This window comes from Pithys albifrons, chromosome 5 (genome assembly GCF_047495875.1).
Source record: "Pithys albifrons albifrons isolate INPA30051 chromosome 5, PitAlb_v1, whole genome shotgun sequence".
In the NCBI taxonomy this organism is placed as follows: Eukaryota; Metazoa; Chordata; class Aves; order Passeriformes; family Thamnophilidae; genus Pithys; species Pithys albifrons.
Genome location: NC_092462.1, coordinates 47,856,461 through 47,928,549, shown reverse-complemented (window position 1 = coordinate 47,928,549; position 72,089 = coordinate 47,856,461). Strand labels below are relative to the sequence as shown.

Genomic DNA, 72,089 nt, shown 5'->3' with positions numbered 1-72,089 from the left:
CAGTAGAATCCTGAGCAAGATGCTACTGCTTGTGCATGTGAGGTTACACTGTTCAGCTGGGGACTGCTTGGTGGCCCATATGCAGTCGTGCTCCTCTGGGGCATCCAGGAGGAAGAAAGAGATGGAGTGAGAGAGTAGCATTTAATCAAGAGGAATGGGTGGTAAGGGGCAAGAAGATAGCTTTCCTCAGATGGAGGGAGACCAAAGGATGAAGAATTAGAAATAAGGCACCACGGTAAAAACAATTGTTTTAAGATGGTGGCAGAATGAAGCTGTTGCTTTCACTTAGTCAAGAGCCAATGGCTACATTCACCATGGTCCAAGGTTTGCACAGTACCAAGGCTTTGGCAATTTTAAGTGAACAATTCACATAGTAGCATTTTTGTAATGCTATTTGGACATATTGGCATATGGGGGCATCCAAAATGCACTGCTCAAGAAGGGGAGACTCTCCCTAAGAATAGCTTTGGGCAAAATAGAAGAGGAAAATTCCAGAGGCCCGGCAAAACCAAAATGTGTAACAGAGAGGTGAGCTCAAACCAAACAACTAAGGATCATGAGCACTGATGCAAAGGATATGTACCTCATCACAGCTATTCCCAAAGAGAGACTTTCCAGTTCCTATTTGGGGTCAGTATGTGTACAAAAACAAACTGACATATGTAACCGATTACAACAAACACAAGGGAAGGGTGTGGGCAGCTACCAAAAGCCAAGTGTAGGATGTCACAAGCAAATGCACAGCTTGGTGGACCCACAGCACTTTTCCAAGCAGAAGTAACACCTTTCCTGTGCAGAGACAATGATAATCTTGGACCATTTCTTAATATTTGTCCAAGGATTTGACATCCTGTAAAATGTAAATGAAGTTCCTGCTCTCACAGGTTAAACTATTAAATCTTGTGACATATTTAGGAGGTTGATACAATACAGCACAGAGAACCATGCCAATCATGGAGAAAAGCTAAATGCAGATCTGAATCCAATAAAATATTTGACTTACTGCAAATTTGGCCCAATTGACTTTGTTTTCCAGATTTTAGTCATAGAAGTGCCAAATGCTGTCATTCACATGCAAATGATTAAGACCACTGTCCTGGGGATGGGGGGAAGTAGGAGGTGAGGGATCACAGCCACTTCAGGCTGAGGACATATCTGAACTCCGCACCTGTGGGCAAACTCGCTAATCATTATATCTGTACGTAACAACTGTCACCTCCTCCTCAGGTTTGTTCTCAAAGACAAATGACTAGGGGAACAGGATTTGTACACTGAACACAGAAAAGGAACTTTGCATTCCTATCTCTTCATCAAGTTCCTCCTTTCATCATTTTTTGCCACTTCTTATTCTCCATCTGCTTAATTTTAACCTAAGATTTTATTATTCTCTACAAGGACAAGCCCTAAGGAATGCCTAAAAGGCTGAGGCCTAAAAGTACATAGGTTCGTAGTGAGCACTTGTCCTTCTTATGTACTGTCAGTTGGTGCAAAGGAAGGCAGGTCAAAAGGCAAAGCTTCTTTCACCTCCTTATTGGACTGCTGCACTGCAGAAGGGATCATTTCCACATCCAGGAAAGGACTGAGGGAGGGACGGATATAAAGAGGAAGAGACTCAGTCCTACTTGTTTCTGACTGCACAGCTTCACTCAGTGCAGGACATAGCACAGGTTGTTCTTCAAGATATTTGGGGTCTGTAGGTGCTTTATTTTGAATTATTTTCATCAGTGTTGAAACTGAAAGTCTGGTGTCCTGACTTGTGTTTTGTGACTGCTTTAAGCTTATTTAATTTCTATATTCTTTGAAAGTTCTATCTGCTGCAAAGATTTTCTGATACCTAGCAATGTAGTGCTGCAGTCAGGACACTCAGAGAAAATAGTTCTTTCCTTTTTTCCACTAACATACTTTGGTGAAACATCAAGACCACTGTTGTTTTTGAGACCCTCAAGTCTGTCAGATGTGGTTGGAGATGGCTGAAGAGTCAAAAACACAGAGAGGCAGACACTCAGGCAGAGGCTACTCTGCATCTGCCTGAAGAGACTAAAAGATTGCATGGCATGTGTCTGTAAAAAGCCCCATTTAATAAAGACTGCTTCTCCCATATCTGTTTCTCTCTGTCTTCAAAATCAGTTTCAACAAAGGCACTCTCTATAACCCATGAGGTTTCTCATAATCAGGTTTCTGTCTCTGGAAGGCATCACTTTTCCACAGAGCACTGGATGAAATCCAAAGCACAAATTATGAGATCCATATGAGGGAAGCAGATGTTTCTAGGCAATGCTTATGGGGAACAGCAAATCTTTGGGGAGACATTAAATTACATTTTCTTTAAAGCAAATATTAAACTGAACAATAAATATCCAAAGTATAAAGCACAACAATGGGGAGTAGAGACAAAAGTGTAGGTATCTCTGTTAAAAAAGATTTAAAAGTGCTTGCATAGATAATGTACATTTCAGTGACTCAACACATTTTGCATATGGAGCTCAGAAAGGCCCTGTGATCAGCAAGGCTGCAGTGGGAACCACAGTGCCTTCAGCCATCCTGGAGCTATCCAAGGCTGCCCCCAGTCCTCACAGTTGGTCATGCAGACCTCCCCACTCCAACCCTGCAACCACTGGTCATGATTCCAAGACCAAAAGGACAGAAACCTCTTATGACTGGAGTACCTTATTCCCATTTCAGCCAGAGATTGCTTTCTTTGTGACACTGATTTAGTGCAATCACAAGCTACCTCTCAGACAGCCTTTGAAAAACCATCAGGTTGGGTACATCCTGAACTCTATCAGGATGACTTTTTTTTTTTGCAGTTGCAAGGTCTGAGGATATGAACTGAGCCAAGTGAAGGAAACAGAGTTGCTTGAACTATTTGTTTTGTATTTCCCATTATTCTTCTCATTGTTTAAAATCAAAGTGTACATCAGCATTTTTTGCCAGGGAAGAAATTACCTGCATGGGAGGAACATCCAGCTCCTGAAACACAGTCAACATTTGCCAGCTGAGTAGCAGATGGCTGGCACCCATTTGCACAGTAGCCCTGCAGTCTCGTTTGAGAGGTCATTTTGGCTTAAGAAGCCCTTTCTGCCTTGGAGAGCTTATTCTTGTATGTAGATACTGGGCCCACACTTCAAATTATTTATTCATCATTCTCCACTCAGAAAGATCATGTGAAGCACTGGCACAGCTTAATGGAAGCAAAGCCTTTGATGTGCTGCACTTGAGTCTTTGTTTTGTATGCTATTAACAGAACGCTACTGTACTGGCGTCAGTCTCCTCATAAGACATCTCAAAATAAATAGATGTCATCACAGACTTGGTTAAGTTTACAACTGAGGGAGAAGTAATCACTCAGAAATAATCAATTTTCTGCTACACATACTGGAAAATATCTGTGTCATATGGGTATTGGAGAGGGGCTCAAACTGCCAGCTGACTGCACAGGGCACTCTGTAGCCCATCCAGCCTTACAAGCCCAAATACAGGGTAGCTCATGCTGGACATGGGTTGATTCCTTGCACAACTACTTCAGTGTCTCAGCATCATTTTCAGCTGTGCAATGAAGATATGATAGTGCCCGAGGCTGGCTTTGAGGCAACTGTGTACAAACCATGCACAGCATTGTGAACCTGCAACCTGGATAAAATGCTGGCAGATATGTCAGTGCTGAGGGTTTCTTAAACAAAGTGAGTGAATGACGGATCTTCAAAGTGGTTTGTTTTTTTCAGAGCCAAACATGTTTGTTTCATTGGTATGCTCCAAAACTGTTCACAGTTGTTGCAGTAATATAGTGCAGTGATGTTTATGGCATCTCAGCTCTAAGGCTAGTTAATAGGTCAGTATGTCAGATAATGCATTACATGTCAAGACAGCCAAAATCAGGTATATTCTTAATCCAAAAGGAATCTGAGTCCAAACTCAGCCTAGGTACTCCCAGAGATGGTGGGAGAAATCCTTCACTGAATTAATCTTCTATAAACCCAGGTCATAAGCCTTATTGCCATATACCTGGAATGAAGCAGAATCCTTCTAGACTAGTGTTTCTAGCATTTCTTGCTAGTGTTTAAAACTGCTCTAATAAATGGTCTTTACACTCAAGTTAAGAACTGCACCAATGCTTATTGAGGTCTTACCAGTGAACTATTCTGATGACTGTCCAGTTTCACCACATCCCTCATAAGCAGTTTTACACTACTGTTGCTTGAGACTCAGCTGACACAGGTAGATAGTAATTGTTAGGTTGTAGAAGGCTGCAATGAAAGGGAAACAACACATGAGGGAAGATGAAATTTTGTAATATTTCACTATACAAAGCAGTTATGTTTACAGTATTGAAGTCTGGAAGTGTTTTCAAAAGACTGTACAAATTCTGCTGATTTATTTGCCAAACAGTTTCTGAAAGAGGAAGATGTAACACAGTTACAGGAAACACACTGCCTTTTCACTCTTGCCTTCTTCACCCGTCACTGCTCCATCTGTCTTTATGTACAGCATTAGGAAACAATCAGTCTTTTCCTTAACATCACACACTAGTCATCTGTTAACTCAGATTCCGATATCTTTTCCCTCCTTACTGGTATGCCTTCCTTTACCCTCTGATTCAGTCCTGCTTGGATAGCAGTACCCCCAAACCTGCTTCACATCACAGTTCTCCAGAGTGCCACCAATCTGCTTTTAAAATTATTCAGAGGGATTTATCTTCAAATCTCCAGGCCTAGACTTTTACTCTGGGCACCATCTCAAGGGAGTGATGTGAAATTTAATTTAGTCATCACACCTGCAAATCTGCAGCACATAGACACCAAGTCCACTAAAACTTTTGGAATAGGATTACATTTCATGCACACACACTTTTTGTATTCTCACAGAAGTCAGGCACCATGGAAGCTGCTGTAAACCCATGCTGTTCCTGATAAGCGCAGTTCCTCCAACTGCTGAAGAATGATTATACACTTAAAGGTTTATATGATATTTTAGTAAATTTTTTGAGAGTATAATTTTTTTTGGTTAATGCATGCTAGGGATTTTCTTTAACCTCAAAAAATCTCTTTGTTTTTCATAGGGAACTTTTAGTCCTTTTGGATGCATAGACTGACTTGAAATTATAAATCAGCACAACATTCTAAGTCTGCAAAGATGCAATTAATAATATCAACAAGAGATGGTATCCTTTTCAATGAGGACTAGAAAAGGGTCTAATACTTTTGAACTAGTTTTTAGAAGAGCTTACTTTAAGTGGTAGATCTGAAAACAGTACAAAAATATGAAATGCTTTTTTCCTCCTTGGCTGCCCATTACTTTTTGAGAGGGCTTTCAGTGAGGTCCAACTGCAAGGAAAAGTGGGCAAAGGGAATAGATTCAGCGACAAAAGTCCACTGAACAAATGACTTGCAGAGTCAAAGTGAGAAATTAATACAAGGTGTGGGAAGAATTGTGTTGTTATTTCTGGAGTGAAACTGGAAGCCATGGTGGGAGATGGAGTTAACCAGCTGCCACTCATAAGTGGGCATTACTCTCTTCGCCAGCCCTCTGGCGCTCAGTAGCAGAAGAATGTTTCCAGCAGCAGCAAATCCTATCTTTCAACAAGGATTGGATTTCATGCACTGGAAGGAGTCAGAACACATGTGAATTCAGCATGTACGGGTAGGTATCTTGTAGTTCATGCCCAAGATCCACTCTCCAGCACCTCAGAGCACCAGAGCAAACTACATTAAAAACTAATTGCATTTGGATTAGCAGCAGGGAAAGGCAGTAGTAGCCCATTGCTGACAGCCACCCTGTGGGCCTACTCTGCTCCATCTCCCCAAGCACTGACTGTAAAGGTTTTGTTTTCTGTTGTAGGAAAAAATTATTCCTGCTAGACTGCTGCAAACCTATCCTGCTCAGGGACATCTTGTTTGTGTTAATCCTGTAGATTAAGCACACAGCTTTTCAGTTGCGGCTTTGTGGCTATTGTTCCCAGTAAACCCCTTACACGGTTTGTGGGCCAATGCACATTAACTTCAAGGCTGTCACTGAGATAGCTTGAACAAAGAAGAGCTCCCAAGAACCATGAGAACATACTCTCACACCAAATACCCTATATTAAAAACAAATAGTTTGGAAGAGAATTGTCTCCTGTGATCTTCTGTGTTGAAGGATCTCAGCTGTTACTGGCAACAGGAGACACCAACGCTGAAGTTTGCAGGCCTGTGCCAATACAATGATGCAGTGTATGCTGCCAGGGAAGCTCAACAAGAGCTTGAACCTCCAGGGACTCTGAGGCAAGCCTGTTGCTTGGGCTCAAGCCCACAAAGCAGCCCAAATGGGGTGGTCACACCATTTGAGATAGAAGTAGTCAGGATTTCCAATAGCATGCAGAGGCTCACTCTTGCACAACCTCCCCTCCTGCATTTGGCTTAGTCACACCAAGATCTTGGCTAAGCTTGCAAGTGTACATTATGTCATAACTCAAACACCAGCATTTGTTGGCTTGCTGCTAATTGTCAATGGCACTACCTGTAAAATATTCACAGAAAGTTCCATGTGGATAGAAAAGCATAAATAACTATGTATTAAGGGATAATTTTATTTTTACAAATACAGAGGAAATTAAGAACAGCTGGACAGTAAAATACTTCTTTGTATACAGTGTTTTTAATATGAGTTCCATCAATTCCCTGGACTTCACTGGTTCTGAGGCTTCACTGAACAAAGAACTGACTTTTAGGTGTTGTTTTCTTGGAATCAAAGATAGCTAAAACATTCAGCAGGATTTTCACAGGCTTTGCTTGCTTTACTTTTTTTAGACAGTTAATTCACTTTACAAACTACCTGTGATATTTTCAAAAGAGCAATAACATGCAGCAGATGTATGCAAGAGCTTGATTCTGCATCTCATGTTTATCCTGTACCTTAGACTCTTGTTGAGCAAGACACAGAAGCATCTCACTTTAAATACAGTTGGTCTCAGGCTAATGACATGAAGTTTATGTTAATTCAGTCTCAGTGGGACCATGAATACCTTTAGTATGTCAGAGCACCTTGTCTGCTGCAAGCACCTTCAGTGAACACTGCACAGAAACATGAAAAATAATCAACTTTTGTATCCGGTACAAAGTGGCTTGTTTGCAGTAATAGTACTGAGGCATTTGCAGTTTCAGCAAGATCACATTCTGCACTCAGAGAGAACTTCATATGCCTGTGTGTTTCAGATTGCAAACATTTCTGGAGTTGTAAGACAGAGAAGTCCATGTTTCTCTCACAAATAAACACTAACCTAACCTAGACAGGACTTGATAGTACAGCTGCCATTCCAGGATTTTCAAATGGAGATTTGGCCACTCTCCAAAAATTTGGAAAAAAAAAAAAAGCTTGAATGCCATCAACCCAGGGACGTTTTGGAATGTGCTAATAATTCCCAGCAGAAAGTGGCCAGGTTTGGCTCCTAGTGACTAATGAAGCTGTCATACACCATCCCTTCCTGCTGTTTAATAATGCTTTCAAAAGGGCCCTTTATGGAGATGAATAGTATAGTAGTGCTGCAGCTGAGGAACTGGCATATTGTCAAAGAAAACAGGGGCCAGCTTACTATGCATGGCACTATATTTTTCATTATAATTCACAAAGACTTGCTATTAACTGAAAATGAATTCATCATTAGGGGATGGATTATTTAATACATAGTTCAGTACTGTTTTGAGACTTGATTCCAATAGTCAGATTTCATTCCAGCAGCACAATTACTCGTTACTCTAGATGTTGATACAACCTTCAGTGTTTTTAACATCCTGAATTGCAGGGCATAATATCAGCCCTACCAGCAAAATTAACTGAGATAGAATTGCAGTTCATTCTTTCCAGTTTCTCCTCAGTGACATATATATGCACACAAGCTGTAATAGCATACAGTTAATAAAGGTGGCAATTCAGTCAACTCACTGGTGAAAGCAACACAGGCATGACAGCTCCTATATTCACATCCAGATCTCAGCTTCTGCTCTGTTGGTGGAGTGATGTAATCTCAAGTCACATGTGTGATCTTTATACTTCTTGACTGATTTGTCACTATCTCAGGTAATTGTGGGGCACAACAATATAACTGCTGTGCAGAACACTCATCTCAAGCATTAGTCTCAACCTTACAAAACGTACAGGAATTTTTTTCCATCAAGGTGGAAGTTTAAAGACTGCTACATCAATGTTGTGTCCAGGCCTGTCTCTAGTGGGTTCACCTATTTATGAACTCTTGAGGGCCTTCAGCAGCAGTGATGGGAAGGTGTGAAATACCCCTACACCCTTTGACTCTTGCTGTGAAGCATATGGGAAAATCAAGTCTTCACCACATGCTTCTTTCAGATGTAAAGCCAGGAGACAAGAGATTGACATATCTTATCAGGTCTCCACACAGAGTTCTATCAACATTAGCCATAGTCTGAGATGAGCCCAAAGTGGATTTGCAGTGTGCTTGTTTGAACACAGTTGGCTTTCAGAAGCTGCAACAAGCCTTATCTGTGCAAGGAAATTCAGCCATAGTGCAGTCAGCTTGCTTTAGAGTATTTTGGGTTTGCACAAAACCTATTTTTAACCATTTTGAACATTTGAGAGTATCAGAGATTGTACTGCTTAGATCTATCTTGTCCTTTATTATGTGGTGGAGGGAAACATCTCTGGCAGCTTTATATCAGTATAACCCATATAGTTCTGCATTTGAAGAGTTAACTATGGAGCAATCCAAGGTATCATCCCATCCTGCACAAAGCTTCACTTTCAGTATTTCATATTATGCATTCCCTTATCCTTATTGAAAAGTGCAGAGTTAAAGGACTTGAGGCCAGCTAGAAGGCCTGTTATTCTCTTGCAACATCCTCTTTTTGTCACTGCCATTTTTAAACTTCTGGCCTAGAGGTGCCAGTGTCAGACAGCAGACTGTTGTATTTGGAGTCACGCAGGCAGATAAATTTGGCTTGGCATCTTCAGACTTCTTTTGATGCTGAAACCAGCTAATTGGAGAGGAATAGGAGGAGAATTGAAATCAGCCAGTTACTTCTGTAAAGCATCTCTCCAGCAACTTCACTTAGTAAAGTGTTATTCCTGGATTCCATCAACTGGCAAGTGGCAATTTAGATAGTGGCAATTTAAACAACCTGGCCAACTATCCTAAAAAGCTATAGAGTGCTTACACTAGAACTAACATATCAAAAAGCCTTCAAAGGCTACACCTCTTCTGCCAGAAAGCAGAAACCTAAATCCTGGGATAAGGGACCCCTAAACCTGTTAGAAAAGTGCAGCTCTGTGTTCTCCTCAGAACCTGCAAGGACCAGTATTTTACTTTTTTTTTCTTTAGAGAGAGCTTTAATCAAAACACGGGATAACTTTGCAGCTTTCAGCATATGCTGAAGAATTCATGCTTCACAAAAGTCCAGAAAACAGAAGAACACAAAGGCAAAATGCAATGTGCATTAGGGAAAACATTGGCAGAAGTATCATTTTTAATCAAGAAAGCTTTTGATCAGTTCTGTAACTGAGATCAGAGTGGATCATAAAAACCAATAAGAACCAAAACCACTAATAGCAAAACAACTGAATCTAGATATTATTCATCACCATCCCTGCACTACAGTCCTTTAAGCCCAGTTTATATTATATGGCTATTCCCACACATTATGCAGTGTTTATGTAGCATCTTAATAACATCCCCCACCCCCCCCCATCCCTCCACCCATTTTATGGAAATCTCCTATTCCATTTGCACAGACCATAATTTTATTTATTCATGATCCCAGTACATCTTTTTGGCAACCAGAACCATGTCTTACACAGATAAGCAATATTTGGAAGGCATCCATAAATTTTCAATTTTCTCTATTGCAATAAACAGCTGGAAACATGCAGATCAGCCAGCTGAAGAGAGACCACCAGCAAGCGCTGCTGGCCAGTTTCAGGGTTGTTGGTATAATGGTCTCAGCATCCATGAACTAAACAGGGTGCTGCAGCCTTGTGGGCACTAGAAAAGCATTCTTCCTTGTATACTAACACCAAATCAGCCAGTGCAATTGCTTATGGCACTGCTGTCAAAGGTCCTGCCTTTGGACTGAAAATTAACCCTTTGATTTCCTGAAGCTGTGACTCCCTGGGCATTAGGGCACTGTGCTGGTTCTGTTCTGGCTGAATTTCAACTTCAATAGTATGATTTGGGAGGGAAAAATTTATGTCAGCAGTATCACAACTGTTCACAACACTATTCAATATTCTGATACATGACAGAAAGCTCTATTCTGTAACAAATCTTTACAGTAGGAGCAGCCGTTTATTTTATCTCAGACTTCCCTTACAGATGTCACACCTAACTGATAAAAGATATTTGAATTTCATCTGGGGAAAATGTGCTGAGGAGTCACAGCATTACACATATGTTTCAAAGAGGTATTTTGAAGAACACAACAGCTAAAAGAAAATCTCTTTTACGAAAGATTGTCTGGGATATTTGAAAACAGATCCATGAACTTTAGAGCATTTGAGTTTTTATGGATCTAACATTTCCACTAGAGGTTATGCAAACAAGCTAAGATGTGTTCACAAATTCCTGAGAGCCACAAAACATGGTCTCAACAAATTAGCAACCATGTGCAGTCTTCTTGAATAGTTGGAGAAGATGCAAAAAGTCCAACATGGATTCTGACCGGCACCTATGCATCAATAGCCATAAGAAATCAAGAAGCAAGAAAAACCTTAGTTTATATTTCTCAGTCTCAAATCCATTCCCACCTCTGCTGAGGAGAAATGCCAAGAAACTCATCTGAGTTGCTCTCTGCTTGTATGACAAAGTATTGGAGCTGGTAACAGCAGCATCACACATTTCACTGTGAGGTTCCAAGAATCTTGAACTGAAAAATTGAGGACCAGATAGCTCCATTTCATGCAGAAGCAACACTGATGCAATGAGAGTTTTCAGCCCATGTTATTAAGGAGGTTTGATACTGAATCATGCAAGGCTAGGTGCCTAGAATCTCCTTGACATCATTTCATACAGAGATAAAATTCCTGACAGCTTCAGGTTTACTTTTTTCCCAAGTTGTTTTTCAGCTCCTCGAAGAGCTTGACAAAACAAAGTGGAAACAAACTCAAAGAAAGAAAAAAAAGAAAAAAGTGAGTTTCAATCTCACATTTGAGTTACAAGCAGAGTTCAAAGGTCGTCTGCATGATGGAAGGAGGAGATACAGCCCTTGCTTCAGGAGCAGCAAGAATTCACTAGCCCATTGCTGTGCTCTTTGGAAACCAGTGAGCTGGCACCAGCCACCTTTCCTATCCAAACATGAATTATGTTGTCTTTCAGCCTCTCATCGCAAGGATACTGTTAGCAAGGGTGGCCCACTGCAATGCTATTGGAAAAATGAAATCTGCCCCCTAGCCCATGCCACACCCACATTTATGAGGAGGCAATGGAGTGTGCCTGCAGGTGGTGTAAATTGGTAGTGCTGCATGGAAGCCTGAAGAGTCATGTTGCACCATCAAGGGACTGACTCCTTCATTATAAGGTATAATGCATAACATATGCCCTGCCAGTGTTGAGCAGAGCAGCTATACATGTTTTCTACTAAGAGGATGCTAGTTAATTTTTCCTAGATCATTGCTTTCAACTTTAGACCTTCATAATCCCCTGACAAATGTTTTAACCACAAGTTTGTTTTCATGCCGCAAGACATACAAGTGACCACCAAATTCAGTTTCATCCCCAGAGTTTACATTATGGGCTGTTTGCCCACACTGGAAAGAGTGCCTGACATTAGGATTAAATAAACTTCAAGGACTTCAGTAGCTGTCAAGTCAGCTATGTTTCCCTTCTCCAACAGTTTATCAGATCTGACTGAAATTCCATTCCTCCTCCTTATGAATTGTATCCTGCCCACAGGTAGGCTTACAAGGTGCCTATTTTTTAAACCTTTAGCACCAGTTAACTTACATTAGATGGAACAAAATAAAGGAAAGACAAGTAGTCCTAAACATTTGGATGAAGAAATCCCACACTGCTTTTCTCTTAACTCCAGGACAAAATCAAGTCCATGCTAGGTAAAGACAAGTTAGTTTTATATCAAGATAGCCCTTAATTTCCAAAGGATACAACTGCTTTCCTACCAAATAGCCACATTACTTTACAGACTTCAGGTACCACACAACTATAGCTTACAACAATACTGAACACCATCCTACTCATCACACTTGGATGAAGTACATCTCAGCACAGAGTGCTCTATGCCACTATGGGCATTAGCTTCCACTGCAGACAAAGGTGAGTTCTCTCAGGAGTTGCTGAGGGTGTTCAGCCTCTGAGAGGAGAGACCAAAGACATTGAGCCTAATGATATGCAGAAAACTCAACACTTCATTTTCAATCCTCAGAGTGACAAGATGACAAGCCGGAATCCAAAAGGAAGTGTTCACCATTGCATAGAGCCTTCTTGAAGCTTAAAATCAGTGGGGACGTTCAGCTGTTTTGAAACAAACTCTTTTTTTTCATACAAACACATCAACTCCTTACAGGTGCTTCGATTGCAAACTACTGCGCATTGCCTTTTCAGATAATTTGTAAATTTGTTCCTGAAAAATCCATCCTGGTTCTGCACAAACCACATCATCAGCTAAGAGCATTTACTTTAATCAATATAGGGAACAGTAAGAAATGGTTCTGGAGAAAGCAGTGTCTGCCATATTACTTCTTTTTTTCAGTGGAACTGAAAGGACAGCTGTCTGTTATTACAGTGCACCCCAGGAAATGCTTAGCTGCCAAAAAAGCCCAGAGCCAGCAAGGGATTAACAGACAAACAGTATTCATGCACCTGGAAGTCACACAGTTTGATATGCCATCTTTGTAAGATATGATACTTCAATCTCATTCACAAAAAACAAAAACAAACAGAAATTACTAAATGTCATCATAATTATGATAAATCCTGAAATTATTTTGCAGTTTTGTGGCTAGATTAAGTGGCAGTAGCTTTCATTTAACTGCAGTAATCTGTTGGCAGACTTATATAACTGTCATAAATGTAATGCTCTCCATTTTGTGCTTAAGCTGTTCCCAAATAATGCAGGATTAACACCATGTTAAGTGACCAGAACCCAAATGGCTCTAGAGATGTGTAATGCAGATGGTACATAGAACTTAATGATTTCATGTGACCTGTGTAATATAAAACTTCCATTTCCTTCACTAATATCTTTTTAACAGAAAAATTTCTGCTAGACAGCCCTTTCTTCCTCCCATGACTGTGTTTGCCCTTCATAGGCAGGTTCTCACAAGCTACTAGAAGAGTTTCACCACTCCTGAATCAGTGTGTGCTGGGTTCAAGTAATGCCTGGTGCTACCCCCTTGTGCCCCAGCCCATGTGGGAAGACTGGACAACAGCTGTCACATGAAGCTGAAGCCATACCCGAAGAAATTCCTGCCCCCCATTTCCATGGACCCTCATGCCCACTGCCACCAGTTTTAAGTGGAATCAGGTTTGCATCCTTACATCCACAAAAATGCCAACAGCAATATTGACAGCCTAAAGTGTCAGATGGGAACTTTTTCTTCTAATTATGTATATACTTATCATGCCAACATAAACAAGTTAATTTAGAAGAACAAGTAGAAGAGTCACTGGAATATTTAAGAATTCAAGAAATTAATTCTGGCCTTGTTTTAGAAACACTTTTTCAGCAGGCTTATTGGCAGAAGTGAGAAATGCTTTAGGAAGTTTCAGGAATCAAAACACAGAAATAAGCTCTGAAGTTACCAACGAAATGCTGTCACACCATAGGATACAGTAGCAGAGAATAGCTGGAAAACACCAGAGTTACCCCAGCTGGAGAGTGGCTTTCAAAAAGAAGCCACCACCAACCTGTCAAGGTAGCAGCTATATCATCAATACTAAGATTATATGTTACAGAAATACCTGGGAATAAGCCTGTAGGAGTAAGCATAGTGCATTTCAACCAAATAGAAGCTTTTACCAACAAAAGCCACCCACGTCTTCAGTCACTGACTTGAACTAGAAAATAGACTGATGGATCTACCACAGTGTACACAGAATTTTTTTTTGAGAACAAGTGGCTGTACAATTGCAGTAATAGTTCAAGGTTTGGAAATGGAAGTTCATTCTTTCCTCTGCTCTATTTTTCTTTAAGTTAGCTGTAGGAAAGTTTTATTATATTTGTATCATTTCAAGCTTACTGGTGCTGTTATAAATTAAGAACTGCTATCTGCTGGATCCAGCTTCTCACTGCACTACTGAAAAGCCACAGTTAGAAATAAAGGTCTGTACTTTCTTATCCTGCCATCTGCTCCCTTATCCCCTTCTTATTCCATAACCTGAAAGATGCCTCATCTTCCCTCACCTATTTTATAGGATAGTTGAAAAGACAAATCTGCAAGAGCACTGTTCTGGAGTTGCATGGATCATCTAACTTAGAGGCAACTAATTCTGCTACAGGGGTGGGAGACCTCAAGGTCACATGCACATAGGGAGTAACAGCTGTGTGGAGCTGTAGCCCATTAAAACTGCATCCACATCTGTTGACCTTCCCTAGAAACTCAAACAAGTACAATGAGTGGTAGCAATTCACAAAACTTCATCAGTCCCATGAGGATGTTACAAGCAGCTTCTTCTCTTCATGAATCCCTAGTGTTCAATTCATTTCCAGTCTTCTTGCCCAGACAAAATATTGAAAAAACAGAATACTTGAGCCTAAAAATAACTATTTCCCAGTCCTTTAATTCCACTAAGCAATCTCCCAACTGTAACCTCTTCTTCCTTATGCAGTAACATGACTAATGCAAATGCACTCCAGTGTTCACAGATAAAACAACAAAAAGCCCATATTTTTATTCCTCCATCAGACTTAGTTACAATGTAACATAGTTGCAATGAACAACTTTCCCTGTGTACCTATTTGCTCAGCCCTTAACGCTAGAGATGACCACAAATCAGTGAAAATAATACTTGCCTGAATGCTTTATAAGAGCAAAATTTCCTTCTAATAAAATAATACCAAAAAGTCAAAGCAACAAAAGCACTGTATCAATTTTTCTTGTCACCATTTTCAAGTATAGCATTAATCGTTAGGCTTTTGATGGTGATTCCCCCTCCTCCCCTCCTTGGTTTCACTTCGTAAAGTCTTTCTCAGGAAATCTTATGGAACAGAAAATTGACAGAAAGCCCAAACAGCAGAAATCAGCTCAAACGGTGATTGTAGGGTGCTAATCTGCCCATTATCTTTCTACTCATTCTTTCATTTCCAGGAACCAGCCTCCTGCATGATGCCTTCAGGAAAGAGCTCCAAACTGCATCAGTCAGTCTGTTTGCATACAGAGCAGTAATGAAGCCAAGATTTACCTCTTTTGAATCCATCTTTCCTCTGCTCTATTCTGACACAGAAATAATCTGGAGTAAAAGCTCCCTCTATGACAAAAAAAGGAAAAACCTACATAGGCTTCTTTAAACTAAGCAGCAAATCTGATGGTAAATAAAGTATCATCTTTCTGAAATTATTCACACAATAAAATACAGAAATAATCATAAAAGTAGGCATGAAACACAAGCCTTTTGTCATTTCAGGACAACTGCACAACTCCGTGCCTTGTTGTCTCATTACATTTTCCCACATTGCCTGAGGAACTCTGAATATCCTTCCATGCATTCTGAAATGTTACAGAGTGAGCATATAGGGGATGGCTCACAAACAGGCCTCTGTGACACTCCATGCAAGTGGAATACCCCAATTTCAACCATATATGTAAGGGGTTTGAAACTCAGTTTTCAGACAATTACTCTAGCTCGTAAAATTAAATTGGAAAACTGTGATAATAATAGCAATCCAGAGGAAGTAAAATGGACCTTGGGGGGGTGGGGGGGTGGGGAGGAGGAAGTAGCCTACAAAGGGGAACCATTACACAGAAGAAAACATGTAGCCACAAGAGAGGTCACAGCTGCCTTGCATTTTGGAGAAACAGGTGGCCTTTTGCATTATTTAGACATATACACCTCCCTTCTGTTCTTGCACTGTTTCCGTGGCCACAAAATGCCTTAGTCTGGATTTTCAAGGACTCTCAGTATGCCTCTGATCAGGGAGAGACAGGTAAGGCAGCCTAAAGTAAGTTCACTTAAATACTGGCAGCTGGTGAGCCACCACAACAACATAACAGCACAGGCACCTGAGCCACAGTGCTTGAAGCAGCTGAGAGCCCCAGCCCCCGTCTGGGGAGTGGGCACCCCCAAGGACTGACAGTGGCTGAGGCCAAATCCCCATGTACACAGAGTCACTTGGTGCTTGATTCCTGATCTAGCAATCCTCATCTCCCCTGTTGCATTCTGCTTTTGGAATTGCATCTACAAGGGATGCTGGCCCCCTTCTAAAGCTGCTGAAAATCAAAATCTTTATCCCTGGAGCTGCTTGGAGGGAATATCATAGCAACTACAATCTTGGATGTCCTTCTACTAACTTCAGCTGGGTTTCCAACACACTAACTCACTTCATGCTATTAGGAAGGAAACATCTGTTTCTCTTTGCTCAACAAAGTTTTCCTTATAAAATGGTCCTGAATGTGCAATTCTGGGTCAGTTTGGACATATACTAAGAGATGAGATATTTTTACTGTATTATACAAGTTGGAAGTGAATTATACTGGAATAGCTTCAGGAGGTCCACCTAGAAATGGCAGAACACACATGGAAGTAATTTATTTCAGAAACAGGAGAATTTGAGTACATTTACACAGTTTTAAGGGGAGGTTGGGGTTTTTTTTGTTTGGTTTGGGGCGGGGGTGTCTGAGGGTTTTTTTGTTTGTTTGTTTCGGGTTTTCTGTGTTTGGTTTTTTTGTGAGGGGCCTTTTTCTGCACTATTCCCCAATAGGCATTTATCTAAGAATTACTTACTAGACAAATGCACACTGTGCTTCAGAGTTCATCAACTCATGTTTTGGTATTGGAGATTAATTCCCTTTCTTCCCCAGTGGTAAATTTGCATATATCTGCAGAAAGGAAGCCTTCTATGTAAAGCAGTGTGATTCACACTGATGCATGGACAGTAGGTGACAAGTTATTAGATATGCCTATGGACAAGATAGTAGATATGCCTGTAGATTTACTTTACTCTGTGCTTATAGGTAAGACATACTTTTCACGGTATTGACACTTATTTGGTAAAGTTTCAGAGTATAAAACAGGACCATTAAAGTCCAGTTCGAAAAGTAACTTTTAAGACCATAAACTAACTAAAGCCTTTAAAAATAATTAGCTGGAAGGGAAACTTGAGCACTAAATTATGCTATGACCGAGATAAATGCATATATACAGCAATGAAATTTCTACTGGTTCACAACAACTTAAATACATGAATATGTTTAAATGATCTGGAACTGAAAGTTATTTTTTTTTCCACAGATTTACTCCATAGAATGTACCCATTTAGCTACTGAAGAACTAATTTTCCTTTATCTGTTAAAGTATCACAAAGCAGCAAGTTCACAGACAGCAACTCAAGATGCTGCCAGACTATGTTTCAAATTAATGGGGTGGTGGAAATAAATACTCTGAAGGATGTGAAAGTTAAAAAGAAGCCATCCTAAAACTGGGCAGTACATACTCCTTTTTTTCCTTGAATAATAGATGATAAGGCACCTGCCCACAATGCCAGTCAGACCATTTCTGAATCAATGTACAAAAATCAGGTAGTTGCTATCATTTCCAGAAATGCTTAAAAGCTTACACTAAAATGCAGCTCCTGGAAAGGCTCCCAGTACAAAAAGGGACCAATGGGTCTGTGCAACATATATCAGTAGTTTAATACCAATCTTGTGTTCTCTTGTAAAAATAAAACAAAAATTACACAGCTGCAAGCCATTGAGGATTAAGGGATCTGCAGAAAATAACAGTTTCTAAGGCCAAAAAATTGCATGCATAGAAAACTGGTAATAATCACTTGAAGTCAACAGAAATGTTTCTTACTATTCACTATTTCAGGCAAATTGTATGTACAAATACATTTTACCCTGCTCTTTTCCAAAGCAGACAAACCAATACACAGAGGTATTAAGAGTAAAACAGAGACCACAGGACAAGAGATTGAAGAATAGAAAACAAAAACAAAAAAACCCACGCCACAACCACAAACCAACCAAACAAAAAAAACCCACTGTCTTCCCATATCAGAATTTCTCACCAAACTTACTGCACTTTGCTATCAGGGTTTCTTTTTCAAACTGGTAGAAACAGCAGTCAGTTGATACTACTGTGATATTTAAACCCAGAGCCACCTCCATCCTATCATGCCACAAAAAAATGAGTATATCAAACACCTTTCAGTTAACACACAAAAGGAGGTGAGCAAGTCTTTAATGCATCTACCTTTCTGACTTCCTCTGAGCCTTTTTATTTGTGACTGAGAATGGCATATCAGTTTCCCACAATACAATCCAAGACAACTCCTTAGTATTCACTAACTCTTTCAAACCAATCCATTTCTCAGGGCATGCTTAGTTCTACTGTATTCACTCACATATGATTCCCTTAGGAGCAGTGAGTGAAGTCCAATGATCAAACATGCCCTGGTTTTTGTTTTTTTTTAATAACAAGGACAGAAGAAAGTCAGAAGTGAAATAGCAAAAGTGCACAGCTAATTCTTCCTGTGTCAGACCAATGAACCATAGGAGCACTGCTCTTTGTGGTTTTCACAGAATCACAGAAAAAAGTCTCCCACTTCCAGCCTCAAGGCAGGTAGATGCCAGCCTGCACCTACAACAGGGCACACTTGTAGTTTTGTTGATTCAGCTTGCATTCAGGTGTACTAGAACTCCAACTGCATGGTGTGACTCCCCCAAAAAACCTCTGATGGTGGCTCTTAAACTGTGAATTCCCTAGGATCTAGTCTTCAAGAATGAAAGACTTGGGGAAAGTCTTTCATCTGCCTGCAGATGAAGGTTAACTTATCTTTATTTTTACAAAGCTAAACAGACAAACAGCAACTGCAGATGTATACATAGCTCTGGATAAGCAAAGCTTCTTTACATAGCCAGCCCTACAGTAGCCCTTGTTGTGCCCAAGATTTATGCTGATCCAGGACACAGAGTCATACAACAGATTTGTCTGTATTCTAAATCTGCAGAGCCCAAGCCATTTCTAAGAGAGAATAATTTAGAAGTTTTAATGTTCCTGTTGTAGTCTATATGTATTGACAGTCTCAAATTTTAATCCACTGGATTCTGGCTTTCCTCTAGCGCCTGGGATGCACTTTCTAGTGGGGCAGCAGAGTCCCATGGTAAAATAGCCATCACAAGCAAGATAAGTACAAGAGCAAAGACAGTGATGCACTTAAAACTACTGCACATTTTGTCAGCATCAGATTTTGTCTCTGAAGTTCTGATGTCAAACAAGGGGTTTTGCTAAACTGCTTAGCATATTTTTTACAGTGTTCTGAGCAAGGAAGGGGTAGAAAATAAACAACATGCAATAATAAATCACCAGAGAGCACCAGAGCGAATATGCACTTAGAAGCCAAATTATGCAATTTTAAATCAATCTTTGAACTCCTTGGCTTTGTAGCTTTAATATAGTTCTTTCAACACATTTTATGCTACTTAAACCACACAGCATACATTGATAATCAGGGAACAATTTCCTCAGTGTTATTCAGGTAAAGTTTAATGGCATCTTCCGTTTCTACATGGTGGCCAAAATCTTACTGTAGCAAGTTAAATTAATAAAATCACTTGCAAGTCAACCTCCTGAACAAACATGATATGTGTGTCTGATCACAAGTTAGCATATACACCCCACAATAAAACCCGACCCTCAATCTGTACCTTTTCTGGTGCAAATGTGATTAATCCCTTCTTATGTTTTGAAAAAGAGAAGCTGTGCTTGGGACCAAGGCATTTTCACATCATCAGTGAGGCATTAATTGTTTGCCAGTAGGTATCAGTGCACAAGATCAGAAACTACTCACAAGGAAGGAAAAAACACCTACCCCTGCCACCAGCCATTTGAAAATTCAACTCATCCCTGAAGCAGCTGTGGAAATGCCACGAATTACCTCAGAAACAAGAAGCAGCTGGGTTCAATTCCCGATTCATCTTTACAAAGCAAACAAGGAGAGGGACAGTGTTCTATGATGAATTGGGTTTGGGAGTGGTAGGAGAACAAGTAATGCTGGAGAAAAACGTAGAGTTAAAAGGCTGTCAGTGTACAGACTGTTGAAAAAGTCATGTGGTTAGTTACTGTAGGCATGGGGAAGAAGAGTGTGTTATCTCAGCAGAATTACTGAATATGGATGTGTGAGCTAGGCATGGTTTCTTTGGCAAGCATCAGTAAGTGCCTGGTGAAAGGCACGATGTGGAAAGACAGTCTGGAGGAGGATCTGTGTATTTTGTTTATTTCATCTGCTTCTTTCAGGGCACCCTGCAGATGGGAGATAAGAAAAGATAAGAGGAACTTTTTCTACCTGCCCTTTATCTTCCTACCACACAGTTACAAATCTGTAGTTGCCATGTGTATGGCTAATAACTGAGCTTAGAAGAAAAGGAATGGGTTAAGAAGAAAAGAATCACTTAGCAAAGTATTATGAACATTCATCTTCTTTTTTTTTTTTTTTTGGGTTATGTGCAGGGACTGAGCTTGCCTATATAAAGATCTATTTTCAAGTTTGTCACTGGAAATACCATTTGTACAGAGAAAACATATATTTGCACTTACGTTTCTGTAGGGTGGCTGACCAGGAAACTGTAAAACCACTGCAAGTTCACAGCAATATGATTAATTCAGGACCATATGATACTGCAGTTATACATATGCAGATAACTGGGATTCCACTTTAAAAAGTGAGAAGCATTTTTATTTTTGTTTTAAATATGACTATTTTTCATGATCCTTTTTCTTTGTGACTTGCAAGTATGCATTCAGCATCTTTACTGTGGCTACACTTCCAGAAGGAGAATTATGGTATCCTAAGGTGTGTAAGGAAGAGCACTGCCAGCGGGTTAAGGGAGGTGATCCTGCCCCTCTACTTGGCCCTAGCATAGAGGTCCAGAGAAGCTGACTTTAGTCATGGGGTGTGAAGCCCCATCTGGAATGCTGTGTCCAGTGCTGCACTCCTCCATACAAGAGAGACATAGGGTTCCTGGATTGAGTCTAGTAGAGGGTGACAAAGATGATTAAGGGACTGCAGCATCTCTCCTTCAAGGAAAGGCTGAGGTAGCTGGGCCTCAAGAAGAGATGACAGAGGGAACCTCATCAATGTATATATATCTGAAGGGAGGGTGTCAAGAGGATGAAGCCAGGTTCTGGCTAGTGGTTCCAAGCAATAGAACAAGAGGCAATGAGCGGAAACTGATGCATAGGAAATTCGATCTGAATACGAAGAAGAACATCTTTACTGTGTGGGTGATGCTGCACTGGAACAGATTACCCAGAGAGGTTGTGGAGTCTGCCTCACTGGAAATATTCAAGAAGGCTCTGGAAGCAATACTGAGTGATTTGCTGTAGGACAGCCCTGCTTGAGCAGGAGGTCGGAGCAGATGACCTACCGTTGTCCCTTCTAACCTTAACCATTCTGTGAGTCCGTGATTCTTATAGAATCATTTAACAAAGCAAATTATGTGCTCTTTTAATGGAGACGACAAGTCATTTCCTATGTCACATAAAATGAATGGGAAAAAATGATATCATGGCCAAGAGGCAGAAAGAATCAAATCTCAGTTTGTATGCATGATTCCCGATTCTTTCTTTGAGTGATGAATGAAGCAGCACACTTCCTGATAAACAAGTCTTTCCTCCGTGCACTTGGTTTTGCATCATTTGTAGAGTCAAAATGATTAAAAAGTACTTCGCCCTCATCCTTCTTGTAGGAATTTAGATGCTCAGGTAACTTTATCCTTTCTGGAACACATTAGTTTCACAACAGGTAAGCAGGAAGTAATGCAATACTTCTCATTGCTGGATAGGCTACATGGTTTTGATTTGAAATGAAAATGTTCTACCTCTCTGTTCAAACTTTTTAAAAATGTTGTAAATGTACACTTGCAAGAGTTAAAGGAGTCAATTCTAAAATTAGTTTGAAACAGCTCACAGTAATTATGTAGTGCTTACAAGGAAGAGAATGCTAAAGGTCACATGAACTGTTATGAGTAATTCTCCCATCTTTTATCTCCATAGGGAATTTCTCATTTCCACTAGGCAAGGAAATAGTATTCATCTGCCAATATATCCTACAGATTCATGCCATAATTGATGTTCTTTAACTATAATTAGCTGTATCACACATTTTGCAAAGAAACAGCAAAAGTACAGGAAAATCTGACCAAGTGTCTTCACTTAAAATGGCACTGTCAACCCCATGTCTTTTGATCTTTTACGGAAGAACATGAACTTAGGAGATCTATTTTCCATTCTTTGGCTTGATACAGTTGTTAGTTCTGTTGCTAAAAGCTGGTATTCATCTTTGAAGATAAGCTGCCTACATGTCTTTCAGGGTTAGCCAGATGGTAGTAGCACACTGCTGATGCACAACTGCAGTGTTAGTGCAGGCTGAGTGGAACTAATGGGCAGAAGTGTGGGTGGGATGCTCAATGACTTAAACATTTGTTCCTTTTTTCTTCTTTAGATGATACTGGTGGTCCATGGAGGTTAGCAAACTTTAACTTCAATTAAGGTTGCAGGTGTAGGATTCACACTTTTTCTGTAATGTGTGGATACTGAGAGCTTGCCTCATTGTATATCACCATCAGATACGCCATTCTTCTAATTACCTAAAACACTTTTAAAAGCATATTTTGTACTTCACACAAAAGTAAAAGCAGGTCAAGATTACTCATATAGTTACTATTAATATATTTATAATTACCCCTTAGAGGGTAGATATTGCAAAACATCATTTAACAAGGATATACTGAATATTGATCAAAAAAAGCCCTGCATTTAAAAATTAAAAGCTATCTTATTGGTCAGCTTGACAATTCAATTAGACAAGAACCCTGCACTGCACATTAAAGATTCACTTTTGTTGTAATGCATACTTCACCACTAGTCTGTCTGAACTCTGTTATTATGTTTAATGATGCTACCACCCCCTTGGGAGACTGCAACAGTGAAGAAAAGGAGCTCTCCCTGGAGGACAAGAGACACAAAACCCCAGCAGTGAAATAAGCAAACAAGATACTAAACAACATGGTGGTTTTCTGTTGGAAGCAGGTTAAAACTGACTTCCAAAGAAAACAAACCAGGCCTTCTTGTTCCTCCAGCAGTCTGCCTCATCTATACAAACTCTGTTCATATTAAGCAAAGCTTCTTGGAGGGAAAGAAAACTTTCTTTAACCTCATATAAGGTCCATCAATTTTATGAAAAAAAAATTTCTCCTTCTGCATGTTTTTTAGACCTATATAAATCACTATCTTAAAGACTTTACAACTTAGTCATTTTTTCACCTTAGCACTTCAAAATGACATCCCACAAACTATCGGCTTAAATATAGAAATATTTGCTTAGTAGGTACTTTGCAAGCATTCATATTTCATTTATAATACTAAAAATCAAACTAGAACTAAAATCATATGCCCTTCACTTTCCTAGGTATTTTGTACTTTTCCACAATTTATCTTTTCAACTTTTCAACAGTAAGAAAACATGAAGAGAGTTAGACTAATTTCTTGGGCAAATGAACCATGTACAGTCACAGCAGATCTACCTTGGCTTATAGCCTGAACCACAAAAGTTATATTCCTCATTGCCACTCATAACTTCCAGCTTATGTTTTCCAGAGTTAAATTCCTGACCTGGACACCATATTTCCTGCAGAAAATAATGTAACACATTGTAAAGGGAGAATTAGAAGTACCTGAGCAGGACTTGCAACTGCCAACACACTGACTGGAGAGAAGCTGAAGACAGCATCCTGGGAACATCAGAGAGAGGTATGGTTGCAATTTTGCCCTGTCTGATACAGACTCTTCCTTGCAGCTTGAGTTAATCTTCTCTCTCATGAGGCTGAGTTTCACAGCCTAGACATTCTCTCCAAGACAGTGGCACCTGGGCAGCATTTCTCATTTCAGAAGAAAAAGAAGAAAAGGATTGGGTTGTGGCTCCTTTTTCCTCCCCTTAAGGGCACAGATGCAGTCTTATGGCTTAAGCCAATTTCTGAAAAGTTATTTTCTACTTTAATTCCACTCTTTCAGGATGCACACATGCCTTCTGCATATAAAACTTGACTTACCACAGTTCAGACTGTCTCCTACCTATCCTTTTGCCTTGCCGATACCCAAGCACATGGGGCACAGAGTGAACTCGTTTGCCTTGGTTACTTTTTATTTCCTAGGGCCCCAAAAAGAAACACCATAAAGCTTTGTTGTCACCTTCAACTACCATAGTAATGGCAGCATTCATTTTCTGTACTGTTCATTATTAAACTACTAGTAATGTTTGTCTTCCATCTGTTGTCAAACTCTTTTATTCCACATGAAGAATATGGAAAAAGCCTGTCTTACATTTACATGAGTAGGAATAATTTTTACTGTTTGTTTTTCCATTACAGACAAAAGGCCTTCCAAACAATTCTTATTGTTCATAGGAGGAGGAAATTCACTCTTCAAACCCAGTATTTTTCTAAAGTTTCCAGTCTGGAGTGAATAGCACAGAATTGCTTGGTATATAACAAAACAATCACAACTATAAAGACTGGCAGCCTTGAAAAACTCAAAGCTGCCCATGGGAAATCTTTTTGTCTTTGTTTGGATAATGAAAAATAACCACAAGTTATCACAGGGAAGCACTTATTTTTCAAATTCTCAGTAGGATGCCCAAATGGGAGAGCACAGAAATCAGGGTGTCACTGCAAAGCAGGAAGCATCTGCCCCTGCCTCCTACTGGTGGAAAGTGTCCTGATGACGATGAAGGTCAGCAGGCCTGTTCATGCAGGTGATGACCTCACAAGATACAGGCCTTGTGGTCAGTAAATAATCTGGGATGTAGACATTGTTTTTTACATTGTTTCAAATTCTCCAATTTTTAGAAGAGAACTTCAACAAACTCATCCTTCTGGGACCATACTGATGTCAGAGGTGTTACAGCACAAATTATTTCAGTCCTGGGCATCTAAGTAGCATTGGACACTAGTTATTCTAGGTACTAACAGAATTTATTAGTTCCCTGACATACAACTACATTTACTCATTAAATATCTGTAACTAACTATCAGGCTTATCTGTGGTCTGTTAAAACAAGCAAAATTAGATTCCCATGAAACCCCACAGACATTATATGATGATTCCAAGCCACGTTATTTATGACAAACAGCAGCTGTGAAAGTGAAGTCCCTCCACATAAATGCAGAAGGCATCTTTCTTGGCAATTATTCATCAGCTCGGACTCCAGAGTGAGCAGAGGCATGAATGTGAATGATGAACTGCACAGCAGCCCACTTGTGTGTCTTTAGCCTGGGGAAGGGTAGGAGTAGCCCTGACTTTTAAACAAGGATACATAAACAGAGCAAAAATGCTGAAAGCCATCATTATAAAGCCTGAGACAAAATGAAACAACAACAAACAGTTGGTTAACCTTTTTGAAGTGGATGTGCTCCTCTTTCGCTGTTTTCTGAATCTCCTTAAATTTTGATTGGCTTTAGATTTGAGAGCAATTGGCAGATGGTCAAAATTTAAACTTGATGAAGTACAATTGGTCTGTTCATGGGATGCTTGGAAAAGAAAATAATGTTCTTTCAGACAAAAATGTTCTGAGGAAGCTAAGCCTCCATGTCAACAGATAAGAAAAAGAACAGTGGTACTGAAATGGCTGGAACAAACAGTATTTAAAAGAAGGTTTTGTCCTGGAGGAGTTGTGGCAATTTCAGAAGGCTCTGCACTTGGTGGTATTTAGGCTTTTCTTTTATGGTTCAAGGACATGCTGGCATTGTATCAAGGTCCACGGGTCATACCTAATTTGTATTAATCACATTAGTCTAGAGGGGAGATCAGAAAATCTGAAGTTTATAGCATAAGAGAATGATATGCCCTATATTGATCCAAAAAAGTTAAAAATTTCAGCCCTACTTAGCATAGTCTTTTAGACCATCCTCTCCTTCCCCCACCCAAAAACCCCCAAACAAACCAAAACCAAAACAAACAAAAAACCCACAAAACCCCTCAAAACAAACAAAGAAAAAATCCCCACAACAGACCACCAAACCAATACTTGGGTTCCTAACCCCCTCTGAGTCCTGATGGCAACCTGTGAGATGGTAGAAGGCTGAAGGAGATCATGACATTCACAGTTCTGAGACTTGAGTCTGTATATCAAATTTGATTTACTTTTGAATCTATATGTCTAGGTGACATATCACTGTTGGTGTAAGAGCAGAGAAAAGTGCAAGAGACATTAAAACTGGAGGTTTGTAACAGTGTCACTCAAACTGTGACCTACCTGAGGATTTGGAAATTTTCTCCTGTCTTCAACAATGAAGTTATCAAGCTTTGGTGATCAGTGGGACCAGTCTAAAAGAAGGTAGATTTATACTGGATATAAGAAAGAAATTGTTTCCAGTGAAGCCAATGAGATGCTGGAGCAGGTTGCCCAGAGGATTTGTGGATGGCCCATTATTGGAACTATTCAAAATCACATTGAACAGCACTTGGCACAACTTGGTCTAATGAGAGATGTCCCTGTCCACGGCAGAAGGGGTGAAAGGTCCTTTTTGAAGGTCCTTTCTAACCCAAACCATTCTGTGACTTTTTCATGTTGGAGAATTAGCACTGTGATAGCTTATGGAGAAAAGTTTGTGGAATAGCATTAGAACTCTTCAGCAAATCTAGGCCACTTTTATTGGCATGTGTCAGACAATACATAAGTAATTCTTGGAGTAAAAATAGCAATAATGGCTTCCTTTCCTTCCCTGGCAATAAATGTTATTAAAAGTAGAGGACTTAGGTTTATAGGCCTACCCCAGGTGAGTCTATTCCTTTTGATCAGCCCAGTGACAGCTCGCAGGGGCACCGGCCAGTGTGCAGGGGGGAAGGTTGGCTTTTCTTAAGCAGGAATGGAGGAGCAGGGATAGGATTAAGTGAAGGATCTATTCTTATGGGTTTACCAGTTGTCTGCTGGACTCGCTTGAACAGGTTGGGGCAGTAGAGGGAGGGCAGCAGGCAGTGTGTGTATGGAACTGGGGAGGGGTTGGAAAATCTGCAACTAATAGACATCATCTTTCTCATTTTGTTTTCTTCCCAGTGGTGTTCAGATAGGGGACAAAACTTCCCACAAGCAGTAATCCTTTAGAAAGTGCTCAAGTATGATTATTACTTAACCTCTTGATTAGTAGCAGTCACCACCTGCTAATTCTGCTCCACATTGTCCAGCATAATGAAAGTGTTCATTTTCCCGGCTGTGAAAAGGTAATGGGAGGGGAGTCTCTCTTCCTTGTTTTGGCAAAAAGAGCAACAGTCCTTCCTTTTTCTTCTGTAGCTAATCCCAGACCATATTTATTCAAGAAAATAAAATTCTATTTCTGATGCAAATGGCTGTATAAGGCAGATTATGAGAGGGAGAGGGAGGGAAGCCCCGAAACCCCCCAATACTCTAAACCACTAAAGCTATTATTCTGATTTCTTTAAACTAAATTAAGGGTTCATACTGCAGAGCTATTTTATTGCCTGACCATGGCTTTGAGATCCTGGAAAGCACCAAGTAAAGGCAATATATTCAATATTTTTGACACCTCAAATAAGTACAGACTTTGCAAAGACTTCTATTTTCTTCAAACCTTACTAGCTGAAGCTGCCAAGAGAGCTGCACATGTTGCCTTGAAGGGCAGCTGTTAAAATAGTCTCCTTTGATCAAAATTCTTCCATGTTTACAGCTAGAGCAAGATAAAGTATTATAGGATTTTCTGAGCATGGACTGAAAGTCATAAAAAGAATGAAACTTGCAAAACCTGAAAAGTGCATTTGTCATGAGCGGGCATAACTTTTGAAATGTCAGTTAAAAGGAGACAACCCATGAATAGACTATGAGGATTTTCAGAGTTTCTATTTCCCTAAAATCCTCTTTTGTTTTACACTGGGAGTGGTGGTGTCCCTTCCTATGGAAGCACAGGCAGGCAGTAGATTAGTCCTTATTTAGATGGTAAGTTCCAGCCTATTTGAATTGTATTAAGCATTCTCCTTACTTCTGTGGGATTTGTCATAAATCTTGAGTAAATATACTTAGCGCAATCTCAAAGACTGAAGTTTTGATTTCTCAGAGGGCTCAAATCTTTAAGCCTTAAAACTTCTCTTGTTTAAGAGAGATAAAGCAAAAGAATCTACTTGTCAAAACAAACACAGGGAAAAAACCCTCAGTACAACCCTAGACTTTATCTCAATGGGAAGTGGCACTCATTCAGGGCTGTTTGGGAGCATTCTTTGCCCAGGAGTGAAATCTATTATAGGAATTAGTATTGCCCCTTAAAATGGTAGCATCACTAAGAAGTAAATGAATCCTACTCTCTCTTCCTCTGTTTTCCTATCCATTCTCCTTCTTCTAAACAGTATTCAAAGGTTTCTTCAATGGTCTTCATCCTATCTTTGTTGTCAGGGTCTCTCACGGAGTTGAAACAACATTTTCAAAACTAATGCCTGCTCTAAATGCATTGTGGTTAGGATGCTGAGTCAGTTCTCTGCTGACTAGGGTGAAAGAAAGAGAATCTTTGAAAATCAGTTTTAACATTCAACTAACCTGAATGGGAAAAAGCAACACATCTCTATGCTACTAGACAGAAACAAAACTTTTCAGGGATGAGATGCCTTCTATTTTGGGAAGAACACCAAAGAGTGCCGAATTTTTTTATGTCAGCTATGCTGCTTTTACTCTTTGTTTTTATTTATACCAGACCTGAGAAAGACAATTGCTTCTTAGAAGGAAAAAAAAAAAGCCATAGAAGAATCTTGTTGATTAACACACACCTCCCCCCAACTAAATCTTTGCTGTGTGGGTGACAGAGGATGCTTGGTATGCATTAGCAGTGACAGGCAGGGCTAGCTTTGGCAAGGCTGAAATGAGTAGGGGGGAATTATGAGGAAGCACCATTATTTCTGAGGGAACTAACAAGATACTTTGCTTGTATTCAGCTTTTCTGTTTGCCTCTTTTGTTTAACTGCTTGCGCATTCTTTGAAATAAGGTCCATCTCTAGCACACACATTTGTACGACACATAGGGAAACAAGCTTACTTTCCTAATTCAAACTTTTAAGCTTTATTATATAAATAAGAACACCCATTTGCTATGTAAATTAGAGCACTACTCTCTTTTTACATGCATTTCAAGGAAAGACAAGATCTTTGTCACAGTCTTGGCTACATCAACTTTAAATTGTTTTTAGTTGCCTGGCTGCAATTTTTATAGATCCTTTGAACATCTGTCCTTAGCCCATGGTCTGGCATGACATGCTAAATTCTGTATATTTGTTCATTATTCCTAGCGGAGGAATTTGCATGAAAATTCTGTTGGTCTAATTATATGCCTCAGCTAGAAAAACTCTATTCATCTATCTGCAGCAAATTTCACCTTTACGAAACAGATGATGACTTTGCCAGAAACTTTCTGGACACTGTAACAATTGAAGGTTTTATAGCCTACATTCATAATATGGGTCATAAACTGAACTGAAGGGGGGTGGGGGGGGAACACTTAGATCATAACAATGCTTTTGAAAACAACTCTTCATCTTCGGGGGGAGGGGATCACAGTTTAATGGGAAAAGATGTTTGCAGCAGCTTATTAAGGGTAAAATGCAGCCTTCTCTGCCACTTGTATCTCCTGGTATCAGGGAATTCAAGTTGTGAATGAGGAAAGCTCAAGGAAAAGAGCATGTTGTGGGTCTTGGTCTCTGAGAATACATGTGGGACTTAATATTGGAAGTGCTTCAAGGTGACAGGATTCAGAAAGAATAAAATGGGGCAAGAGTTCTTCCTATGACTTAAAAATCACATGAATAAGAAAGTGCATTCACTAAATGGGAATGGTAAAGATCTCCCCAATTTTTCATCCTGTAGGATGAAATGGATACAGTGAAACAGAGCTGGTGATCTTGGAGTTTGCAGTTTCCCAAGCTGCCCACATTTTAGAAGGTTTAAAGGTATTTCTAAAGAGATGAGCACAGACTGTATACTGCACATACACTTCTCCTGCTCCTTTCCCCCACCTTCTCTCAGTACCATTTTGATTTTTCCCCCTATGGTTTTAATTCATGTAACTCTCCTCTTTTCACCTCTAACACCTTTCCCTTCTGGCCTTTTGGATTTCCTCTTTTTCTTTCTGTGGTATTTGTCTTCCCTTGCTCAGAATTTGCTCATTTTCATTAAACTTTACTATTCCATGTTCTTCTAAATTCCATCCTCCCAAAACTGTCATATTCCCTTTTCTAGTCTGTTTTGGGATTTATAGTCTTTTTTAATACTATTTATGCACTGCTACTGGGGCTTCTATTGTCTTTTAAAGGTTTCCTCTATATATTTTCATTCTCTTGATGAGCCATATCGATCTATTAATCCTATTGCCTAATCTACCATGCACCCCTATTCCTAATTAATGCACCTTATCATCTGAAATCCATCTCTCTAACTAATTTCCTTTTTGGATGCCAGTGCCACACATCTGCATTGATCCTTTCACTTCCCATGACTTGGATCCTTTTAGGTTCATTTATAAAATGAATATTTTAGGTTCATTCTCTGAGCTTCTCAGTATGTACTTCATTATCCTCATTTTCTTCATAAATGAGTCACTCTTTTTGTTTTCCCATTCGACTGAAACATCCCCCCTTTTTGTACACATCGCAGTGCCATCAGAAAGCCTAATAACAAGAATGAAGCTGAGTGCACTTTCCACTTGCCAGCCTGGGCTTCCCCTGCCATGTTACTTCCTCATAGCTTGTGGACTTTCTCTGGGAATTGTAATTCTCCTAGGGATCCACCAGTGGGATTCACGCAGCCACGAGCAGAGGAGAGCAGCTCCTCTTCCAGTGCCTGTCCAATGTGCTTCAACAGCAGGCTTTCACTCCCGATGGGTTGCACCAGAAGAGTAAGAGTTCTCATCCTCATCCTCACAGCACAGCTGGCTCTGTCATCTTCTCTTTCTAAGGCAGATTCACTGACTGCCATGGCACAACTTTTGGCAGAAAGTGAGGCAGAATTTGGCCCCAAATCAAAGACCTCACCAATGTGTCATAAGAGTTAGCATGAGTGTCTGCCTCCGATAGGGAAGGGCTAAGAGCTAGAATAGCAAGGGTACTTCAGGTCAGGCCTGAGGCGAATTAGCAGACAAGTTGTGAAGCTTACACAACATGTGGCCACATTATGTGTGGCTCCAGTCAGCGCTAATAGCCTGTCATCGAGCTCCATGTTTAAACAATTTGAGTAAACAGCAAACACAGAAGATGGGAGAAGGGAAAAAGACCTGCGAGGAATAAGAAAGATCAGGCTACTTAGTACACTTGGCAAGCAAATATTGCAGCGGTGAGGACAACAGAGTACCTATTAGGCAGTCAGAGACATGACCTAGATCCTACCAAGAAAAAGTAACATAATAAAAAAAAAAGCAGCATTACTTGTCTAGTTTTAAAATTCACTTGGCCAGCAGTTTTTTAAGCTAAATTGGAAACCGGTTGTTGATTTAGGCTGTGTCTGATCATGTGCATTTTCCAGGAGAAAAAATTATATATATATATATATATATATATATATATATATACATATATATATATGGTTCAGGTTTAGCAGCAAGGAAATCAAAAAAGAGAGGAGCAGGGAGAAAAGAAAAACAAAAAACCAACAACTTTTAGTAACAACAAAGAGTAAAATTCAACCACATCCATATAAATTACATTTATACTAGTACTGGGAGTAAATATAAAAACATTTTAAAATAGAAGAACTTAGAAACCATACTGCATTGTTAAGTATGAAAATAACAGCCTTTCTAGCCTAATATAGATTAGGCTAGAGTACCTATTTAATCCAGTGCAGAATTGGCTATGAAACCATCCACTCTACCATGGGAATGCTTAGCTCAGTATCTGGTAGGTTGCCAGCCATTTAAAATGTTTTTGTGTTGGTTTAATGATTGTTCCCATGAGCACTGATGGTAAGGGTTGACATTAATTAAAATACCAAGTCATCAGAGCTTGCATTGTGGGGAGAGAAAGAAAGGGCTGAATCCAATTGTCTTCAAGGTTTCTTTGGCCTTCCACATTTTTATCGTAGCTTCACCATACATACCAAGTATTCTCTTAGCTGAGGTGTAACAATGTAAACAGACTGTCTCCACAAATATAAAGTAATCCTTTTGGGTTTTCCACATACTTCCACTTAACTGATTATAGGACAGTCATTAAAATCAGCTAATCATGTAATGTGGTTGTGCGTCGAATGCTAAACAAAAAGCCTAAATGAAAGAGGATTTTAAAACACTGTCTCTTTCTCAATTTATTTCTACTGTATACTCAATAGCACACAATACAGTACGAATTCATGGCCGTACCCTCATTAACCTCAAAACTCATTACCTCGTATAAAAACAGACTCTTTCCACAGAGTGTATTGGAAAAGGTATGAACAAAACAAATTAAAAAAGTGTTTTGGCACACATTCTTGAAACACAATGAAGTATTTCACTTAGAACTGTGAAATTAAAACAGAATGGCACCAAATCCTGAGTAAGACCCTCTGCTAAAATAATCTTCCCATCATTCATATAGAATAGCTATCCTTATGCATTTCTCTCATTTTATTAAAAAGATCATCAAAGGCAACAAACAGGAAAATGTCACAACACCTGGAGTCCTCAAAAATGAGTAAAGAGGCTGAGTTTTTCTACTCCTTCCATCCATTCAGCAAGCCTGAATTCCCATCCCCCTGGCAGGGGTTTAATACTGCAGAGAGCAAGAGTAGGAGACATAAAGTTTATTATACATATAATGTGATCAATAGTCAAGAACAAAGACCTCTGCTTTAAACAAGGCAAAGCAGCAAGCTGAGCCTACATAATGCAGTGGGACATTCTTGAAGTAAGCAATACACAACATACAGCAGGCTGCCCGTTCTGATGCAAAACGTAGAGCAACCCTTTCTATATATAAATTTCATTTGCTCCTTTGGATGAGAATTCATGTGATGCTGTGACTTTGAGTCACTTCTACCTTGGGGAAAACCAAAACCTAAATAAGGTGCGTGAAACCAGTTACCATCTCAGCTCATTCACCAACATGTGGCATAGGGCTCACACTGCTTCTATGACTCCTGGAGGGCTGCATAACAGAAGTCCTCATCCTGAATATCTGCAGCACAACCACCACTGTGCTTTGCCAGTACAGACACTGCTCCTTTACCTTGTTTGTGGACACAAACAGACACAGGCCTTCTTGGTGCCATCCTAATGCAAAGCAGAGGGCAGGGGTTTAGAACTCAACAGGCAGATCTACGTGGTGGCAAGCCCTGGAATACGGGAATGCTCTTTGGCTTTTTCCTGTGAATCTTCTCTGAATAATCTTTTCATATAAAACAAGTACCAGGCCTTTGAGTCTTTCACGAGCTCATCCTTTTAATGTGGAAGGGCCAGAGCAGAGAATGGAGGCCCTTGTCCTCGTACACAAGGGCAGGAGGCCTGATGTTCTCCTGGGGCTTGTCTTCAGTGGAGCCATCTATGAGCACAAGGTTAAAAGGCTTTGGGTGGTTTTATATTAATCTATTTTAAACTGTTGGGTTTAGTTTGGGGTTTTTCGTGTTTGTCTGGTGAGGTTGCTTTTTGGGGTGATGTTGTTTGTCTGTTTGCTTTTAAAGGGCAGACAGGCTCAGAGGGATGAAGCAGTGCCCAGACAGTCCCGACAGCCCCTCGCCGAGGGCGCCCAAAGGCCAGCGCGGCCGAGAACGGATTCAGCACAGCCTGGCCACGGCGCCTCATATAGCGGGTCCCGCTGCCTCTCCGTGCCGCACCCGAGAGGCGCGGGGAGCCGGGGCACGGTGCGGGGGACCGGCCCGGGGGGCACGGGCAGGGCGGGCGCGGAGGACAGCGCTGCGGAGCTGGGGCAGCGCTCCCGCAGCTCCGCAGAGCCCACTGTGCCGCCCCGCGCCCCGGGGAGCCGCAGGGGCTTCGCCGTGCCCCGCGGCGGGAGGAAGAGGCAGCGGCAGCCGCGGGTAATCCGCGGGGCCGCGGCGCGACGAGTGGGTGGTCCGGGCGGCCGGAGGCGCGGGCTGTCCCCCTGCCCCGGCCCGGGCCCGGCCCGCTCCCGCTCCCGCAGCTGGGCCCGAGGCGGCCCGCAGACCGCTCTCGGCACATTTCTTCATTTCTCACTTGAGTGCCCTTCTTTGGTTCCCTTTCAACTGCCCACTTTATATCGGCTTCATTACACCACCGCTCCATTTGTGATGTAAATCGGGAAACTCAGGGAAGTTTTTCTTTTGGCCTTGTCTGCGGAAGAATACCGAGAGGTATTCAAAACGTATTAACACAAATCAATGGCACCAATAAAAGCAAAATCTCCTTAGCAACATAATCTTGATTGCAAAAGGAGAACTGAGAGCATTTAGCAGAACAGTGGCCCACATGGAATACGCATTTGTCTCGAAGAATGCAGCACAAAGCCTAAAAGAGAGATGCTGAAAAAATCCAAAATTAACTCACACTGAACAGTTACTCTTTTTTTCAAAAGTACACAATTGGCTACATTAAATCTATCGTGCGCTTTTCTGCTCAGCAACATTGTATCATACCGCTTTGCAAACCCCACATTTACAACGCCCGGAATGCTTCACAGCGCAGGGAGGGAGCTCCCTCCCTCCCCACCCGCACTCCAGGGACATGTGCACGTCCAACATCCCCCCGTGTATGTTAAGAGACATTATACACATGCACATTATAAAGAGGCTGTCAAGATTTCCATACTAGAGTAACCAAAGAGCTGTAAAATATTTCATGCAAGGAAAAGTGGCTGACTGATGAGAACCAAGGCCATCCTCAGCACAGCAAAGAGCACAGTTAGTTTTTGTTTGTAAGGTTCAGGTTAACCAGCATTTCATATCAGATCGTCTTAAAAATATGTGAACTGCATAGATGGGAATGATTCCTTTCTGAATATTCTGAATATCTGCCTCAATTTGATGAATAACATATCTTGTTTGAGAACACTAGTATTTTTTTTAAAAAAGTATACAAACAGCTTCAACATCACCATTCAACCATGATGATAGCACATATAATAAATCCTACTATCATAGGGCTTGAAAAGCTCGAAGAACTCCAAATGCGGACTCAATGAAAATACAGTTTGAAACCCTTAAGGCAGGAGATGCCCATAATTTGGTAATTCCAGTCGTAGAGTCACCTAAATTGTCACCTAAATTATCCAAAATTATTTTATCTTTCTCTCTGCCCCAACTCCAACTCACCCACCCCAGCCCCCTCCCCTAGTTTAGACTAAAACTATCAACTGGAAACAAGAGGAGACCATTGTATGATATGGCAAAGTTTCTCAGGTTTTTCTCTTTTTCTTCCTCTCCCTACCACCACCTTGCCTCCAACACAGATGAAAAAAACGTCAAGGCTTAGTAGATACAATAACAATTATTTTATTAGTTTATAATACATACAACTTAAGAAATGCTTTAAAAAATTTATACTGGAGTCCATTCCAATTCTGGGTCAGGTCAGGAAAAAACAACGTTGATGCATTAAATAATATTCTATAATTCAACAATAGATTAACTTCCGTAATTTAGCAAACATGGTTAAATACTCTTAAATATGCATATATACAATTGTGCAGCCTTAAAAAAAGTCCTTTTCTTCCCATCTTCTCCTCCCAAAGCTGTGCACCCTGTGAACACAGTACTGGCTTGTAAACTTTCATTCTCTCACCCGGACTTAAAATATTTGAAGAGGAATGTTACAACAGTGGAAATCACAGCAACTCTATCTTTCTAAACTCTTTATGAGAGGAGACATGTTCAACAGGCAAAATTAACATCAAGTCTCTGTAAATAGCAGCTTCTTTAATATCCAGTTCTAGGTTAAATTATTGCTTACACATTTTCTGCCTGAAATGGATTTTTAATACAACTGGATTTTTAACTCCAAAATACTGGGTTTTAAGTTTGCCCTCTTGAAAGGCAATATCCTTTCAGTGACCATTACAGTTTTATATGTTTAAGAGGTTTTTCCTAAGCACATACAATCTGATGCAATTCTCTGCAAATTTTTTTAAAGCAACATGAATTACACAGGTCTAATTTAGCACACAACTTTTAGGCACTGTTTTGCAGCTTACTATTCTCTTACAAAATTTATGTTTGGAATTATGCTATTCTGACTGCCATACTCCAACTTTTACGAAAACAAGAATCTGAGATACAGTTTTCAAATCAGGAACTACTCTGCATTTCTTGTTATCTCATTGAACCAAATTGTTCATTGACAATATTAACCAGTAGGTACAGTGCATACCCTAACAAGATAGAAAGCCTGTTGCAAGCAGAGAAGGATCAGAGACAAACACTTGGACTAGATGAGTTAGATATTTGTATCAGTACAATGAAATCAGTTTAAACAGAGCCACTAAAAATATCTGTTATACTGAAACAGGATATCTGACTTTTTGAAAAAAATCTAAATGTTACTTAAAAACCTAAAACACTGTAACAAAAAAAAATCTTCAGCTGACTACTAAGTCTAGTTTTCACCATGAGGCAAAGTAACTTTCAGTGATGAAGTTATAAATGAGGAGAAAAAAAATAACAAAAAAGCATATTTCGATAATGTTAAAATATCCACTACGTGCCCTCCATTTGTCCATTTGTCAATGGTTCCTTTCTCCATAAAAGCTGCAACTAAACACAAGTCTCTCTCACTTACCTGAACTAAAGTTGTACTAACTGGATGCTACTTGTGGGCCTTAGATATACTGTCACTTGACAGGAGCTGTCTGGACAAGTCAAGAATTTTCTTTGGAAACAATTAGCCATGCATTACAGGCTCCATCTTAAGAAAAGACTGTTCTGCACTCACTGCACAGCTCTCATCAGCAATTCCATTTTGATCTCGTTATTCTAAATGAAGAGACACTGAGTTTAGAAGGAAGCTTACCTTCTGTGTTATTATATTGTATAATATCAGAATTGTCTATCAACTAAAGCATAACCAAAATAAATTAATAGCACACTTTTTAAAAATATAGAAAAAAAAGAAGTTAACACAGTCTACATAATTACTGAAATGGACTACTAGCTTTTACTTAACTTGCATTATTCAATACCATCCTCCATCATACTCACAGAACTTCAAACCTAATCTCCAAACTGAAGCTTTTGGGTGTTGCTTCTCCTAATTCCTATGTTTCATCTTTTGCCTCACTAATGGTCTGTTATATTCTGAGGAGCCAAGCATTTTGAATCTTTATTCAAGAAAATAAATCTCAATAAAATATTAATGAGCTAAATAAAGAAAAGGACTTTTTCAAGATGACAACTTCCATGAAAACAGTAAAATGGAGTTTATAGAGGATATATATTACTCGAATGTTACATGGTAGAGATACATACACCAGCACAAGCATCAACATAAGAAGTTTCATGCAAGGATTCAGGGCTTTTTAAATTTTCAAAAATAGTCTCCAATTAAGCCCACACTGACTGAAACATCAGTGTGCAAAAAGATCAAAGTTCAAAAATTAATGAACTGCAAAGTATTGTTACCAACAAAACAATACAAATGGGTATCTGTAACTAATGCAGAACAAATGCATGTTTTCAGCAGTGAAATTCTGTCCCTTCTAGATAACCTATCCCCTTCAAATTTTTCCTCTTCCTTAAGAAGAATGATACTGCTTTCTCATTACATCAGTATCCCCTGATTCACCCAGCCTATTCAGAGAGAACTTTACAAAGAATAAACATAGGAATTAAGAAAGTAGCACCATTAGAAATAATCAGTCCACTGAAATCAGAAAAAAACCCTTCATTTATCCTTAGCCAACATACTTTGACATTCAGGAGCCTAATAATAGAGGGTAAAAGAAGCTCTCAAACTGTATATTGATAACATTCATAATGGTCATGCATATTACAATCAGGTTTCTAGGGTGATGTTTGCGAAGTAAAGCCTTCATGCAGACAGGCATTCAGCTCATTAGCTCCATTTTCATATTTCCTATTAGTCCCTGAGAAGTTAATATTTCTACCTACAATATGGCTATTAAAGGCTTTGTAACAATCATATACTCAGATGTTTGTGATGGAAATGCAATGTGGCTTTAGGGGAAAGCACAGACATTACAACAAATTAGCAATGATGAATATAGATCTTATTTCTGAACTGCTTTCTTTTGTAAGCAAGGTTTCTGAAGAGCAACATAAATTATTTTAGTCACGGATACAAAACTAGCCAGCACCACTTACCCTTAATAAGTTGCTACTATGAATTCAAGACATTTGGGGCTCTGAGACCTTCCTAATTGAGCATTTCCTTTACACAAAATCATCTGGATTTTGACCTAATGTAGGGTCATCATGATCCTTCTTCTAATTACTCAACAGCAGTGCTGGGAGAACTTAAAAGAATCAGGGATTCTCTTTACTTAACATGTCTTTTGCCTCTTAAATTAAAGTGATCTCTTTAAATTGTTCAGAATTCAAATGAGGGTTTTTGGTGGAAAATTTGCATTACTGCCAGCCACTCAAGAACCGTAAGCTTGGGCTCCAAAACAAGAGGACCAATTTAAAATTAAGACTTTGGAGGGGTGGAGGGAAAAGTTCTTTTTCCTTGCCCTCTGGCTTCTAAACAGTTAGAAATTGCATTTTAAAGCTCTTCCCTGCAATCCTCAGTGCTAAATAATGACTTGTAGAAAAAAATTACTTTAAACTAACCTTTAAGTAATCCTCTATCTGAGAGACAGACCATTACCTTTAAATACCATGGACTTGAGAGTTCAAAAAAGTATCACTTAATAAATTGATTTAGAGATTATAATTTACATCTAAGTACTGTAAAAAGTTTTTACAATCCATTCTACTTGGATTTAAGTATCATGGGAAATTTTTGAATTGCATAAATAGTTTATTGAAATAACTCTTACTGAGCTATTACAAAAAATTCACTTGACTTCCTGTAACCTATCTCCATAAACATTTTAATTTCTGATAAAGTTTGCTAATCCCAGAATGAACTTCAAATCACAGCTATTTAACAACATAGGAGCTCTACAGAATTCCTCATGTAGGTCAGTCAGAAAACTTTTCTCCCTCGGGACTTATTTCTACTTATCAGCATAAGATTAAAAAATATTTCTATTTTACTACAGAAAGAAATCTTTAACCACCAGTGAAAGGTCTCTACATTTAAAAATAATTATTAGCTTTCACAGGGAGTCATTGATGCCTTCACCATTAGTTTTTCAGGCTAAAGGTGAAACAGGCATAATGAGTACCATTTGCTAAATGATTAATACCAACTCAGTACCCAACTCTTAACATTCAAAGAAATTTGAAATAGATAAGATTATTTGTAGGAATTGCTGACTCGCAAGAAGCTGAACAAGTTAGAACAATGTCATATTTATTTTAGCAAAGAGTAGGCTGTGTCCTGGAAGTCATGCTATAGCTTCTGGCCTGTTCAAACCATGCAACTTCATTCTTTGCCAAGTGGACAAAAAAGGTAATGTATGTCTTCTCACTAGCACACAAAACAAATAGATTTAGTATTTCAGAAGCAACATCAAAGGAAAACCCTGACAACTGCTGCAGGCATTAAACAGTTGATTAAAGTTCCTGCCATGTTCAATTTCCATCATTGTAATTAATGAAAGGGATTGTATGAAAATGCTTTATAATATTCTTCCTAGGTGAGTATACTACCTCTTCAAGAGAATAACATTTTTGAGATAAAATCCATCTCTCTACATATGCAGTTTCTCAAGTTTCCTGATTGGATTTTAAGTTAGAGATGTTATTTCAATAAAATATCAGAAATATTTTTAGAGGGAATTAGTCTGGCCTCCTTACTAAGGGATTTAACTTTTTAATTGCTCAGAGCTCTACTTCAGACCTTTCCAATAGAGTTCTTAAAGAGAAAGTCACAGTTAAAATACAGAACCAAGCCCATGACTGCCAATGGATGAAAAAGTGGACAAGATCTTAGCCAGCACTACTGCTTATGTGGGAGCTTTACTAATGAGATACTCGGCAAACCCATAAGACACACTCCATTCACTGTTCTGGTTTCAGCACACGTTGCGCCCCAAAGTAGCTTTTTACTGTCAGTGGGTTTGGGGGCTGCTGGCAAGGTAGCTGGGGTGTCACAGAAGGTGGCATGGTTAAGACTGGGTAGTAAACTAAGGCAAATAGCTCACGCTGAATGTGGTGCTACTATGAACACATCACAAGCCCTATCCAACCTATGACTCCACACTAGTGTAGAGGGATAGGTTTCTGCACCAGTGGAAAACTGCATCCGTAACACAAATTATCTGTACAGTCAACTGAAAATTATTATAAAATATAGACATCGTATGATTCCATATTCATTTAATTGAAAACAAACGCTTAAAGAAATCAATATATATTTCTGGTCATCAGTATTTATTACTAGTTATTACTTCTGTTCAATTTCAATGTCTGCTCTGGACCTCCAACCTCCTCAGTCTCAGCTGCCATCTACATTAGATTTCTGGCCTACATTGCAGGCTGAAGACTAGTTTAAGGTTAAAATTAATACTTCCAGGTGAGAGGAGGAGTGTGGCAGACCCAGGTTTGTTCTACAGAAGAGGTTGAAATTGATTTTTAGAAAATTATTAACAGTTACCTTGGAAAGAAACCGTTGTGGGACCCAGAAGACCAATGAAGCACAAAACTGGGAACTGTTAATTAAAAATCATGTTCTGTCAAGTCAAAGAAACAGACTTGTAGGCTTGTATGAAAAGCATAGCTGAACTAGTTTCAAAGTGAACAGCAGGAATCCACAGACTAAAGCTGAGCAAAGGATGAGTTTTGGGAACAGATACAGAAGGCTTAGATTTAAGAAAACTTAAAACTTCCTGGACCACTCCCACTATGAACAATTCAGGAATATAATACTCACTAGAGAATGTTTTACAGAGAATAAATATTTTGTAGACATAGAAAAATAGTTTACAGCATCAAGGTGCCTGCAATACATTACCTTGAAATAAAGCTTGTATTTAAAAGATTAAAAAGAGAAGACTATTCTTGTAGTGGTATCAACTTTTCATTCATACAAATATTAAGCAGAGTATATCTGTTTTTTAATATATTCACATTATTGCTTGCTACCACAACTGTACAAGGAACATGTTCTTAACTTACACCAGTGTTCATGTACAGTAATCTCAATTTAAAATTTGAGAGTTGCAATTAAAAAAAAAACCAAAACCTATATGTGAAGATATGTACAACTAAGGTATAAGCAGAAGAAACAAAATACAACTGGCCTGACCCAAGCATACATCATATAACCACTTAAAAAAAGTCTTACACTTGCACAGAAGATAAGCTTTGTAAACCAAAATAAGCAAAATAAAGGGATGCAATAAATAACTGTCTAACACATTTAAACTTACACTGTTGTCCAGTGTACCCTGCTTTGATTATTTGTAATAAATGGCATTGGCATTTGCATTTGCATCTGTAACTATACTGTTCAAGAATACCTGAACAACTTTTTCTGCTCACGTAGTTTTGAAATTAAGAAAATAAAAACCCCTGACTGGTCCTTTTGGACAAGAAGCTTTAGTAAAACAAGTCCTTCTGCATCCCTGCGTACAGGATCTGGTAAACAGTAGGAATAAAGCTGACACATGGCATTAGAATGAATTTAAAGAGCTACATTATAAAATGTCATCTTAATATATTTTTGTGATCTTGAGTTCTACTAACCAGATGCATGCAATTCTCTCAGTGAGTCGTCTAATCCAAGTAAAATAATTCCATTTCTCCATTTCTTTTCAACTTCTAAAGCAGAACTTATTCAGAACCAGCTGACAGGACTTCTTCATGAAAAGATCAAGGATTTCTACTAATGCAGTGACATTTGGGTTCCAAAAAGCACAGTCGCAAAAAGAACTTTATCTCCTTCTTTTGCTGGAAGAGACTAGCCAATATCCCAAAAAGAAATAAAAATATTTACAATTGACTAGTCACTGACAGAAGTTTAGGAATATCTTAGAGGGAACTTCAGGATGTAAATGAATAACTAAAAGGACTTATGCAATGTACAGTCAATCCGTTGTGTCATATTGGGATAAAAAAATACCTGTTCACTTGTATAGAATTTTCAGCTGTGTATTTATAGTAATATATATATATGTACACACGCGCGCGCACACATATAAAAGACTCTTTGAAAAACATTAATAAACAGAAGTAGCAAAAGTAAAAATAACTTAAGTAGTAATTAACATTTGTGTGAAATTAGTTTGTAGAGTTTGACTAAATGCACTTAAAACATGTTCTTATAAAAAAAAAATACAACTGAACAAATAAACAAAAAAAAAAAGAACAAAAACACCACAAGATTCTGTAGAACCAATGATATGTCACTACCAGGAGAGCACCAAGCAAGGCACCATTGGAAAGACAACATACTTGAATAAGTCTCTATTAATAAATCAAATGCTAATCTGGTCGAAAAATTGGTGTCTTTGGTAAAAATTCTATAAGGATGACCTGTATAAAAAGAAAACAAATATATATTAAAGATGGCAGCAATCCTATTATCATCACAATAATTCACATAAATTTTTTTTTTTAGTACATCAAGTTGTGATTAAAATCACAGATCACAGCACTTGCCTTAGGTAGGAGACCATTAGAAAAGTCATGTATGATAGCTCTTTTGCAGTAGAAGCCCTACAGTCCTAAAGAATCAAATTCAATTGGAAAACTTGCCCTCTTATATGTAACATACATAAAAAAAACCCTGAAGTAAGCTACTGTATAAAAATTCCTTAAAATAATTAATTTCCTCTATTAGGAAAAAATTATGAAATAGATAACTGCATCTACTTAAAAAAGTTAAAAAAGAAATCCAGAAGGCACAATGCATGAAAAGTTAATTTTCAATTACACATGCAATTCCATTTACTTCAGAATTGTTTCCACTTAATACAGGATTCTAAACCATGTTAGTAGTTTCATACTTGTATAGAAAAGTGTACTAACTTTTGCAAAGCTCCCATATCTACAACTAGTTCCAGTAGTTAACAAGAACTTGACTAATGCTTTCACATGCTCATTCTTATGGTCTCGATTCAAATTTAAACTACATGTCTCTGAGCTAAGTACACCATACACTCTGCTCCAGAACTCAATCCAAGTATTTATCCTCCTCCAAACAGGAAGCTTAATGAAAATGTTCACTTGTGCATTTTCTTTCTTCAGGGAGACAGTCAAAACATAGCAGCATAATCCGATTCAAGAACAAATAAATGCATCTGGTGACATAACTAAGAATTTTATTTACTTGCAAGGGGAACTCACCTTTCTAAGAAGTCAAAAATGATTTCTGAATGTTTTTGATTGTAAAGGAGAATACAACTTAGCTTCTTAGCAAGTAAACACTTCTATCTCTGATAGTTTATCAAACACAGAAAATAAATGAGTCTCTGTTTTTATTTCTAGGGCAAACACTTTTGAAGTAACGAGTACTGAAATCAGGTGTTCAAATTTATTTTTTGAGATATTCAGAAGGGATTTATTTTCAGAAGTGATGCAAGCTGTGCAAAATCTACTGATCACTGACACGAGTCAACCACTGGATTCTGCAGAGATACCAGTGCTTCTGATACTCAGGCAAGGTTTCAAAAAGAGAGCAAGAAGTAAAGGTGGAACACTGTGCTTATGCCAAAGGTGTAATACTATCTTGTCTTTCTTTATTTCTATGATTATTTATTTATTTTAGCATCTACGACAGTGGATTTCAAACCTCAGTTCAGCAAAGCACCAAGTTTTGGGTACAAGAATCTAACTTAAATCCTCTGTTTTGAAAAAAAATGAGGATAAGTGTTTTTTTATTTAAAATGAAACAATGAACACATTAAGGGGTTTTTAAGAGACCAGCAAATCAGTTCACTGAAAATGAGAAAATGGTACAGTAAGATTTTGTAAAAATCTTCTTACTAAATATATCCAGAGACAATACTAGATGTTTCACAAATTGAAAATAAAATCTTTGACCTTTATCCTGTAAAACTCTATGTCCATGCATATATATTATTAATGAAAACGAGTCAACTGATTTTAAATTATATTTAATAGAATATATTCATCTGTAAATGTTGATGGGCCATAGTTATCTATAAACTCGCATTGTGGATTTTTTCAATTGAATCTGAGAACATCAGGTTTGATAATGTTTCCTGTAGAAAAACAAGTTTTCAGCAAAATAAGAACCATTTCATTTATGTAAAACGTAAATCTCCCATCTGAAATTTGATTTATTCCATTTTCAGTCAAACTCATACATCTAACCCAAAAAATTTTTTGGAATAGATGCCACAAAAAGTACTTAGTCAGTGAACTGAATAGAGTAATTCTGTTAAAAAGCATTTTGAAGACCTTATATTTCAGGCTAGAAATAAGATCTAATGCAGAAACAGGAAAAAGGGGAAGACTAAAAGATAAAGATCATTTTAATATAATTTTGAACTGTTTAATCATGTTTGAAATTATCATATGCGTTATAGCTTTGTTATTTCAAAGAATAGACAAAGTACTGTGCAATGGAAGATCACAGATCAGTTACAACTAATACTGTAGCTATTTCTCAAAAGCTAATCTTTATTATTAAAAAGTTAACCTTCCTACTGCCTACTTCCTAATGCCTTAAAAGAAATTATGGAAATTCTAATGCTTCTTGTACTTTAGCAACTTAATTTCATCCTATCCTATGTCCTTTCAAGATATTTTGAAAATGAAAATAAGAAAAGTACTAAAAAAGAACAAGAAGGTTGCAAACTGAACAAACTGAAATCCTACACTGGACATCACTCATTTTAAAGCACATATTAACTTCTCACTGTTTATTTCCAGTAAGAGCTTATGGAGTCTCAGCCGAAGAGTGAAGTAAATTAAAACTCCAGAGACTGACTGAAGATACTTTCAAGATAGCTGAGGTAAGGGGCAGTTAAAATCTAAAAAGGCTAAAGGTTTCTTAAGCTCCAACAGCTTAGTTGAAAGGTTTTCTTCCATACTTTTAGACTTGATTAGCATTATATAAAATAGCCATATCTGACTTGCTGCGTAACCAAAGTTGGGATTATTCTTTATACAGCATCTAAAATTTCACACTCCATCAGCACATGTTCAAGCTATTTTATCTTGGCAATTAATTTATTATTTTTCAGAACACAGTGAAGCCTTGTTTTCAAGTCATTCATAACTTTATAAATCAGTCCTGCACATGAAACCATGCATCTGTGAACCGTAGAAAATCCTTGCACTCAGGCGATTAAGCTCCTGACACCTTTACTGATTAATAATCATGAAAAGAATAAGATCAGAAGCAAAATAAATGATCATTTAATAGAGAAACTCACAAAACAGCCCTTTAACTTACATATTCCATCATGTTATTCGTTTCACATTTCCTTTTGCTTAGTCTCCAATGCAAGCACAGCTAGACAAGGAGGAAAGAAAAAGAAGAAAAATGAGCTGTATTTTATAGCAGCACACAGACTTGCCCATTTGTCCACCTTTCATATTTTTCGTTCAACAAAAGCATCTGTTTCCATACTGTGCAATTCAAACTCCAACAGTACGAAGCTGCTCCCTGCGGCACTCACCTTGTGGTATAACCTATTGTTTTCCCATTCTAATAACTTCTCAATCGATCTTCGTGTCTGGAAGACAAATGAGAAAGAATTTTACTCTTGACTGGTTTCAGAAAAACTTGGGTTTGCAGCTGCTTTTGTGTGAAAAGGAGAGAGGTACGGGACAGTGACTGAGTACAGGGTGGTCTGCAGTACTACCAGAACTTCTCCAGTATTAAATAGTATCTAGAAGAGAAACAACTTTTTATGGCAGCCAAATAATGATCTTCAACCACTTTGGAAAGAAACCTGTCAATATATAAGCTCTCTGGTTCTTATGGCTGTTATAACTTTAAAATCACAGAAATTTTGAGGTATAAAAAGTAGGAACACTGCTGCCTCAGTATCAGTGGTCTAAGTGCACTGTTTTCTGAGGTCAGCAGCTAAACTTGCAAACATTAGGAACTATCTTGCAATGCTGTAGGTTAAGTACAAACACACAATACTTTAAATAAACGAGGAATTTGTTACATTTAGATCCAGATTTTAGAGACTGAAAAACCAAATGCAGAATTTACAGTAAATTGCACACATGGATGTGATTTGTATAAAAAGCAAACCCAGTATTTAGGATTCTATATCAAAGGTTTACTGCCTGACAGTACTGCAAGTACTGTCCACACTTGACACGTCAGAGAATGGTGAAAGCTGTTCTGAGCAGTTTTTTAAGATTATGTATGCTAGAATTAAAGAACATTTTGTGCTGTAAAGTTTTGCAGCATTTTGAGTATAATTATTCAGTTATACTTTCATTTGAGAAATACATACTGACATTTATAGTCATTTGACTGCCAGAATATCTATTGCTGAGCTCTAAATGGGATTTGCTACAGATTGAATAAAAAGAGGATAATTCATGGTGCCAGGTGTTAAGATGAGACCAACAGAGCTGCAGGTGCAAAGGATGGAGCAATGACAACTTAGTGCAGCTGCAGCTTCCTTACAAGGCAGAGAGGGGTGAGGGGAAAGGATGAGAAAGCATCTTGCTGTTATTACTACAAAATACTGTAAATGAACCTTAAAATATCAAACTAAATGTTGCCATGAGAAACAAGAATGAGTAAAATAAAAGTTAGACAAAAAATTATTAATTTCCTCTCAAATATTAACATCTTGGTTTTCAAACACCAGTTTGTCTCCAGTTTAATACTGAAGGGGCTGTGGGGAAACACATCTAAGCATGTACTGTGGTCACATGATTAAAAATTAGATCATTGTTATATATGAGTATTCATTACATTTTTTATTATGTTTTATTTTAAAAAGCACAAGTCAAGAAATTATCAGAAGGTGGATGTGAGAGTGACTAATTTATCATATCAATTGGAAATTTGAGTATTTTTTGGTTATTCTTATTATTATGTTTTTAAAGACAGTGCCCTTTAACAATAATCAGTAGACCTCACTTGTTTCTTTGTAAAGATAGCCTTTTAGAGTCTGCTCTCCTTTTAAATGAAAATAGGGCAGCAGTTATGGTCACACTTTTGTTAATTTAGTTGCCAGTCAGCTCCAAATCAAAAGAAAATAAGGCTGCAGAGTGTAATTAACATTCAGTTCAGTCGTTTTGTCCCTTGTCTAGCCCCCAAGCTTTGTTAAAATTGCCATCTGAATGCTGAAGGCTGTAGGGAAATCGATTTGATTCTAATCGCACCATGAAAAGAACATGATCTAACTGCTTTCAGCCCTCCGTAAATCTGTACTAGGTCTTTAGCACAATGCAACTTCCAATTTAAAAAGCACTGAATGTCTCGTCAATGACTTTGTGAAGAAAAAAGAACAAGGAGCAGACATAAAAATTCCAATAGTTGTTTAAGCATTAAAGTTCATTTGCATCACAGCAAACCTGAAAAGGGCTGACCTCTCAAACCGCCTCTCAGGTCTATGAAGTTGTAGCCTTGACAAGCTCACATTGACAGAGCTCATTGACTCTGAAAGGCTACTCTATCAATGGTGAAAAATGGCAATAGGTTCTACTCTGAGCAGGCATCTGCCTGCCCACCCGCTGCTAAACCAATGGCAAAATTGATTCAAAACCTGAATCTACCTTGTAATCTTCCTTTCCAGGACCTTTTAATAATAGATTAAGATCACTATACAATTTAATTTGTTTGCCCCAAAGCCTGTGAAAAACATCCAAGCTTTTCAAATTCCAATAAAATTACATCTGTACTACAATACATACATATAAATAAGAAATTGATAGGTAGTTATGTCCTATTAAATGGTTTATTTAAATAACACAGTTTTAAATAATTAGACTAGCGTGAGATAAAAATACATGCATCCTCAAGACCATGATTATTTATCTTCACAGAGCCTTAAATATAATCCTTCCTGTAGTATCATCTGGGACAGTCATAGTTTCCAAATCACATCATATTATCAATACAAAAATGTTAATGAAAATTAGACTGTAAAATATTTCTGCAAACCTCAGAGCCTGGAATAAAAACAAATTAATTAAACAGCATCACACAATTCACTATAGTAAGTTTTCTTCCTACTTGACAGGTGAAAAAAAGCACTTGCACGTGCAGCTTAATTAATCACTGCTCTTGACATCTCAATGATTTACAGTGAGGAGCAGGTGAGGATATACAAAACCAGAAAGGAACACTTGATTTGAGTGTAGCATTTTCAGCACACTAGGATGACAAGCTTATATATTCTATCAATGGCGTACAGAAAACCCCGTACAACAAATTATTTGTTAGCCACAACAAAAGCACAAATTAAGTGGAAGAGAGACTTGCTTATTAGAAAGATTTAATACTATCCAGCTTTTAAATTTTATTTTCATTAAAAAACCAGTCCAATATTTGAGCAAAGCAAAAACTGCAATTCAAGTACCAATGATAAGAAAGTACAGTTTGTAAAATACTTCATGAAAAAAGCAGATAGTCTTAAATGCTATCCACAGAATTCTGTGAAATGGACCTCTTCAACTTTCTAGATGCAACATTTAATGAAGTATTTCTATTAAAAAATGAGTCTTTAGAGGTATTAATGTCTAACAGTGTTTTCTGAAAAAACAGACTACCAAAAAAGCCCAACTCAGAATACACTTTCACCAATCCTTATTTCTTTTGATTCAGAAAAAGTTTTCCCCTTAAATGTGGATGAAAAAAAAATCCAAGCCTAAATATGAACTTTTCATGCAGAAACAAGGTAGTATAGAATGTATTATCAACTTCAAGAGCTTTCTGTCAGTCTTTGCAGTGTCTAGTGCAGTTAGCTTACAGCTCCAGATGTAGCTATCATCTGGACTAGAAGGCTGTGCAGCAACAGGGATCTCCCTCGCAGTGCATGACCTGGAACACAAATATTACACTAAACCATGTTAGTGAACAGGCCAAAACCCCCTCAATTCCTGCTGTAAATCAGTAAAGGACTGGTACAATATTAAACAAAAGGATCTTACGTGACTCCCAAAACATTGCTAATCTGAGTACCTCCATTTGTCTTTATTAAGTGAGGAAACAACATGGATAGTGACAACACGATCTAACAATTTTGATCATAGTTGTCTGAGAAAAAACAAAGAATCTTCCACTACATGCATTTGATCTTTGACTTCTCATCTGAAAACATATGTTAATATAGCAAACATTAGTCTAATAAACAGCATGAGATTTTCAAATACCTTCATACAAAACTTCACCACAATCATTATTAGTTTTGAGTATTTCCTTGAACAAATACAATTTATGCTCACATTTCAAAAAGAGACCACTTTAGGCGGACTTCTGTTGATTCTTACATGGCCAGAATTAGTATTATACACCATAGGAAAAAGCCAAAGGGTCCTCTCAGAGGTCTGAACCGTACTATCTCCATTCATGACAGAAGCAGGAATTTCTATTCATTCTGAGTACAAAATTTATACCCAAGTAATTTAGTTATCAGCACACACAATTAAATAGAAAGTTAGAAGAAACTGAGTCACAGAACTGTTGCTCACTTTCAACATGCCAAAACATCTTCCAAGCCAATTTTGAGGCCCATATTGGTACCACATGAATACCAAAGCTGTACTCAAAATACACATAACTGAATTACATACAGCTGTGCTAATAAAATCCTCATCTTGAACACTCTATTGCAAACCCTTCATGAACTGTAAATTGTAAGACTTCCATCTGACTGAGGAATTCTCTATTTGTGAAGGGCTAAGAGGATCAAGGTGAAACCTGAGTTGATTTCAGATCCTGACATGCTGGAATACCTGTTTCAGCACATGCAGTAATTTGAAAAGGTGTTTGAAGAACTACATAGGTGAACATGTAGATCTTGCAACATCTCTTCTATTAGTAGGTAGGATATCTCTTATTTTATAGACTACTGTAAAGGTGCTCATCCCACGTGCCACTGCATCATCCATGCAAGTGAAACCTATACAGAACAGATTGAAGCATATCTGGAAAAAAAATGTAAGTCTGGTGCTTTTTGTATGATCGTGAAATAACTGCCTTGGACAACAAGATGATATTGCTGCATCCTGCCTTACCATATAGATTATTCTGTGCAGAAAGTGAGTGCCACATAAAGCACAGATCACAGCTACTAATGAAGCAAAGAGAAATATAATCCATAGAATTCTGGGGCAGGAGAACTGACAACATCAAATTGACCTCATGAAACTTCCCATTCTGAAAGACAGCCCTGAGGATACTGTCCCCCACTCTCACATGATCTATAAACTGGGGATTTTTCCAGCTCTCAACCCTGGGTTGATACATCACAGAGAGAAGAATTTAAAGCTTACTGAACTCAATCAGACCAATTACTTCCTGGAAAGGTCTCTTTCACCACATTGTTTACCGATATAAAGAGAGGTTCAGCATTATTTGACACGTAACATTTTTTTAATATCTAAGCCAAAGACTGTTTGACCTGATTCTCCAATTTCTTGACGGTTTAAAAAAGGACTAAAGCCATGAAATATGTGGAGAATGGAGAAGGTGTACAGAAACATACACTCCATGTGTATCATGAAGAAGTGTGTGTGGCTCGGCTTCGCGAACGAAGATTTGGGAAGGGCTGCCCCACGTGGGTGTGCCCTTCCAGCCTGCGCAGTGGATTTTTTAGGTGAGGCACAGCGTGCGCAGAACTGGCCCCACCGTTTAAGTCCTGAGGTTCATCTGCCACGGCCGAGCGAGCTTGGACAGTGCCAGTGAAGTCCTCGGGACTGTCACAGCACCTGGTATTTCCCAGGAGGTCTCCCATCCAAGTACTAATCTGGGGCTGACCCTGCTTAGCTTCCGAGATCTGATGGGATCGGATGTCAGGGAGGCATTTAACTGCCTCATGAAGAAGTAACATGGAGAGGATATTTTATTATCACCAATGTACTAACTGACAGAATGAGTATTTTCCAAAGTCATCTTCATCTGCAGTAGAAAGACATAGAAGAGAGAAATTATCAAAGAAAGTTCCTAGAAGTTGATTACAAGTCTCAAATATAGAAAGTCCAACAGACTCAAGATGTTAACTTGATATTTTCGCTGTTCAGTAAGAGCTAAGTCACCAAGTAAATGTTGCTATAATGAGATGGCAGTGACTAGAGCCAACCATTGTGAAAACTATGGAAAAGCCTTGTGGAAGAAATAGTCTAGACCTTGGCAAAATTAACACGCTTCCCTCAAGAAGGCCTAATGGAGATGTGGAAAAACATTTCACAGGCAGACAGATGTTGAATTGATCCATGAAACATCAGGACTGTAATTAATGTTGTTACTTGGACTTGTAAATAAATATTTGTAACTCCATTATTCTAGGATTAAATTCTAGCTCTGGTTCTCTGTCATTATGAGGAAATAAAACCCATGAGGCTCCAATCACTCCAAACAAATTACTCAAAACAGCCATGAGGATCTAAAGCATCCACCTCATGCTGAAGGACATTTCCACAAAAAAAGGCCACAGAAAATGAACACATAAAATGGATGACAATAGGACCAAATCTCCATCAAATAACTCATCTGATGCCATTCCCTGTGAGAAATTTTCAACAGACCATGAATGAAAATTCCACCTCCACCTTCTCTTTTAAGGTTAGAGAGATGCAACCTTCTGTCCCTGTCATTTATTTCCAAAATATCCAGTAGTAGGCTATGGAACATTGTTCAAGGCCAATGTAGATGGAGAAAGTAGAGGATCTCAGGTTACACTTCTATTAAGAAATGAAACTGTGCCCAGAAATATTCCCATTCACTTCAAGCCAGCTGGCAGGGAACAGCTTACATCTATATCAGCAAGTTTTCATAATCTCCAAACCACTCATAGTGCCTGGAGTATTCTGATAATGCCTACAAATTGTTACATAATACAGACCCAGAGCCTGCCAGCGACTTCTCTAAAAGTACAAATTATAAAGCACCAGTTCCTGGGAACACTCCTTTGACTCCTGCTGTTATGAGTATCTAAGGGCAGGGACCAAGAAAGGAAGAGAAGCTACATGGCCAGAAAGAGTGAAAAGCAGCACAACTTAGCAAAACAACTCTAAGAAAACTGTAAAATCCAACACTTCACTAGTGTGCATGCTGAAGAGAACAATCTCTCTGAAAGGAATAGCCCCTACAACACTTTGTCCATCTAGGACTGAATCAGAAAAATACAGAATGTGAAGTAGGTTGATCCTGCAGCTACTTAACCAATTTAGCAAAAAATCTGGCTACTTAAAAAAAAAATTGCCATCATTATTGTTTCTGATTCAGCAATTTATTCAAAAATTTAGCAGAAACTATTTTTATGAGCTATAAAATTAGAAGTACTTGGTGACTTTATGTTTGGTATGATAGAAGAATATTTATTAACTTCTTTCACCTTCTCCTTTGTAGAACTGCCCCACTCATCCTCCCAACTGTTTTGTCAGTAGTAATGTTTCTTGAGCTACTTTTTCTTTGTTAAATAACAAGTTAACTTTCTTTATAGCTAGTGCTTGAGTTACTGAGAGTGCAACATTTAGTCAGAAAATAAGGTTTTACTCTGATTTCTTTAATAAAGTGGGAAAGTGAACACTTTCCAGACCTAGGCTACTTTGAGAAAAGTCAGAAGAAGAGGCACAGAAGCGTGCCAGTACCTCACACTTGACAGAACTCCATTCTACTTTTATGTTTGTTTAACAGTATAAGAAGTTCAGCCAACTGCTTTCTACTTATTTTATCACATAAATTTCAGGTAATTCTGCCTTCTAATTCTATCCTCAACAATGTTTGCATATGCTCCCTATTTGGCATCACCTACACGTTCCTAAAGACAGAATACTAAAAATGTCCCTTCCTAAACTGAATTTTCAAATCTAACAAACAACTAGACTATTTTTATCATGATCTTTCAAAATAGCTCTATGCAAGTTTCACCTAGCACATGTTTGGATTTACAGAAACATGTCAAACCGGACAGGAAGAACAACATAAAAATCAATATTAAACCCAAACCACTGCATGATCCCTTCGTATACCTTGGCCATGACAACATGGAAATGTTAATTTTATGCACATTATTTTGATTAATATTAAAATGTTCAGACATATAATTCTGATGACAAATGCAATTACATTTTACATAACATTTGGAATGTTCACTATAGATACCAGGAATATGATACATTTAGGATTTATACAAAACCATTACTAAGAATAACACAAATTACAAATTTAACTTCAGAACTCGTATTTTGAAATACTAAAGGGTTTGCATTTGACTTATAAAGAAACAAACTAGTATTTTGTGATCTACTTGTATTTGTAAGTATTCTTCATGCCAATCTTACTGTTCTGTTGTTCACTAAGCAGGTCCACAAATTAAAAGACATGGTAAAACCAGCAGCTCCCACACCTCACCATGCACCAACTCATCACTATACCCTTTAGGAAAGCACATAAAAACCTGATGAGCTTTTGCAGGAAATAAAATCTGATTTCAGATATAGAAAAACAATTAGCACAGAGCTACAGAGATGATGATTTCACTTTTAGATTGTTCTACAACCTTTGTCACTTGAAGTTTTTAAAGCAAAATATACCAGGTCTGAATCTTCTGATTCTTTTAAAGTTTTCATTTCATAGTTAATTAATACAATTTTAAAAAGGACCTCTGAATTCATTTGAAGACAGTGGTAAAGAATGCATATTTGATACATACAAGTTCTAGCTGAGAAAAAGTTTTACTAAGTTGACTAGGGCCAACATAGAGATGACATGCTCTGGTTAGGATAAACATAATACATTACAATTTTAAAGATCCTTCCAAACTGAATTATAGTGTAAATTGTCAAAACAGAGACTTCAAAAACAAGGCACCTTCTGTCTAATGCAACTGCCTCATGGAAGGCCTCAGAAAAGTATTATGCTGTTAAGACTACTTCCAGTGCAAAGTCCCTAGCAGATAGGTGTAAGAGAAAAATATGTTTTCTTCAGTTTTGAAAATAAATGTAATGTATTCATACCTTCAATAAACTGAGCTAATATATTTTAACATCAGAATCATCCATTGACAAGTAAGACTACTGTATTTAAGAAAATTCATTCCAGCTACTCCACCACACACTTAACTTAATCAACACTTTGGATGTTGTAATTAGGTTATGTTTATACAGCACTCTGAAGATGTGAACTGCTACTTAAGTGACAAGTAATGATGAGGCTTATGCAGCATTCATCCGCTTTGTGTGAATTCAGAAACAAACAAGTAGCTCTTGAAAGTATTAGTACAGATCACTATTAAATATCTAATTCTATTCATTTTAAGAGAATGCCCATAAAGCTTTTGAAACATGCAATTTGCTTGTACAATACCAGCTTTTAAAAATCTAGTGGTACTGCAATTCTATCATGGCTTTCATTGTTACTGTTTCTGTTGAAATTATTTATCCTATTTACACATCAGGAACTACAGCATTTAGTTAATACTGAAAATGAGTGCCAATTCATTTGAAAAAGTGGCTTCAAATGGGCACCTCAGCCTGCAGCACTTTTTGAATTATAATTCACATTCTTTTCACTTGAAGAACAATAACTTAAAGACTTAATGTTCATTTGTACAATCTGGAACTCATCCCAGAAACAATGGTGCAGTCTATGAGTAAAATCACTGAAGATCATTGATAATCTAGATATGCAAATGAGGTACTATACTTCCTGCAACTTTCTTGCAGCTTTTATTCATTAAAATCAAATCAAGGCCACATAAAAGGAGAGGCAATAAGACACTGAATCAAATAAAACATTTATTTTACTGGTGAAGAGTAGCAGGCTTTTTCTCAAATACCTCAATGCGAACAAAGAAAGGACACAACACTGCACAAAGACTTCCAAAACTAGCACTGAACAAACCACTGAAAAGAAAAATTCAGTGAAGGGAAGGCTTTCATTGCATGGAAATGCGTTAAAGTGATGTAACAATTAAGCTTACAAACGTCTGTGACTTAATAAACTCCTAGTCTGAAGCACCTGCTGATTTAAGGAGACAAACCATTACCTTATTTTTCACTGCACAAAAATAAGCACCCATTCCCATAATACATAAACCTTCAATAACTGTCTGCAATTTCAAAAATCTTACCTACATTTGTGATAACACTCCCACACTGGAATTAAAAAAGTCAATGAAAGGCAGTAAAAATAGAGAATATAGAAAAAGACTAAAAGAATTATTGTAACTCCACAAACTCTGAAGCTGCAATTTCCATTTTGTCTACAGGAACCTTAAAAAGAGCTGAGAACCCTGAGAAAGAGCTGCAAACTATACCAGCAATTTAAGAGCACGGTATATTGATTCACTCTTTAAAACAGACACATCTTAATTGGTCATTCTGAGAAAAATTACTCTTCTATATTAAAAGTAAGAAATTGTATAGTTGAAACTGTTGTTTAGTAAAATCTTTGAGAAACACTCCCTCTTCCTAGCTCAGTGCATATGTTCAACAAAACCAATTTTAGCGTTCTATTTCAGTAGAAGAGGGCAAAGATGAAGACTTGTATATTTTTATTGTGTAATTAAAATACGATCTACACAAACTTCGAGATGGGAACACTCCCTTCAGAAATCAAACTCTAATTGTATGGTCTTGGGAGTCTTTTGTGATCACTGCAGCAAAGGATATAACACAGATCAGTTCCAAGTAACCTGGCCTTGCACTAGGAATCACTTAGGGCAGGGCTGAATTAGGAAAGCTCTCTGGGTAACACTTCTCAGACAAGTGCAGGTACTGTAAAATAAGCAACATTTTATTTATTGATCATTTATTATACTTGTTTCACAGTATTGAGCACCAGTGGGAAATAGTTCAATGTGTCTACAAGTCAAAGGGAAGAAACAAGCGCATGACATCCTGGAACCATTTCCTCAAAAAGTGAATCCTGGCTGTTGTGACCATACAAATAGTGAGAAATTTCTCCTTTTCCTAAACTTAGAAGATGGCAATAACCTATGAAACAAAGGAGATATAACCAAAGGAAAGATTTATTTTCAGTGTGAGCTGGTGCCTCAAACCGCAGGGGCTCTGGAAGCACACCTCACGTTCAGACCTCACACCTTTTTGTAGCCTTACAGAGCCCTGCCTGTATTCATCAGACAATGCATATTCATTGGCTTGCTGGTCTAACCAAAAAAGGTGTCTTCTCCAAGGGGAGGAGGTATCATCCTCTTCTTAATTGGCTATGGAGGATTCCTCACACAGGATGGAGGGTCTTCTTTGTTCACAGAGCCTGCCACATGGCAAAAGAGGCCTTTGTCTCCTACACTTTGTTTCAGGTACTTGTAGTTTCCCCTCACCGTCCATAACAGTCCCTGGTGCCAGGTCCAGACAGAACCTGGCAACTTACATTCCTCATGGTACACCTATAAGTTCCCTATAATATCAAAATAATATAAAAAGAAAAAAAGAAACCCCTGATTTGGTAAAGAATAAAAAATCTTACCTTGGCTCAACTAATTTTGCTTATAATAAGACTGTGTTGATCTATTTCTCACACTATGGCTAAGTCTGGCCAGTGAAAGGCTATCTAAAGAAATCAAAGCATGGAAGATGATTTAATCAACACAACCCTTTTCCAAGACACAGTTCAAGTCAGACATGAGCAGTTCAAGAGTTCAAATGTGACTACTTCATATTGAATACATTAGTTTTATGTATCAGCAAAACTGTGGCACTAGCAGCAAACCAAAACAGTCTAGGAATATGGTTTTTTAGTGGAAGATTACGACATTGCTTCTTGTCACAATTCTACTGGAATCTACTGACCAAGAAACAAATTGGAAGCTATATGAACCAGGTGGTATTTACAACTGCCGCCAATTTGCTGAGCAGCTCCAGCTAATGCACTGTCTCTCGTCTTCCCCTCTTCTACGAAAATACCTATCATTAGTTTCCTGCACTTGTCACAGCATTTTGACACAAACTGATGAAAAATTCTGCATAAAAGAAAAATCTTAAAAGCTTGTGGATGTAGTTCAGTACTGAGATCTTGAAAGGTACAACAACTGTAACTCCAGATAAGAGTGATTTAAAGGATTTATATCAACTTTACCTTTTCCTGTTCTGGATCTATGTACCAAGACACAGTTGAAACCACACCTATGATCCCTAAATTCCCGCAAAAGACTTTCAAAACATTACTGGAGACAGACAGATAAAGAAGCTTCTATTAAAGAAGCCTCTAAGGAGCATACTAAAGGTATGCACATGCACGTCAGCCAAACGTTACGGTTTTTATAGCTTTCAGTAATTAATGTATGTGATATCTATCGCCAGCTCATGGTACCATTTACCCTGGTGCCCATCCTTAGAACTCCTCAGAACCACCCCTTGGAGCCCCTTCAAGGGCTCTGAGCTGACTATCCTGTTTTGACTACAAGCTATCTTACTGTCTCAGTTGGAGTCCTTGCAAGTGTTCTTCAAAACAACATGTCCTTAGTCATGTGTGTGAAAGTGCTCAGTGACTTCTAAATATCACCTAAAATGTGAGAAACTTAGGAAAACTGATTCAACTTATATAATTCTATAAAAATCTATAAAATACACATTAAAATCCTTAGACATCACCTATACAAGCAACTCAAGTTGCAGTAACTTTACACTGTTTTTGTGTGAGTAGTAGCCCTGACTAGAATAATTAAAAATTCTTCTGCTTGTTTCTTATACTAGAATTTTCTAATATTGCCCTTGAAATACATTTCACAGCTTTCCTCCTTCTCTCCTCTACCAGAAAAAAGTACTCTTTCCCAGCCATTTCCAGGATTAAGTGTTAGGAGTTTGGGAAATCGCTCTTTTTCCCTTTCATTTTGTTCTTAAGAACACAAGTTAATTAATTCTTATATATATTATACTCTCCAGATGCCCAACAGACACAAAGTTCTGATTTCTCTGTCTGAAAGAAAACCCTCTAAGCATATATCCAGTTGCTGAACTGCCGACATGGACAGATGGTATCTACTGGAAATCTCCGGATTGACTTCAACTACTTTTACTCTGGAGGAAAAATTAAACTACCTAAACACAGATATGGAGTGCCATCGGTGTCTAGTGTTATTGTGGCTTCTACATACTGTGTTTAGGCAGCTGCATCCAAAGCTCAATTTCTCTAATGCTGGACATCCAAGTGCACAAAAAGGTGCAAAGGTCCTTAAATGTCTTCTGATACCTGCTTAAACAGAAAAAATGAAACATTTACTGACAGTCAGGCCACACCTCTAGGATGACTCAAAGAACTTCAAGTCCGTGTCCAAGCTCCTCCTGTCCATTCTCTTTCCAAAACTCTTCTGTCTTTATGCAATCTCTGTATATGACAACAACAGTGACACCACTATCCATGGCTGAGGGGGTTTTTTTCAGATTTATCCTTTTGGAAGGAGCTTACTTTTTTACCTCATTCCAGGCAAACTTCAACAGAACTTCTCTAACTGTTCCTTCACCAGATTCCCATACAGAACCTCTCTTCTTAGCTTCAAATGCTCTTTTCTGACCCCCAATGCTGAGGGCCTTGTATTTTTTTCTGACTCTGTTTAACAATGTATAAAAAGTAGATTATTTGTGACTTCTAATAGTAGATTAACAGGATCCAGTTTAGAAGATGAGAGTTTGCAACATTGGCACTTACCAAGTTACATCCTGTTATCATTTTCTGCTACAACCCATTAGAGGAGAAAAATGGTTCAAACTACAGAGCACCAGAGGCATCCTCATTTAGAAGTTAAGCATGGACAGTAGCAATGCAAACTTCCCTTGTATTTGCAATGAGCAGAACTAGGCCTACAATGGTAAGTCACCAACTTATTTGCTGAAGCAATCACCAGATTCTAATTTCTTCTAGCAGATTTTCGGGCTACTGATATAAAATCATGCTACAGGAGACTTACTGGTTTGTGACAGCTTGAGCACAGAAAACCTCAAGTATGATATAATTCATAGTGGCATCAATATTTTTGTTTTGGTTATTTTTCTCCACAGACTCCAACACTACCAGGAGGCTTTTCTACCTTTTTGTGTATACAATTAAAACTAGTGTTAATATATTAAACAGACTAAGCATTAAGATCCTAACACAGAAAGTTAAATGATACAAAAAAACAAAGGTTTTGTTATCATAAGTGTTCACCCTATAAATGCCTTTATTTATTGACCCTATAAAATGAGGACTTTATTTATAGAGAAAATAATGATGATGTTCAGTGTACTTAACATTACACAAGTTGCAGCATTAAGAGGTATCAGAAAAAAGAGAACAAACACAAACCTTGCCATGAAATGGAAAGATGAACAATACTAAATACTGAGGAGATGATGGGGAGGCATGGAGACTTCTTGCAAAGTAGTGAAATAGAACTAGTCAAAGACAATTTTCACACACACAAAAACAGAAGAGGTGGGAGGGCAGCCTAATTAACTGCACTGAGGGTAAGGAAGTGAAAACCAGGCACATGTAATGAGCTTCTGTTATGAACAATACAGTAAGTGACAAGTGTACACAGACAAAAGGCTAATGTAAAAAAAAGAATCTTACTCCTCTACACCTTGGAAGGAAAATCCAAAAAGAAAAAACAATTATCCTTTTTCAAAATAGCCTTTTTAAACAAAAACATATGGTTATTCGGGCCACAGTGTAATCAGAAGCTCCTCAAAAACAATCTGTCACCCAATCACTGCAAAATTCTGAAAATCTCAGTGTATCACAGAGAGGATGCAGCTATTAAAAACATGTTGAAAGTTAGTTCAATAGTAATAAGAGCTGTACAGTAGATGGTTCTAGGAGAGACATTCAGCTATACCACCTCTCATTGAGTTACAAGCTCTAAGTCCTGACTGGTGTCTCTTTTAACTTTAACCAGTAGGGCAGACAACTGAAATCAAAATGTATGGAATAAAACTGATTTAAGTTCTAGCACAAAGTCTTTAATGGTGAGAGATAAAAAAAAGAAAGAAAACCAAAATGAGAACAAAACCAGCACAATTCTAAATCAAAAATCATATGAATAGTTGAACTTACTCTTTTACTGAGGCAGATAACTGGCCACATACTACAACCTAAAGTGCAGCAGCAGCAAAGGCATCCACATAGTAGCCATCGTACATTAACTGGAAGATTCTTCTTAAGACAACTGTTAACTCTACTGATGCTGGCTTTAAACTCTTCAGGTGCAACCTACAAACAAAAGAAAAAAAAACAAAGAACAAATTAGTACTCTAGCAGTGCAATTTATTACTTTTACAGTGGTTTACATTAGGAAACACTTGTTCTTATAATAAAATCTTAACTCCAGTTCCAAACTCCTATTCAGAGATACTCACCTTTCCCGTTAAAGATGAAGGAAATTCTGCTTCAAATTTGTTGCTTAGTCCAAACCTACAAAAACAAAATTAAGATTGTATCAAAATTATAAATAACCTTAAGCCATGCTACAAATTACAAGTACCTCATTATACTCTCAGGGTCTGTACCAGCAACAGCATTAATTTCAGGAAAACAATACTTGTTACTAAAAGTAATTCCTAAAATTATCCTAACAGACAAAAGAACACCATTGTACACAGAATGAAATCCATCTTGCCTATAGTCTCTTCTCATAGTTCTCACTGTTGACTCTTCCCCAAACTCAGCAATAGTGAAAAGTGAGGAAAGCAAAGTATTTAAGGGGAAAGGGAAAATAAGGCCACAATTTGAATTACCTCCTTCCTGCACCAGTACAAACCCATCTTGAAGAAAAGCTCATCCAGTGCTAAATAACAGTTCTAAGCATAAAAAAATGAATCAATACCAGCTTGTTCTTCAGAAAAGAAATATGTAATAAGCATCAAAATAAAAAATACTATGTAACAAAACATGGGTTAAATGATAACTAATTTAAAAGAAACATACTAACTATGAATATAAAGCTATGAAGCAGTTTGATATGAGCTAGAGTTACTGAATCTTCTGGGTTTCACAAGATCAAAAGATCAGAAGTTTAAGCTTGTCTATTAAAAAAATATTTCTTCTGTACAGTTGTCTGGTTGATTCACGGACGGATGAACCTCTGGCATGTGGGCTGGGCAATATTTTCTAATAGGACTATACAGACTAAAACTTTATTAATAAAAATGTATGACTGGCTACTAATTTGGTAAACAGCAGTCAGTGGATAATTTAAGTTGTAATTAACAAACTTCTGCATATAATCTAGAGCAGTCTTACTGTCAGATACAAACAACACAAATGAAAAACTAAACTGCTCAAGACTTGATTATTGGCAGTCCAACTGTAGAAACATAGAATGATTTGTGTTGAAGGGACAAAAGATCATCTAGTCTAACCTTCCTGTCACCAGATCACGTTGCTCAAAGCTGCATCCACCTGAACTTTGAACACTTGCAATGATGGCGCATCCACAACTTCTCTGAGCAACCCACTCCAGTGTCTCACCATCCTCATCACAAAAAGTGTCTTACTTATATCCTAAATAAATCCATGCTTTTTCTGTTTAAAACCATTGCCCATTGTCCTGTCACTACACATCCTGGTAAAGTCTCTCTCCATCTTTCTTATAAGCCTCCTTTGTACATTGGAAGACCTTATTTACACGTAAGTTATCTACCATATTTCGGTATTTGTAACTAGAATAGCAGCTCCACAACTTCTATAAATCTCTCAAATTTGGTAAAGTAACAAACGAAAACTGTTAACCAGAGACATATATGGCAAGTTTACTACTTCAACACAGAACAAAGAAAACCCATACTTACTGGAAACATATTTTTACCATTGAAAATCCTACTGAATATGCCAACACAGCAGGACCACACACCCTCACCCCAAACTTCTGAGTGAAACTAAGTGCTGAGGCAAAAGTTACGTAAATATCAGAAAGTGTCATGCCCTATCAGTTAAGCTACTTAAAATTGCCAGTAAATTGGAGGGGAAACCAAAGTCTGAAAAGAATCCCTCGGACCCACATACATTTCAGAAGTAGCCAAAGTAGCTTCTCTCACAAGAACTAAAATGAAGCTGATCCCTGCCCAAGGCATGAGACAAAATTTCAGCAGTTCCTCTACTGAGAATACTGAGGAAGCCCTTTACTCTGAGGCATGAACAGGTAGGTCACATGCACAATAAAGTCTCTCTGCTCTCAGTTAAGTCATGATGAGATGTAGTTGCAGGAAAAACCCTCCTCAGTTTCATGCTGAAGATTTTTTTGGAAATCAGCAGGACAGAAACAAAGCGCTTTTTTGGTGCATGTATGATCTGAAAGTATTCAAACGTTGACAGCTCCATCAAAAACAAGTACTCACAAAGATGGCAAAAGCCATGCCCAACAGAACCCCTAATGAAAAAGCTCTAGAGGTATCTGAAACACTGAAAATCTGAAATTACAAACATTTTGAGGCAGAATTAAAGGACAGAAACTCCCAACCAATGCTGTTAGACTTGGTTGAAGTTATAAGCAAATAAACTGAGAGTCAGTACCCGAGGCTTGTGGTGATGTTTAATCCATGGTGCAGTAGCAAAACTGAAGCTAATCTCAACCAGCTACCAACACAATGCTGAGCTTTTCACATTACAGTCTGTTACCATACACAGGTAGTAAAAAAGGGTGACTACACACAATAAAAGCCTATCAGACCATACCATACACTGTAAGTAGTTCTGTGGTCTCAGAATTGTCACTATTGACTGTATGCTGCAATTTGGAAATAAAAATATTAGAAACTCCACAGACCACTACTACATGTTCATTGTAAAGACGTTAATAGCTCTGACAAAAACAGCAGAAAAAAAGCACCTTAAAATCAAACGTTAGAAATCAGTATTTTAGAGATGCACTTCCACGGACAGCTGTCCTACTGTAGCACTAACTTTCTTCTGCACGATACTGCATCTCAAGTGACATGCACTCTTCTCTGTTTGCTCTGTGCCTTTCCCACTCTACATCATGCCTTCCACAGATCCATGCTCACCTCATGCATGAGTACTTCCTTTAACCTTCCTGGACCTGAAAAAGTGTTTCTTGAACATGACTCTGCTTGAAAGGTTCTGATGAGTTCCAGCCTTTGTGTACAGTGGAGAAAGAAATGGTAGAGGTGGAAACTTTAAAGTACAGATAGGATGCAGCCAATTCGTAAGTTTTTTTCAGCTTGCAGCTCAGATCTTCTTAACACAAAAAAACCTGATATGTGCTACTGTCTTCATCTTTGTCGTCTCTTAGGAGGACACTAAATCATTTTCTTCATTGCCCTCAACTCTACATTCATATGTTCCCAACCTTTACAAAATAAATACATATTCTACAAATCTTAACACACTCCATAATTCTCACAGACCCCTGCTTTCACTCATATGTCCACTATACAAAGTAAGGTTGCAAAATACATTATCAGACTTCAGTTTAATATTAAAGAAACTGACTTGGATGAAAATATAATTTGTGAGGGTTTTTTCCTCTCTACAAAAAGTTATCTTGCATCAAAACACAAGGTGCTGTAACAGCAAAGCACATCAGCACATCACAACAACTCTCCACCATTCCAGCACTGCAAGAGAGTAATAAATCCAGTTAATACGGTCTGCTATATATAAGGCACATATGTCTCAACTGGTCAAGGAACAGGAAAACAATCACTGAAAAACACAATCAGACACCTATCATAAATATTCTCTTCATGATTTCAAACTCATCATGTACCTCTCTTCCTACCATAACATGATTTTACAAACAAGTATGAAATACCTTGGGTGTCAGTTCAGTTGTAAGTAAAGATCTATATTTTCTCAGCTTTCAAGTTCCTTGCTGTTAGAAGACATCACCTCAAATTATCAGAAACCAGGTGAAATGTTACTGCTGTTTACCAAGCTATCCCAACTCTGCTGGTGTGGCAACAGTTGAATTGAATATTTAAAAAATCATGTTAAAAAAAATTAGCATTGTCTGCAGCATGGTCCAAACAGTGTGTTTAAGGAGAAAACTCTCAGTGCAAACGAAAAGCCCCACATCAGGGAAAGGCAAGGCCTTTGTGTGTTTTATTTGGATAATATTTACCTGCTTTCCTTTAATTGCTTTTAACAATTCATCTTAGAAAAGACTATGACACACTTCCATAATCTGTTGGATGAAATCAAGTGATGGTAAATGTCTTTCTGATGTTAGTCTGTAGTCACGGAATTGACATATTTCAAACTCAGCATTATGACTCCTATGTAAGCTCAGAGAGGATATGACAACAGACTACGAAAAGAGCTTCTGTTTAAATATACACATGACAGAAGCACTCAGCAACTGCAGAGTCAGAGACAGATCAATCCAGTATTTGCTTAACTGCTGATAATTTTTGTCAGACCTTAAAAACGTATACATGCTTGTATACTGGCAAGACTAATTTATCACATACACAGGACTTGACCTATTCCTTACATCCACCAAGTGAATGTTCTAACGGGGATCTAACTTTTAATAATAAGCTTCTGGATCAATGACAAAAAAAGTTATAGGCTGTACAAAGGTACAAGTGGCTGATGCTATATAGTGAGCTGTTCAACCTTGGCACAGTAAAGAAAGTAGATGAAGATCAATTGCCAATTTGGAGGCACACAGTCATATTTCATTGCTCATCCGAACCTACAGAACAAGTACTTTAAGGAAGATCTTAAAGTAATAATGAGCTAGTAACCATTAATGAACAATTAACAAGGTAGCCATCCTTCAACCACAATGCCCTTAACTAGTCACAGTCAATACTTTACAAGCTTCCACAACATTCCACTAGCGGCCCTTCATCTTGTCTTGCACAACTTACCTTCCAGCATTGGAGACTAAACCAATGTTTGCTCTGGTTTAGTTCTTTATACTTTTCATTTCTTAATATGAAAACTAACTGTGGTTTTGTTCTGTTTTCCAGAAACAAGCTAAGGCTACTGGCTTATTTTCAGTGAATCACTGGTACAACTTCTGTTCACAATAAACAGAACTGAACACACTGACTACACACTTCTATTCTTTCACAGGGCCACCTCAGCTTCCTGCCCAATCTGTGTCCTTCCAGCTCTCCAAATTTCTCTTACTGTCCATGTCTTACTTCCTGGTTTTAAACAGACAGCTAACTGCACTGCCTCTCTATTAGTATTCATGTCAACCAGTTATCAAAGCAATGTACTCAAGTGCCACAAAACTACTCTAAATTTAATCCTGGATTTCTGGACAGGCCAGTATCCAAAAATCAGCGGAGTTTATGGGACTCAGAGCAACAGACCACAATACGTTTCACTTTTATGTCTCTATTGCAAGATTAGTCCTGCTGAACGCTGAATTAAAAAAACCCAACAAAACAAACAAACCAGTTTTCACTACTGAATCTTATCTCCAGCTTGATATTTCAGCTTCTGTCAGTGTATTTCATAACTGAGAACACACTTCAACTGATTGAAGGAAAGATACCCCCTTATCTCTTCTATTATAGAGAAGTACTACACAAGCTAATGGTCACTTGCTGCTTGACTGCCAGAGATATCAAACATTCACAAAACAGAACTAAAGTTGCTCCAATGTTAAACACAGTCAAACAACACTTATCAATCACAACACAGTTTTACAAGTACCTATCTGACTAACTGATGCCTTTTCTTTGTTAAATCTCTCAGAGCTAAATTAGTGGCCACATGATAAATGGGAGTGGGTAACAGGTACGTAAACAATCCTAAGCAATAGTGCAGCCGGTCATGTGCTGGCACATACCTGTTATACACAGGAACACCGGCACTCTACTTCCTGACAGCTCATCATTTTGGACAAATACTTCACATTCCTCTGCCAGTCACAGCCCATGCCAGCCTTGTTTCCTCAGCGCCCAGCTGGAGGTCTGCACCCGCTTGCGAGTCCCAGAAGCCCCCCGGGAAGAGCCCTGTCTCAGCACCACGGCCGCCGGGGAAGGGCGGCCGGCCCGGCCCAGCACTTCCCCCGCCTCCCCTCGCCTCGCCCCAAGTTGTCCCTGCGGGCTCGGTGCCCCCGTCCCGCCGCCCGGGCCTCCTCCACCGCCCGTCCCGGCCACCAGGCCCCGGCGCGGCCCTTACACGGTGACATGGCCGGAGCCGCGCACCACCACCGGGTCGGGGGAGTACTTCAGGAGCTGCTCCTCCAGCGCCCGCTCCTCGTCCTCCTCCTCCTCGTAGATCTCATCAAAGTCCGCCATGGCCGGGCCGGGGCGTCCGCTGAGGCAGAGGAACCGGGGCGACGCGACGGGGGCCGGCCAAGGAGGCGGCGGGAGGGGCCGGCGGGGGCGGCCCGGGCCGGGCCGGGCGGCGGCAGGGCCGGGCCGCGGCGGCGGGAGCGGCGGCAGCGGCTCCGGGCGTGGACGCGCCCGACACGCTCCGCGGGCGAAGGGCCGGGGGCGGGGCAGGAACAACAACAACAACATCCGGCCGCGCGGGGCGCGTCGGGCCGGATCGTGACAGTAGCGGCTCGTGACAGGGAGGGGGCAGGGACGGGGCTGGGGTCCGTGCCGGACGGGGGGTCGTGACAGAGTTGGGGTCCGTGACAGGGCGGAGGTCCATGACAGGGCAGGGTCCAGCCCCGAGCATCTCCTGGGCCCGCCCTTGTTAGACTAGCAGAGCGGGTCAGCAGGGAACGGACCCAGTGGGTCATCTGGTCCAGTCTCCTGCTCAAACAGAGTCATCCCAGAGCACATTGCACAGGATTGCATCGAAGTGGTTGTAGAATTTCCACTGAAGGAGTTTCCACGACCTCTCTGGGCAACCTTTTCCAGTACTTGGTCACCTGCACTGTAAAGGAGTTCTTCCTCATACTCGTGTGCAACTTCCTGTGCATCCGGTTCTTCTTGCTGCGTCTTGTCTTATTGCTGAGCACCACCGATCAGACTCTGCGTCTTCCCTTCAGACACTTACAGACATTGATAAGTTCCCCTCTCAGTCATCTCTTCTCAAGGCTGAACAGGCCCAGCTCCCTCAGCCTTTCTCATAAAAGAGAATCAGTCCGTTAATCATCTTTGCCACCCTCCACTGGACTGCCTTCAGGAGCTCCATGTCTCTCTCATCCTGAGCAGCCCAGAACTGGACACAGCACTCCAGATGTGGCCTCACTAGGACTGAGTAGAGGGGCAGGACCAGCTCCCTGGACTTGCTGGCAATGCTCTTCCTAATGCACCCCAGGATACCACTGGTCTTTTTGGCTACAATGGCACAAGGAGTTTAGCCGTTTTTTGGGCATCTGTGAAGTCAGTCAAGGGGTTTGGGCACCTGGTGTGAGCTAAGGGGTTGTCTACTGGGACTAGTGCAGGGGGATGTGTGGGAAGTGGGAAGGCTGAAACAAGGTGTCTGCATGTCCCTTGTTGCTGTCAGTGCCTGGGTCTGCCATTCCTGCAACAGCCTTGAAGCCCTCCATGGTAAGCACCATGCCAAGGACACTGTTTGCATGGAGTGCAGAGCAGATGAACAATTAGGACTACAGAGATGAAAGCTAAGCAGAAAACCCTAAAAGTAGTGTGGACTCTTGTTCTCTCTCTGTGGTTTTGTTACTTCTCATAACCAGAACTAAAAACAAAGGCTGGAAAATGCCAGGGTGAGCATAATGGCCTTAGTAATAGATGGGCCATCAGCTGTTGTAACAACAGCAGAAGGCAGTGCTGACAGGGAATTTAACAGTAGCAGGATGACATTTTAAAAAGAGAAACCAGATCTTTTTTATTTGACAGAGCTGACTAGTGGAGCATGTACTTGCTGCAGTATTTATAATGTCAGAGGGTTCAGCTGCAAACAGTCAAAAAACCAGGCAAATCTGCTTTTCATAGAATCATGGAATGGCCTGGCTTGAAAGGGACCTTAAAATTAATCTAGTTCCATTCCTGCTGCTATGGCAGGAACATCTTCCACTAGATCAGGTTGTTAAAGACCTTATCTAACCTGCCCTTGATGAGGCATCCACAATTTCTTTGGGCAGCTGTTCCAATGTCTCACCACCCTCACAGTAAAGAATATCCTCTTGATATCTGATATAAACCTACCCTCTTTCAAATTAAAACCATTCTCCTTGTCACTACGTGTCCTTGTAGAAAATCTCTCTCTATCTTTATTGTAGGCCTCCTTCAGGTATTGGAAGGTCACAATTAGGTCACCCCTAAGCCTTCTCCAGCCTGAACAATCCGAATTCTCTCATTATTTCTTCACAGCAGAGGTGCTCCATCCCTCTAATCAACTTGGTGGCCTTCCCTGGACTCACTCCAACACCTCAATGTTCTTCTTGTGCTGGCGACCCCAGAGCTGGATGCAGCACAGCAGGTGGGGTCTCACCAGAGCAGAGCAGAGGGGCAGAATCACCTCCCTCGAATTGCTGGCCAGGCTGCTTTTGATGCAGCCCAGAATACAACTGGCATTCTGGGCTGCAAGTGCACATTGCTGGATCATGTCCAGCCTCTCATCCACCAGCACCTCCAAGTCCTTCTCTGTAGGGTTAGTCTCAATCCATTCATCCCCCAGCCTGTGTTGATACTGAGGGTTACCCTGATCCGGGTGCAGCACCTTGTACTTGGTCTTGGAAAACCACATGAGATTTCACCTGGGTCCACCTCTCAAGCTTGATCAGGTCCCTCTGAATGGCATTCCATCCTCTAGGTGTGTCAACCACACCACTCAGCTTGGTGTCATCTGCAGATTTGCTGAGAGTGCACTCAAACCCTTCGTCTATACCATTAATGAAGGTATTAAATAGCACTTGTTGCAGTACAGACCCCCGAGGGACACCACCTGTCACTGCTGCCCATCGGGATTCTGAGCCATTAACCACTATCATCTGGATGCGATCATCTAAACCCTTTGTTGTACATCTAACAGGCCAGCCCTTAAATTAATCTTCTGAAAGAAACTGTTTCATGCAACAGGGCATCAAAGAACAGGGACAGGAGTAACCTTGTTCTTTGAACTTCTACCACCTCTCAACAGCAAATCTGGCAGGAACAGCTTCTCTTTCCCTGATTCATTAAGTGAAGAGAGGTGGCCAGAAGGAAAACAAGAGTGGGTGGTGATAGCAAGGAAAGAGGGCAAGCAGGGAAGGATAAGATGGTACAGCAGCCAGAGAAGGGAAGATAGAAATAATGGACAGCACAAAGTATACAAAACCTTCAAGTATACTCATGTCAAGCTGTGCTTTTCTTGGTCTGTCCTGAGACCTCCTCCCTTATCAGTCCCTTCCCTTCACACAGAGCCACTCACCTCTGGGTTGGCTCCTCTGTCCTGCTTAAATGCCCCATTGCCCTCAACAAATCTGGGTAAAGCGCATTTGATAATGTAACATTCCTGTTAATGGCATCAGTCACCTCCACTCCTTGAGTTTTAACAAAATAAAATAAAATTTAAATAAATTAAAATGAGATTTTAACTACAATATTGCAGAAATGTGGAAAGGTGAAGTCAGGAACAGGTAGGTAGCTACAAACAACAAAGTAGAACTTAGCATTAGAGTCACAGGACTGCATTTGTTTCTCTGATCAGTTTCATTATGTCATTTCTTACTGATTAAGTTATTATTTTGCAAAATCTCTGTAAAACCATGAGTAAACTAACCAACATTTTTCAGTGCACAAAGGAAAGGGAATTCTTAACACCAAACCATTACAGAGTTTTGTCGCTGACTTTATGATGAAGAATTGAGTAAAAAGATGTTGAATAGCTCCAATTCATCATTTTATTAGCTTTTTTCCTTCTGTCAAGCAGTTTATTTTATTTTCCTTTTGGTCCAGCTTCCCATATTCCATGAGGTTAATGAGAAAAGCTCAAAAGATATGTCTGTGTAGAAAATGGTATTTCTGAAAGGGACCCTTTGTAAGTCATGTAGTACAGAAGGCATAGATTTCATGTAAAGAGAGAAGCAGATACTTCTTTTTCAGAATTCATTTAACATATAATAAAATGAAGAATGGAGTCCTTGTAGTTTTAAGTCTATTAAAACTGTGGATGGATGCTGTTGGATACTCCTGCTCTTTCAAGGACCATATAACAACATGATACTGAAGGCAAAATCTCAGAATCCATAAAGAATTTGGGATATGCTTGACTTAAAGACCTACTTATGTTTCACATAACCTACATGCAAGATATTCTCTTGGCTGCTTTCAGGCATGATGTGGGGTTTTGGTTTTCTTGTAGGACTCACTGACTTGTGAAATCATAGAATCACAGAATCATAGAATTGATTGGGTTGGAAAAGACCTCTGAGATCATCAAGTCCAACCCTTGGTCCAACTCCAGTCCATTTACTAGATCATGGCACTCAGTGCCACGTCCAGACTCAGTTTAAAAACCTCCAGGGATGGTGAATCCACCACCTCTCTGGGCAGCCCATTCCAATGCCTTATTACTGTCTCTGTAAAGAATTTTTTTTCTGATATCCAACTTAAATTTCCCTTGGCAAAGCTTAAGTCCGTATCCCCTTGTCCTATTGCTGACTGCCTGGGATATATATGGGTTCTTGTTTCTTCCCTTCCTGTCAATACTAGAATCTAAAAGTACTAGAATCTAAAATAGCAGAATTCTTGCTGGTTGATTTTTTGTTTTGGTTTGGTTTTTTTTCTATTATCACATCAGTTAAACAGAAACACACAAAAAAGTTTTTAGTTTTGTTTGAGATAAATATAGCATTGAAATCAATGCTTTGGGTTTTTTTCAGTGCTGGGAGTACAAAAGCGTAAAGTCCACTAAAACAAAATGTAAACAAAATCAGCTAAACATACAAATGCAACATCAAGGTCTAGGTTTAAGGACACTCTTAAAACAGCAAATGTACATTATCAATCCTTCTCTAAAGATTGTCTTTAAACAGTATCTGTTAGAAGTGCTGAAAACAACTATCAAGGAGTACTGAGGGCTGAGTACTCAGCTGTATATGTTAGAGGTACAGAAACTGTTATTTGGGTAAAGCTGTGGTCAGTTTGTATTCTTAAAAAACCCAACAAAATGAACCCCAAACCAAAAAGGCCAATGACAAATGTGAACCTCCTCCAGCTGCTATTGGAGTGAACAGTCAGACCTCCCTGAACATCAGGGGGGATTTTAAATTCATGTCTTTATTTTTTCTAGATTCTTTGTTTTTCTGTCCTTCAATGCCTCATCTTCTAGTTTATATTTATTTTGAGGACAGTTATTTTCCTCTTCATAAATATGACTGAATGACTAAGTTGTTTATTCACCATCCTAAAGAAACAGTGAGTGACTACTTAACTGCTGTAACTGAACTGCAAATCTCAAAGTCACTGTAAAAAGAAGTAGCTTTTATATGATGAAATTTTTAAAATATTATTTATGGATCCGAATCAAGGTGAAATGCCTTCATGTGACATATTTTAGAGAATACCTCTGTCCATACTTTCTTGAGAATAGAAAGTACAAAAGTTTTTATCCTGCTTAGAGGCATACCCTCCACTATGCCACCCACATGTACCCCATCTGTTGGAAAACTAGAGCAATGTAGTCCTTTAGGATTGAGAACATAATTCTTTGCCTGTCCGATTATTCTGACCAATTACACTATAATTACTTCCTCATTAGTTATTGTGACAAATGGTGATCTAAAGAGAACCGGGAAGGATGTCTTTCATGTAAAATCATCAGATCATGAACAATTGAGATTTCCTCTGAACATTTTCATGTTCATTAATATTGGGGCATGCTAACATGTTCATTGCTATTGCATCTAATCAGAGAGAGATTTCTAGCACTAGTCTCCTTCAGGTATTTTTTTTCCTTTTGAACACTTTTCAAATAGCATCTTTTCTGCTTTCAAGTAGATA

General features: G+C 38.9%; 1 protein-coding gene across 1 annotated transcript; it reads right to left on the bottom strand.

Annotated features, from left to right (window-relative positions):
• Window positions 1-35,569: 35,569 nt before the first annotated feature.
• Window positions 35,570-66,669, bottom strand: CHIC2 (cysteine rich hydrophobic domain 2). Its single transcript, XM_071556478.1, has 6 exons — window positions 66,367-66,669; window positions 60,621-60,675; window positions 60,319-60,474; window positions 45,806-45,862; window positions 45,580-45,639; window positions 35,570-42,689 (listed from the first exon to the last, which is right to left on the bottom strand). Exons 1-6 carry the CDS (start codon window positions 66,483-66,485, stop codon window positions 42,639-42,641), a joined length of 498 nt encoding a protein of 165 aa, XP_071412579.1. The 5' UTR covers window positions 66,486-66,669; the 3' UTR covers window positions 35,570-42,638.
• Between the last annotated feature and the right edge of the window lie 5,420 nt (window positions 66,670-72,089).

Coding starts and splice junctions, on each gene's coding strand:
- CHIC2 (XM_071556478.1), bottom strand. CDS start 66,485: ATGGCGGACTTTGATGAGATCTACGAGGAGGAGGAGGACGAGGAGCGG. Junction 60,676..66,366: donor GGCTCCGGCCATGTCACCGT/GTAAGGGCCGCG, acceptor TTGTTTTTGTAG/GTTTGGACTAAGCAACAAAT. Junction 45,640..45,805: donor ACAATAGGTTATACCACAAG/GTGAGTGCCGCA, acceptor CTCCTTGTCTAG/CTGTGCTTGCATTGGAGACT.